The sequence below is a fragment of the Rana temporaria genome, chromosome 3 (genome assembly GCF_905171775.1).
Source record: "Rana temporaria chromosome 3, aRanTem1.1, whole genome shotgun sequence".
NCBI lineage: Eukaryota > Metazoa > Chordata > Amphibia > Anura > Ranidae > Rana > Rana temporaria.
The window spans coordinates 485,766,108-485,838,196 of NC_053491.1; the positions used below are offsets into that span (position 1 = coordinate 485,766,108).

Sequence of the window (72,089 nt, forward strand, 5' to 3'; positions counted from 1 at the left end):
TTTCACGACGCGGGAACGGAGGGTATACTTTAGCATTGGCTGCCCCTACTATTAGAAGGGGCAGCCTTACGCTAAAGACGCCGTACGGAAACTCCGTAACTTGCGTACGCAGGGCCCGCGCAACATTGTGAATCGGCGCAAGTATGCAATTTGGACACTATACGATGACCACAATGGGAGCGCCCCCTAGCGGTCAACCACTAGAATGCAGCCTAAAATCTACGTGGCATAAGAGCCTTATGCCACGCAGATTTTAGGCTGCAGTCGGCGTAACGAGTTCTCTGAATCAGGAGAACTCGTTACGCCGGCGCAAGTCAGCAATTGCGCTGCGTAACTATGGTTACGCAGGCGCAATTGCTTACTGAATCTGGGCCAATGTGTTTTCCATCTGGAAAAATAATTTCATACAATTGACAGGTCTCGAAAAAAAAGCTTTCAAATGAAATCAGTTGACTCAATGGGAAGAAAGAATGTTCTGATGAATAATACTTCTATGGACATTCGAAGAACACCAATGGCAAAACGATAGACGAGAGTTTTTTTTTTTTCTCAAGGAGCACATCAGTTTATAGAGCTAAATTCAGTAGAGCAGGTACAAATCAGACAATGACAAAATGAAAATATGAAAATAAGAACAATTTCAGATCAGTTGATAGGAGATTATTGTACATTCCACATTGCTCCTTGGAATACTAAATAAACCTGAATGAGTGATGTATGTGTTGGGTTCAGGGCATCAGGAATTATGGGGCCCCTTACACAGCTTCAGGCATGGGCCCCCCTGGAGCAGAGAACTGGGGAAGAGGGGGGTGCTGCCGCCTCAAATTGAGAGGCGGGGGGGGGGGGGCTTTACAAAAGGGGGGTAGCCATCCAGGGCCCTGGGGACCTCTGGGCCCTTTAATAAAAAAGAAATAAAAAAATATATATAAAAATATATATAAAATGTTTTTAACTTTTTTTTATATTAAAAAAGGGGGGGGGGGGGGGTTGCCATCCGGGGCCCTGGGGACCTCTGGGCCCTTTAATAATAAAAAAATAATATCTAAAAAAAAAATCTAAAAAAAAAATCTAAAAAAAAGGGGGTTGCCATCCGGGCCCCTGGGGACTAGTGTTAGTGTATATATATTTTTTTTATAAAAAAAGGGGGGGTTGCCATCCGGGCCCCTGGGGACTAGTGTTAGTGTATATATATTTTTTTTATAAAAAAAGGGGGGGTTGCCATCCGGGGCCCTGGGGACCTCTGACCCCTTTAATAAAAAAAAAATAATATATAAAAAAAAAATCTAAAAAAAAAGGGGGTTGCCATCCGGGCCCCTGGGGACTAGTGTTGAGCGGAATACGCCATATTCGATTTCGCGATATATCACGAATATATAGCCGAATATTCGTGAAATATTCGCTAAAATCGAATATTCGTGATATTTAAAAAAAAAATTGCGAAATTTCGCTAATGCGAACTTATTGCGAACATTTTGCGAATTTTTTTTTTTTTTTCTGATTGGCTCTGATGCAAAAGAAGGGCGGAGAAAGTATTCTCGAATATTCGGAAATCGAATATTCGGAATATTTTATCAAAAAAATAAATGTTGTGAAATATTTTGACAGCTGTGGTAGGAGAACTCTGATTGGCTCTGATGCAAAAGAAGGGTGGAGAAAGTATTTGCGAATATTCGGAAATCGAATATTCGCGAATACTTTCTCCACCCTTTTTTTGCATCAGAGCCAATCAGAGTTGTCAAAATCTCGCAATCAATTTCGCATTCGCATTAGCGAAATTTCGATAAAATATCACCAATATTCGATTTCAGAATATTCGCGAATACTTTCTCCGCCCTTCTTTTGCATCAGAGCCAATCAGAAAAAAAAAAAAAATTCGCAAAATGTTCGCAATAAATTCGCATTAGCGAAATTTCGCATTTTTTTTTTTATATTCGGAATAGCGAATATTGGCCGCGAAATTCGAGATATTCGCGAATACTCGAATATGCCATATTCGAGCAGAATATTCGCAATACGAATATTCGTGAGCAACACTACTGGGGACCTCCGGGCCCCTCAGGCCCCATACACACGACCGAACATGTCCGATGAAACATGGCATATTTTGGTCTGATGTGTTTACACACCATCAGACCAAAATCCCCGCGGACAGAGAACGCGGTGACGTGGCTATGACGAGGCGACATGCGCAAACCAGGAAGTTCAATGCTTATACGCATGCGTCGAATCAATTTGACGCATGTGCAGGATTTCGGTCCGCTGGTTAGACGTACTAACCAGCGGACATGTCCGACGGACAGGTTTCCAGTGGACAAGTTTCTAAGCATGCTAAGAAACTTTTGTCCGCTGGAAACCTGTCCGCTAGGCCGTACACACGGTCGGACATGTCCGCGGAAACTGGTCCGCGGACCAGTTTCAGCGGACATGTTCGGTCGTGTGTACGGGGCCTCACAGGTGTACTGCCTGTACCCCCCTGATGGCGGCCCTGGTTGGGTTGGGGGTGAAGTCCTCTCTCTTCCATGCAGTAGAATACATAGGTGCTTATTTCCCGTTGCAGATTACTATGAGATAAAGGTGCCCGTATCTTCAAGTCTGGAACTTATTTCCTTCTTCTGTTTCCTGTTGCGACTGGTTGCTATGGCTGATAGAAAACTGATGGAGATCTTTGATGAGTTGATGATTGTAGAAGAAGAAGATCCCAAATGGAAGTTTCGAGATCTTCTCGTTTAAGTCCCAGAAAGCCCTGAAGGAAAAATGGTCCTCTGTTGTACACCGTTGCAGAATAGTAGAGAGATATCAGGAGCATGCCAATGTCCAGGATCACAAATCACCAAATTTCCTTCTCACAGATATACTTAAAGCTCGAAGAACAATTATACGTTTCCCAGTGATCTCCATACGTAATCTGAACGCAGTCTTTCTCTTTTTCATCACTATGACCCGGCAAGTCAATGGACTTATCTTGCCAGAACCTGCCAGAGACAAGAGATATTAGTAACCAGGACTAGACTAATGATGAACAAAAACCATGGTGGGACCCAGGCAGCCAAGGTGGCTTTAGAATGTTCCTGGGGGTCATCAAATATATAAAAGGACTGCTAACAATGACAAATCTGTAATAACGTGCTAATGAGATATTTCGCAATCATGTTGAGATTTTGAAGAAGGACGGGAAAGTGCCTTACGTTGGCGTTGACTCATAAGAAGTCCCATCCACCCAGGCCCAGGTTCCATTCTCCTCTGCAAGACCGATCCAGAAAACATCTGATCGTGAAAAACTCTGCAGGAAATTCTTAAGGGAGACAAAAGACAAAAACGTAAGAGACTGCTGATAGTTTCCAGTGTTCATCTTATTATTCTGCCACAATTTACAGAGCCTATAGTCACATCTCAGATAACATCCCTACAACAAAATACTACATTATAATAATTATTATCATTATTATTATTATTATTATTAGTAGTAGTACCGTAGTAGGAGGAGGATCTGTATTATTATTATTATTATTATTATTATTATCATCCCCACAACTTATGATAATCATAATAATCATACTACAATTATTATTATTATTATTATTATTATTATTATTATTATTATTATTATTAATATTATTATATGTATTAACATTATTATTGTTGTTATTATCATTTTTATTATTATCCCCCCAACAAACATCCCCACAACAATTACAAATTATATTATTATTATTATTATTATTATTATTATTATTATTGTTATCATCCCCACAACTCATGATAATCATAATAATCCTACTACAATTATTATTATTATTATTATTATTATTATTATTATTATTATTATTATTAATATTATTATTATATGTATCAACATTATTATTATTGTTGTTATTATTAGTATCAATATTATTATTAATATTATCCCCCAACAAACACCCCCACAACAATTACAAATTATATTATTATTAATATTATTAGTAATAATAATAATAATAATATTTATATAGAAAAATGGGATTATACCACACTAGAGATAAAAGCATTGGTGCACAGCTGCAACAAACACCATCATCTCTATGCTGCAAACAAAATAATATAAACATAAGTTGCGCTTGTAGCTATGACAAAATCACAAATAATAAGTGACATATGTAATAAGAGGAAATGAATACATGGTAAAACAATTAAAGCGCAGGTCCACCCATTTTTTTTTTTAAAAGCCAGCAGCTACAAATACTGCAGCTGCTGACTTTTAAAAAATGGACACTTACCTGTCCGGCACGCCCGCGATGTCAGCAGAAGAGGCTGAGCAATCGCTCGTCTCTCGGATGCTGCTGCCGCAATTCTCGGTGAGGGAATCAGGAAGTGAAGCCTTGCGGCTTCACTGCCCGATTCCCTACTGCGCATGCGCCGAGGATCGTGGTGCGCCATCACTGGTCCCCGCTCTCTCCTGGGAACAGTGTTTCCCAGAAGACAGCGGGGGTGACGTGACGAGGCTGGACTCCCGCGGGAGTCAGAACCTGGAAGTGGTGCAAATACCTGTCTCAGACAGGTATCTGCACCCCTCCCCTGAAAGGTGCAAAATGTGACACCGGAGGGGGGGGGGGGGGTTCGAAAAGCGGAGGTTTACTTTTTGTGTGAACCTCCGCTTTATGTCTATATATCAAAAAAGAAAAAAATTATTGTGAAAAATTGGTGATTGTGGGGAAAAATTGTGATGATGGTAAGTCCGGTGAAATAGTAAGTTCCAGATTCCATCCACCTTCACCAAGAAAGAGAAGAAGAGGAGAGGGGAGTTCCCAATCTGAAGAGAAATCCCACTCTATATGTGGGAACCCTTACCCAAACTGGTGGACCCCCTAAAGAACAAGGTTGTGAACGCCAACAGATTTAGACCTCTGTAGGCACACAGCAAGCAGAAACCCAAACACACAGGGCCATATTCTCAAACAAGTTACGTCGGTGTATCTACTGATACACCGGCGAAAATCGAATTTCCCGCCGGCGTATCATTATTTTGTATTCACAAAACAAGATACGCCGGATTTAGGCTAGGATCCGACTAGTGTAAGTCACTTACACTGTCGAATCTTAAATGTAATTCGCCGCCGGCCGCTAGGTGGAGTTTACGTTCAGGTCAAATGAGCCTGATACGCCGATTCTCGAACGAAATCGTGTCGCGTAACCGTCGCTAACGTCGTTTGCGTAAACGTAAGGTTACCCCTGCTATATGAGGGGTAACCTTACGCCAGTCCAACGTATGCCATATTAAGTATGGCGTCGGGTCCGCGTCGTCTTTTCCCGTCGGTACGTCGTTTTACTAAGTCGTTCTTGAATACGACTTTACGTCAATGACGCACACATCGGCGTCATTGACGTTTTCCGCAATTTGATCGAAACGGGGGCGCGCTTAATTTAAATACAAGCCGCCCCCTTGGAATTACGCGGGGATACGCCGGGCCAATTACACTACGCCGCCCCAAACTATGGAGCAAGTGTTTGGGGAATACAGCACTTGCTCCTGTAAGTTGGGGCGGTGGAGTGTAAATGGCTTACGCGCCGCCGCCGCAGGATCTACGTGAATCTGGGCCACAATGCTTAACAAACAACGTTGATCAGCAAGGCAGACCTGCAGTGCGCTGGTTAATATAGAGTTCCTGATATGGCCTGGGGTGGAGCCATACAGTGAGGAGAGATGATAAAGGAGGCCAGGTGAGAGGGCCATGGAGAGCAAGGTAAGCTGCCAGACATTATTGCATATCCATGACACACTACCTGCAAACTCCATTAGAGTCTGACAACTGATCCAGCTGAACTGGGCTGGGTGATGCACACAGTGCTATGTACACTTAGGGCAGTATGTGCCCAGGGACTAATGCCCGGAACACAGGCAGTCTCCACTGCAGGCATTCATCCCTGGGTGCATACTGCCCTAAAAGGAAGCATCACCCAGCCCCATCCAGCTGCAGCAGATGTCAGACTCTAAGGCCCCATACACACGGGAGGATTTATCCGCGGATACGGTCCAGCGGACCGTTTCCGCGGATAAATCCTCTCGAGGATTTCGGGGGATTTCCATGCGATGGAGTGTACTCACCATCGCATTGAAATCCGCGCCGAAATCCTCTGGCGATGACGTGTCGCGCCGTCGCCGCGATTATGACGCGGCGACGTGCGCGACGCTGTCATATAAGGAATTCCACGCATGCGTCGAATCATTACGACGCGTGCGGGGGATCCCTTCGGACGGATGGATTCGGTGAGTCTGTACAGACCAGCGTATCCATCCGTGGGATGGACTCCAGCAGATGGATTTGTTTGGCATGTCAGCAAATATTCGATCTGCTGGAATCCATCCCAGGGGAGAAATATCCGCGGAAACAGATCCGCTGGAGTGTACACACCATAGGATCTATCCGCTGAAACCCATTCACTGGGATTTTTCAGCGGATGGATTCTATCGTGTGTATGGGGCCTGAGGGAGGCAGCATGTCTGGATGGGACCCCTGTATCCTCCAGCCACAGCTAAATGCTGGAGCCGCATGCACCTTGGCTAAATGTCCAGTGTGCATGAGGCCAAAAAATACTAAAATGTCCACGTTGCAGGGAGAGTTGCACTGTGCAAGAGAATTCACCTCAGAACTTAGTGAATGTAGTGGAGTTTCACTTAGGGCCAGATCCACGTAGCGCAGCATAATTTTAGGCAGGCGTAGCGTATCGTAGTAACGCTACGCCACCGCAACTTTGAGAGGCAAGTGCTGTATTCACAAAGCACTTGCCTCTAAAGTTACGGCAGCGTAGCGTAAATCTGCCGACGTAAGGGCGCGGAATTCAAATGACAAAGATGTGGGCGTGTTTTATGTTAATTCTACTTGACCCCACGTAAATGACGTTTTTTTTGAACGGCGCATGCGCCGTCCGTGGGGGTATCCCAGTGCGCATGCTCGAAATCACGTCACAAATAGTCAATGCTTTCGCCGTGAACGTAATTTACGCAAAGCCCTATTCGCGAACGTTTTACACAAATGACGTACACGACGGAAAATTCGACGCTGGCCCGACGTCCATACTTAACATTGCGTACGCCTCATAGAGCAGGGGTAACGTTACGCCGAAAAAAGCCTTACGTAAACGGCGTAAAAAAATGCGCCGGGCGGACGTACGTTTGTGGATTGGCGTATCTAGCTAATTTGCATACTCAACGCGGAAATCAACGGAAGCGCGACCTAGCGGCCAGCGTAAATATGCACCTTAGATCCGACGGCGTACTAAGACGTACGTCAGTCGGATCTAGCCCAGCTTCAGGCGTATCTTGTTTTGTGGATACAAAACAAAGATACCAGAGCATCCTAGAAGTTACGCGGCTTATCAATAGATACGCCGGCGTAAGTTCTTTGTGGATCTGGCCCTCAATGTCAGAACTTAGGATGCTGGACAGCTCCCTGTCTGATCCGTTGGACAATCCTACCTTGTGCCTTGTTTCTGCTAAACTTTGAAATGTTTTGCTCCACCCATGGACTTCCTATTTAAGCCACATGCCCCTGCACTTCCTGTTTGCCAGATTATTGTGCTCTCCCCAGCCAAGTTCTCATGCTTGTTACTCTTGCGGCTGTCCATATCTTCATTACCACTCGTTACTGGTCTTTGATTTATGCTTCTGCTTGATCCCAGCCTGCAACCACTTGTTACCAATCTTTTGCTTGTTTGCTGACTACTCTTCTTCTTGATTCCAACCTGAAACTTGTTACCGACTTTTGGCTTGTTTACGGACTATGGCCCAGATTCTCAAAGGCGTTACGACGGCGCAACACCATTTGCGCCGTCGTAACTCCTCATCTGGCCCCGGGTATCTATGCGACTGATTCTTAGAATCAGTTACGCATAGATACCCATTAGATATGACAGGCGTAAGGCTCTTACGCTGTCAGATCTTAAAAGCAATTTTTTTCCCGCTGCTAGGTGTTGCATCGTCGTTTTCCCCGTCGTCTATGCAAATGAGGTAAGTACGCGAGATTCCCGAACATACGCGCAGTCGACGCTGAGAATTTACGTTGTTTCCGTAGCGTACGCGACGCGTAAGGTTGCCACTGCTATTATGAGGGGCAACCAATGTTAAGTATGGCCGTCGTTCCCGCGTCGAATTTAAAAAAAATTACGTTGTTTGCGTAAGACGTCCGTGAATGGCGCTGGACGCCATTTACGTAAACGTCTAAGCAAATGACGTCAGGGCGACGTCATTTAGCGCAATGCACGTTGGGTAATTTACCCGACGGAGCATGCGCAGTACGCTCGGCACGGGAGCGCGCCTAATTTAAATGGTGCCCGCCCCATTTGAATTGGGCGGGCTTGCGCCAAGCGATTTATCGATACACCGCCGCAAGTTTACAGGTAAGTGTTCTGAGAACAGGATGTAAACCTGTAAACCTGCGGCGGTGTAACGTAAATACGTTACGCTGCCCAGGAGCAACGTAAATGTATGAGAATCTGGCCGTATGCTTCTGCTTAATCCCTACCTGCTATATCTGCTACTGGACTCGGCTTGCTCACCCCCTGGTGGAGTGATCCTGAGGACTGGGCTTTTGCAGTATATACCTGTTTGGACCCAGGATTCAAATATTTATCTGCAACACATTGGGCGCCTATGAGCCTCCCTTGTTTTTTGCCTGGACTTCCCTGGATTAAATACTTTTCCATTTTAGAGCCAAACTGGTTTGGTTTACCTAATGTATGATATCCTTCAGCGACCAATAGTCTGCATAGAGGGAGCTCCGTCTTTGGAACTTTGGAAATTTTTTTTGGCCACCTTTCACTATATATGGAATTTCTGTACCTATGAACTTCCCGATATAAGTGTATACGGTTCAGACTATATAAAGATAGTGAAATGTATTTTCTTCCTCTCGTCCTGAAGAAGCCTAACGGCGAAACGCGCCGTAGACGACACATAGGGGATATTTCCCACACTTTCACATCCTATATGGTTTTTATCTTTGCATATTGAGCTGTTTTTGTATATTTTCTATTTTTGCAATAAAATATATTTTTTATATTCCTGTCTGTCTTGCCTCTAAAGTCCGACCATTAATTACCTTTTTTGAGTACTTTTCGTTCTCCTGGTTATGTACTTATCCAGCTGGTCGTTGGGTTCCTCTCTACTACTATAGCTACTGGTCTCCAAGCCTGACACCAGACCGTGACACTTAATAACATGCAAGAAATATATGTAAACATCATTTTTGCTTTCACTTTATTGGATGATGGAAGTCAGCAGAGCTTCATCTTATTCGCTAAGCTTTGGGGCAAATTTCCTTTGCAAAGTGTAACCTCCATTTCATAGTGAATGGCCAATTAGTCTTTAGTAAACCAACCCCAGTGTCTCCAGAAGGTTAGACACGCCCCATGACCTTTCCAACCCCAATATACTTGCTTTACTCCCTTTATTACATCCTTTACATCTTTTGCTTTTCTGCAACCCATGACACTACCCAGCACCAGGACCGCCATCAAGGGGGTACAGGCAGTACACTTGTAAGGGGCCCGGATTTTTTTAGGGGTCCAGAGGCCCCCAGGAGCCCGGAGGCCCCCAGGGCCCCAGATGGCAACCCCCCTTTTTTTTATTTCTTATAAAAAAAAAAAAAAAAATATATATATATATATATATATATATATATATATATATATATATATATATATATTTATTTTATTTTTTATTAAAGGGCCATTTAATTTTTTTTTAGAGGTCCGGAGGTCCCCAGGGCCCTGGATGACAACCCCCTTTTTTATACTGTATATATACCGTATTTATCGCGGTATAACGCGCTCTGGCGTATACCGCGCACCCCCAAAGTGACCCCCAATCCTGTGGGAAAAAAAGATTTTTTGTTTTTTTGTACCTACAGTTTTGGTGTCTTGCGCGGCGTCCATCTGCGGTCTCGTTGGGTCCGGCGTCCTTCTGCGGCTTCGGGTGTCCTCTTCGGCGGGTCCGGCGTCCGTCTTCGGCGGGTCGGGCGTCCATCTTCGGCGGGTCCGGTGTCCATCTTCGGCGGGTCCGGTGTCCTTCTGCGGCGTCCTCCCGCTCGTTTCCCGCCACGACTTTGAATACTGCGCCCGTCAGGACGTCAGTACGAGAGGCGCCGAGACTGCCCGAAGATTCACGAGTGTACTGCGCTCGCTATATGCGGGCGCAGTATTCAAACTCGTGGCGGGAAAGCGGGTATCGGCGTATATCGCGCACCCACGATTTTGCCCTGATTTTCAGGGCAAAATAGTGCGTGGTATACGCCGATAAATACGGTATATATATATATATATATAATTATTATTATTATTATTAACGGGCCCAGAGGTCCCCAGGGTCCCGGATGGCAACCCCATTTTTTTTATAAAAAATATAATTTATTTTTTTATATTATTCTATTTCTTTTATATATATATATATATATATATTATTATTATTATTATTATTAAAGGGCTCAGAGGTCCCTAGGGCCCCATGTGGCAAACCCCCTTTTTTTTCTTTTTTTTATAAATGTTTATTTTTTTATTTTTGTTTATAGATTTTTTTTTAATTAAAGGGCCCAGAGGTCTGCATGGCCCTGGATGGCAACCCCCCCTTTTTTTTATAAATGTTTATTTTTATTTTTTTTATAGATTTTTTTATTTATTTTTTTATTAAAGGGCCCAGAGGTTTCTTTTTTATATTTTTATTAAAGGGCCCAGAGGTCCCGGATGGCTACCCCCCCCCCCCTTTTTTGTCATTTATTTTCCTAAAAAAAAAATATTAAAGGGCCCAGAGGTCCCCAGATGGCAATTTATATATTTTTTATATATATATATTTTTTTGGTTTTATTTAAGGGCCCAGAGGTCCCCAGATGGCTACCCCCCCTTTTTTTATATATTTTTCTTTATTTCTCCCCCCCCCCCCCGCTACTCAATTTCAGGTTCTCTGCTCCAGGCAGGGGGCCCATGCCTGAAGCTGTGTAAGGGGCCCCATAATTCCTGATGGCGGCCCTGCCCAGCACTCTTGGGTTATGAAGGAACCCCTCTGTGATGATGCCCAGGCCTAGCAGCCACTCTCTAGTCCCAGCATATAGTAGTAAAGGCACCACACCCAATAATTTTTTAGTAAAAGATTACAAGATAAGATAACCAGCACATTTTAGGGGTTCACAACCTCCCTTAATTGGGACTTGTATGTTATTTCACTTCAGGAATGCCTGGGCTTACACGGACTTCAACGTGTTTGTGTCTTTCACATCCAATATTAGCACTGAATGGTAATACAGAATAATTTATTTATGCTACTTTACCCGCTAGTCTTAAAGGGTCACTAAAATAATTTTATTTTTTTAAATTAAATAACAAACATGTTATACTTACCTCCACTGTGCAGTTCGATTTGCACAAAGTGCCCCCGATCCACGTCTTCTGGGGTCACTCGGCGGCTGTCTCTGGTCCTCTCCTGCAATTAGTCACCACAGTCATGCGAGAGAGCTCGCATGGTGGTCACTAATTGTGGGCACGTTCCTGTGATACAGAGAGCGGCCATAGCCGCTCACTGTATCACTCGACCCTGCCCCTCGGCACGCCGCGTCACTGGATGTAATTGACAGCAGCGCCAGCCAATGGCTGCGCTGCTCTCAATCCATCCGCTCTAGCCAATCAGCGACAAGCCTGAGCGGCGAAGAGGATATCGGGACCGCGCGGGACTTTCAAGGGGTCAGGTAAGTATAACGGGGGCTCGGGGGGGGGGGGGGGGGTTGGGGCGGCAGCAGCAGATGTTTTTTCACCTTAATGCATAGAATTTTCCTTTACAATTCCTTTATTATTGGCTGAAAAATATACAACCTCCGATGAAGGGGGGAGAACCTTAGAGATGCATTGGCTTGCTTATCCCCATCTCCATTGGTGTGGTCTCCATACTGCTTTCTTTGCTGTATGGGAGCAGCTTCAATGAGGCTATTCAGCGTAGCATCCTCTCAGATAGGTTGCTAGTTAGGTTAGGCAAAGTTAGTTCTTGTGGCTCTCCTGTAATCAGTGGAGCAGCTTGTGATTACTGTGGGCTGCTCCGGGCTCTGTAGTGTGCAGGTTCAATTGCTTCCCCCTGTCTTTTGGAGGCTTCCGGAATGTAGTGGATGGGAGAGTCAAATGAGCAGCTTAAATATTTATATGGTTCCAGCCAATCTCTGGGGAAGTGTGCCCAGATGGTAGCTGGGGGAGTGTATAAATAATCTGGAGCCTTAGACACAATTTCTTTTACCAGTAGAAAAGGTTTGCAGCCAGAAGAGCTGTAGCCCTTCTAAGTATCCCAGCTGAAGATACTGCTTGTGATAAGCAAGGCCTAACCTATGCAGAGCTGGAAGCCTATCCTGCTGCAAACTCTCTTGACACTAAAAGAGGGGTTTCACTGGGTATCTGGTCTGTAAGCTTCACTGTAGAGCACCTGGGAACCAGTGGTGGCCCGTCCATTAGGGATGCATGGGCGCCGCCCCCATTATCCATTCATCCGGGCCCCCTGATCTACAAACAGGACGCTGGATGCATGGATTCCAAGGGGAGTTTAGGCACGTGATTAGAGCCAGAGGCTCTAATAGACTTCAAAAAAGGTTCCAGCCAATCCATGAGGAAATGTGCACAGATGGTAGCTGGGGGAGTGTATAAACAGTCTGGAGCCTTAGCCACAATTTCTTTTACCAGTATAAAAGGTTTTCAGCCAGAAGAGCTGTAGCCCTTCTAAGTAGCCCAGCTGAAAATACTGCTTGTGATAAGCAAGGCCTAACCTATGCAGAGCTGGAAGCCTATCCTGCTGCAAACTCTCTTGACACTAAAAGAGGGGTTTCACTGGGTATCTGGTCTGGAAGCTTCACTGTAGAGTACCTGGGAACCAGGGGTGGGCCGTCCATTAGGGACACATGGGCACCGCCCCTATTATCCATTCATCCGGGCCCCCTGATCTAAATACAGGACACTGGATGCATGGATTTCAAGGGGGGTTTAAGCACGTGATTAGAGCCAGAGGCTCTAATAGACTTCAAGAAAGGGTGGGCTTGTGGCGCAGAGCACTGCACTCCGAGCCCACCCAGTTGTGTGACGATAGCGAATTAAAATCTGCTATTTTCACACTAAATCTCCTCCCCGCCAATCAGGAAGCAGGTCTGAGACCCGTTTCCCGATTGGCCAAAACGTCAGGCAATTAGGCATGTGCAAAAGGGAAAATTTTGTTTAGTTTCGTTTTAATTCGTTATTTAATTAATTTCGTTAAGTTAGGTTCGTTACATGTGTTAAATTCGTTTTCGGAACTCTTTCGTTTTCGACCGAATTTCGAAAAATCCGGTCGAATTCGAAAGTATTTCGACCGGGTTCCCCAACAAATAGTCTCTTTTCGAATATAATTTCGAAATTCGATCGGAGTTAAAAAAAAAAAAAAAAAATGTTTTCGAATTCCAAATCGAAAACCCGCGGACGAAATTCGATCGGAATTCGAAAAAAAAAAAAAAAAAAAAAAATTCGAATTCCAAATCGAAAACCCGCGGACGAAATTCGATCGGAGTTAAAAAAAAAAAGAAATTTTTTTTTTCGAATTCCAAATCGAAAACCCGCGGACGAAATTCGATCGGAATTCGAGAAAAAAAAAATTTGAATTCCGATCGAATTTCATCCGCGGGTTTTCGATTCGGAATCGAAAACGTTCGTTCGGATTCGGTAAATTCATTAATATTGCAATTCGGGAATTCGTATGCATCCGAATGTCCGAATAATGAAAAATTCGTCCGAATTTCGATTCGGAACGAAACGAAATGCACATGCCTACAGGCAATCCTATTGGATGCCTAGTAGAAGGAGGAGGAGAGAGGACATGCATGGCAGAAGCCGTGGTGGAAAGAACACCGGAGCTCGCAGCCCGCCGTCAGCCACCCACCACGCTGAGGATACTGGAGCCGCTTCCCGCAATCCACCACCCACCACCTAGATGGGGTAAGTGCCGGACTGACTGACAGATGGGGGTGGGGGGGTGAGTTGTTTGCCATCCCCCTCAAAAAAATGCAGGGAACACAGTGAGTACCTACCTGAGTAAAGGATCCTAGTGACTGTTGCTGCTCTTAACCCCTGGTGCACTAATACTAATGCCGCGTACAGACGGTCGTTTTCTGCGATGTAAAAAAACAACGTTTTCTGTGAACTAAAAAACGACGTTTTTGAAACTTCAATTTTCAAAGACGAAGTTGCCTACACACCATCGTTTTTCTCACAATGTTCTAGCAAAGCGAGGTTACGTTCTCACCACGTTTTTCCATTGAAGCTCGCTTCATAAGTAGCTTCTGGGCATGCGCGGGTGTAAAAACGTCGTTTGAAACGTAGTTTTTTGCTACACACGGTCAATTTCTGTGAAGTAAAAAACGACGTTTTGAAAAACGACACATAAAATTGAAGCATGCTTCAATTTTTTTTGGTGGTTTTTCAGAAGACATAAAACGTCGTTTTCTCCCACACACGGTCAATTAAATTGACGTTTTTAAAAACGTAGTTTTTTTACATCGCAGAAAACGACCTGGAATGGAACATTACTTATGGTGTTCCAGTGCCATCCATTCCCTGTCATATTGCTGAAGGGACTGGTCTAGGAAAAAGTTGCAAAGAGAAGAATGTCTTCCATTACTGTTCAGTGCTTGGAGTATCCCTATTACATGGCTTCCCTAAGCCCCATCCAAGTTAATCTGCAATAAATGTTAAAAAAGGCAACCCTAATGGGAATTTCCAATGGAAAAAGTCAGACGGAATTTTTTCATCTGATATTCTGACCGTGTGTATGCCCCATCTGACTTTTTCTGTCGGAAATTCCGACGGACTTAGAAAGAGAACATCTTCTCTTTTTTTTCTGATGAAAAAAAATTCTACCTGAATTTCCGTTCGTCTGGATGCAATTCTGACGGACTAAAACGATTATTCTACATAGAGGAAAGGTTCGACATTATAGAGACAGTGTTGGGGGTAGACCATTCGACATGAACGACGAAGATCCGACGAAGCAGCGAAAAACATACAAACGTCGAATCTGTCACTGAAGGCTTATGCTGTCGAAAGTTCTAAGAAGATTCGAAAAGCAGCTAAACTGTACGACGCCGCAATCGTACATTTCCGGTTGAATGCTCGACCAACAGGCTATAGAAGAATTTGAATGGTGTGTTGACTAGTAATAATAATTAATAAATATAATTATTACTAGTGTCATACAACATTAGAATTCTACTATAGCTTGTGGGCGGAACATTCGACCGGAAATGTACGATTGCGGCGTCGTACAGTTTAGCTGCCTGTCGAATATTCTTAGGACATTCGACAGCATAAGCCTTCAATGACACATTTGACCGCAATTAATTCAGATTTTCGGACGAATGCATTTTTAAATGAAACAATATAAATAAAAACACATTTTGGGAGTAACTAAATTTATTTTTCGGAAGAAAAACGAAATTCCGAAACTAAATATTTCAGTGTGCGCATGTCTACTGTGGACTATTATGTGACCATTAATGTTCACCTCACCTGTTTACTGCGGACTATTATGTGATAATATACATTGGGCTAGATTCAGTAAGGGCAGCGTATCTTTGTGCGGGCGGAGAGTATGTTATTTACGCTACGCCTCCGCAACTTAGACGGGCAAGTGCATTATTCACAAAGCACTTGCTTCGTAAGTTGCAGCGGCGTAGCGTAAATGGGCCGGCGTAAGCCCGCCTAATTCAAATGTGGAAGGGGGGGCGTGTTTTATGTTAATGTATGATGACCTGACGTGATTGACGTTTTTTACGAACGGCGCATGCGCCGTCCGTGTACATATTCCAGTGTGCATTGCTCCCAAGTACGCCGCAATGACGTATTGGTTTTGACGTGAACGTAAATTATGTCCAGCCCTATTCGCGAACGACTTACGCAAACGACGTAAAAAATTCAAAAATCGAAGCGGGAACGACGTCCATACTTAACATTGCGTGCGCCTCATAGAAGCAGGAGCAACGTTACGCCGAAAAAGACTTATGCAAACAACGTAAAAAAATACCGCCGGGCGCACGTACGTTTGTGAATCGGCGCATCTGTGTCATTTGCATATTCTACACCGAAAACGACGGAAGCGCCACCTAGCAGCCAGCGTAAATATGCACCCTAAGGTACGACGGCGTAAGAGAATTACGCCGCTCGTATCTTAGCCTAATTTAAGCGTATCTGGTTTCCAGAATACGCTTAAATTTACAACGGCGTAAATTCAGAGTTAAGACGGCGTATTGACTGATACGCCAGAGTAACTCTCTCTGAATCTAGCCCATTTACTTCACTTATTTAGGCGCTGCTCTTTTGTATTTTATTACTAAAAATTATGGGCCAAATTCTCAAAAAAGCTGCGTAACTTAAATTTCAGCAGTTAAGTTACACTGACTTAAAATTTCTACCTAAGTGCCTGATCGTCAAAGCACTTACCTAGAAATTACACGCCGTGTAACTTAAGTGCCGCCGTCGTAAGGCGGTCCTCCTCTCCTGGGGGTGTTGAAAATTTAAATGAGGCGCGCTCCCGCGCCGGCCGTACTGCGCATGCGTGTGACGTCATTTTCCCGACGTGCAGCGCGCGAACGTAATTAACGCCGGGCGGCTTTGAGAATTTCGACGGGACACTAAAGTTGCGACGGGTGAAAAAAAAAAAGACGCGCCGGGAAAACAAATAATTTAAAAAAAAATGACAGCGTCGCTCAGCATGCATTCCTGAGAGGGAGAACTCCATGCCAATTTTCAAAGAAAAAACCGGCATGGGTTCCCCCCCAGGAGCATACCAGGCCCTTAGGTCTGGTATGGGTTGTAAGGAGACCCCCCCACGCCGAAAAATTGACGTAGGGGGTCCCCCTACAATCCATACCAGACCCGTATCCAAAGCACGCTACCCGGCCGGTCAGGAAGGGAGTGGGGACGAGCGAGCGCCCCCCCCCCTCCTGAGCCGTGCCAGGCCGCATGCCCTCAACATGGGGGGGTTGGGTGCTCTGGGGCAGGGGGCGCACTGCAGGCCCCCCCACCCCAGAGCACCCTGTCCCCATGTTGATGAGGACAGGACCTCTTCCCGACAACCCTTGCCGTTGGTTGTCGGGGTCTGCGGGCGGGGGCTTATCGGAATCTGGGAGTCCCCTTTAATAAAGGGGCCCCCAGATACCGGCCCCCCACCCTAAGTGAATGGATATGGGGTACATCGTACCCCTATCCATTCACCTGGAGGCAAAAAGTAAAAGTTAGTAAACACACAACACAAGGCTTTTTAAAATAATTTATTATTCTGCTCCGGATGCCCCCCCCTGTCTTCTTTATTAGCTCTATTAGCAGGGGGGGCTTCTTCTTCCGCTCTCCGGGGGTCTTCTTCCACTTTTCGGGGGGGGTTTCTTCTTCCACTCTCCGGGGGGGGGCTTCTCCGGACTCCGGGGGGCTTCTTCCATCTTCTCCCCTCTTCCGCTGTTGACTCGGCGAACCCCGGTTCTTCTGCAGATGTCCGGTGCCTTCTTCTTCAGCGCTGGCTGCCTGCTATGTTTGTGTGTTAGCTCAATTAGTAACAGGCAGCCGGCGCGGTCTTCTGTGACGTCAGGGTCTTCTGTTCTTCTCCCCTCTTCCGATGTTGACTCGTCGCATCTTGTCGCTGTAATGATGGAAGCGCGCCTTGCATCCCATTTATATAGGCATCACCGTCCCATCATGCTCCGGCAGGTACCCACGTGGTGGGTGCACGTGGGTAGGCACCCACCACGTGGGTACCTACCGGAGCATGATGGGACGGTGATGCCTATATAAATGGGATGCAAGGCGCGCTTCCATCATTACAGCGACAAGATGCGACGAGTCAACATCGGAAGAGGGGAGAAGAACAGAAGACCCTGACGTCACAGAAGACCGCGCTGGCTGCCTGTTACTAATTGAGCTAACACACAAACATAGCAGGCAGCCAGCGCTGAAGAAGAAGGCACCGGAGAGCTGCAGAAGAACCGGGGTTCGCCGAGTCAACAGCGGAAGAGGGGAGAAGATGGAAGAAGCCCCCCGGAGTCCGGAGAAGCCCCCCCCCGGAGAGTGGAAGAAGAAACCCCCCCCGGAGAGCGGAGAAGACCCCCGGAGAGTGGAAGAAGAAGCCCCCCCTGGTAATTGAGCTAATAACGAAGACAGGGGGGGCATCCGGAGCAGAATAATAAATTATTTTAAAAAGCCTTGTGTTGTGTGTTTACTAACTTTTACTTTTTGCCTCCAGGTGAATGGGTAGGGGTACGATGTACCCCATATCCATTCACTTAGGGTGGGGGGCCGGTATCTGGGGGCCCCCTTATTAAAGGGGACTCCCAGATTCCGATAAGCCCCCGCCCGCAGACCCCGACAACCAACGGCAAGGGTTGTCGGGAAGAGGTCCTGTCCTCATCAACATGGGGACAGGGTGCTCTGGGGTGGGGGGGCCCGCAGTGCGCCCCCCTGCCCCAGAGCACCCAACCCCCCATGTTGAGGGCATGCGGCCTGGCACGGCTCAGGAGGGGGGGGGGGGGCGCTCGCTCGTCCCCACTCCCTTCGTGACCGGCCAGGTAGCGTGCTTTGGATACGGGTCTGGTATGGATTGTAGGGGGACCCCCTACGTCGATTTTTCGGCGGAGGGGGGGTCTCCTTACAACCCATACCAGACCTAAGGGCCTGGTATGCTCCTGGGGGGGGGGAACCCATGCCGGTTTTGAATTTTAAAATTGCCGTGGAGTTCTCCCTCGGGAATGCATACCAAATGCCGTCGCTGGAATGGGCCTTTACAATGTGTGACTAACTTTCCACATTATAAAACCAGCCCTAGTTTTGCGCCGGCAAATTCGGAACTTAGGCAGAAATCACAGTGATGAAATGCTTTGAAAATCTGCTTAAGTCCTCATTTGCATACGCAAAGCTGCATTTCAATGAGAAATGCCCCCAGTGGCGGATGCGGTACTGCATCCTAAGATCTGACCGTGTAAGTGTCTTACACATGTCAGATTTTCTGCCTAACTTTGGAAAAAGCCTTTTGAAAATCGTTTCCAAAGTTAGGCACAGGGATACGCAGGCTGAACAGCAGTTAAGTCTGCGTATCTCTTTTGGGAATCAGGCCCTATAAAATTAAACTTTTTGGAACAAGGCACCAGAAGTTTGGTGACACCGGCAGTAAGAAACCTGACCTGGGTTGAATCCTGGCATGTGACAGTTGGATGTCTCATTATTTGTTGTGCAGTTTTGGACTTTCTGATAACAAGAGTTTACACAGACATGTCATACACGAGCCTCTCTACTGTACTGCCCATAGTGGTTCCTACCACTCTTACCATCTCATCCTCCGCATTAATCACCACCAGGTGAGCCGTCTTGTTCTCACAGTCTTCCTTGGCAGATTTCCATGATTTATAGCTTGATGACTTGTAGTAGCAACTCAGACCGTAGTATGTCCATCCTGCACTGCACAATGAACCTGAGAAAAAGAGAGAGAGAGAGAAAGAAAGAAAGAGAGAGAGACGAGAGAGAGAGAGAGAGAGAGAGAGAGGCAGGAGACAAAGAGAGAGAGAGAGAGAAAAAAAAGAAAGAGAGAGAGAGACGAGAGAGAGAGAGAGAGAGGCAGGAGACAAAGAGAGAGAGAGAGAGAGAAAGAAAGAAAGAGAGAGAGACGAGAGAGAGGCAGGAGACAAAGAGAGAGAGAGAGAAAGAAAGAAAGAGAGAGAGACGAGAGAGAGGCAGGAGACAAAGAGAGAGAGAGAGAAAAAAAAGTGAGAGGGGAGAGAGAAAATAGGGGAAGAGAGAAAAGGAGAAAGGGGAGAGAGAGAGAAAGAGAAGGGGAGAAAAAGAAAGGAGAGAGAGAGGTGGGGGGGGGTAGAGAGAGAGAGAGAGAGAGAAAGGTGGGTGAGAGAAAGAGAGAGAGAGAGAGAGAAAGGGGGAGAGAGGGGGTAGGGAGAGGGAGGGAGGATAGAGAGAGAAAGGGGGAGAGAGATATTAAGGGAAAAAGTGAAAAGGGGAAGAGAGAGAGCGAAAGGGGGAGAGAGAAGGAAAGGGGGGGAAAGATAGAGAGAAAAGGGGGAGACAAAGAGAAAGGGGAAGAGAAGGAGAAAGGGGAAGAGAGAGAGAAAGGGAGAGAAAGTGGGAGAGAGAGAAGGAGAAAGTGGGAGAGAGAAAGAGAGAAAGGGGGGGGGGGAGAAAAAGAGAAGGGAGAGGAGAAAGGGGGAGAGAGAGAGAGACAGAAAGTGAGAGAGAAAGGGAAGGGGGAGAGAAAAAGGGAGGAGAAAGAGAGAGGGGAGAGAAAGAGATAAATAGGGAGGGTGAGAGAGAGAAAAAATAAAGTGGGGGGGGGGGGGGAAGGGAAGAGAGGGAGAGAAAGGGGAAGAGTGAGAGAGAGAGCAAGAAGAAGAGACAGGGGATAGATAGAGAGAAGCGAGGGAAAGGGGGAGAGCAAAAATAGAGGAATGAGAAAGCAGAGAAGGAGAGAAATGAAACAGAGAGAGAGAGAGAAGGTGTGAAAGAGGGGGGAGAGAGAAAGAAAGAGGAATGGGAGAGAGAGAGAGAGAGAGAGAGAGAGAAAGGGGATTAAGAGAAAGGGGGATAGATACAGAAATAATGAGAAGCAAAGAGCAATAGGAAGAGAGTGGAAGAGAGAGGGGGAGAGAGAGAGAGATAAATAGGAGGAAGGGGGGAGAGATAAAAAGAGGGAGAGAGAAACAAATGGAGAAGGTGGAGATTGAGAGAAAAAAAGGGGGAGGGAGAGAGAGAGATGGGATGGAGAGAGAGCGCGAGAGAGAGAGAGAGAGAGAGAGAGGGAGGAAGATAGAGGGAGACAAAAAGTGAGAGAAACAAAGGAAAGCAAGAATGAGAAGGGGGGGAGAGAGAGCGAGTGAGCGAGATCCACTGTTGAGGGGAGAGGATCTATTGATGTTGGCTGCTGGGGGATCTACTGTTGCCAGCAGGGGTATTTTGTTGCTGGAGCATGGTGGGGGGATGGTTTGTATGTGACGTAGGCTTTTTTTTTTGGCTAGCACGTCACCTACCTGACCTACATACACTGACGGTAGTGACCTACATACACTGACCTACCTGCACTGACGGTAGTGACTTAGATACACTGGGCTAGATTCACATAGATTAGCGGATCTTTAGATCCGCGTAATCTATGTGATTTACGATCCGCCGGCGCACTTTTGCGAGGCTAGTGCAGTATTCACAACAAAGCACTTACCTCCAAACTTGCGCCGGCGGATCGTAACTCCCCCGGCGGAATTCAAATTCCGCGGCTAGGGGGAGTGTACAATTTAAATCAGGTGCGTTCCTGCGCCGATTTAACTGCGCATGCGCCGCCGGTAATATTTCCCAGTGCGCATGCTCCAAATGACGTCGCTAGGACGTCATTGTTTTCGGCGGCAACGTAAATTCCGGCCATCCGTATTTCCGACCCACTTACGCAAACGACGTAAAAATTTGAAACTCGGCGCGGGAACGACGGCCATACTTAACATTAGCTACCCCTCATATAGCAGGGGTAACTATCCGCCGGAAAAAGCCGAACGCAAACGACGTAAAAAAAAAGCGACGGGCGGGCATTCGTTTCTGAATCGGCGTATCTCCTCATTTGCATATTCGTCGCGAGTAAAACACGAAACGCCACCTAGCGGACAGCGGAAGATTGCAGCCTAAGATCCGACGGTGTAAGTCACTTACACCAGTCGGATCTAAGGGAGATCTATGCGTAACCTGATTCTTAAGAATCAGTCGCATAGATCCGACCGTCGGATCTCAAAGATACGACGGCGTATCAGGAGATACGCCGTTGTATCTCTTTGTGAATCTGGCCCACTGAGTCAATGTACAGTACATTGATGGTATTGACCTACATACACTGACCTACCTGCACTGACCTACCTACACTGACCTACCTACACTGACCTACCTACACTGACCTACCTACACTGACCTACCTCACATACACTGACCTACACTGACCTACTTGACATACAGTACACTGACCTACTTACACTGACTGACCTATCTGACCTACACTGACCTACCTACACTGACCTACCTGACATACACTGACATTTACATACGCATTATTACACTGTCTGACGGTTCTGACCTACCTCAGCTCAGCGGTGTCACAGCAGCAGGCAGTCATTCCGTCAGAGAGCCGAGGAGACTGACTGTAGGGGAGGGGAGGAGAGCAGAGGAGCCTTGAGGAGAGGAGAGCACAGGAGGAGAGGAGAGCCGCCCGTGGCCCGCCCGAGCTCCGAGCAGGAATGTGGTGGCGGCGCGGCGGCCGTATTGTAATTCCTGCCTTCTGGAGCCAGTGCAGCGCCTTTGATGGACGTCACACGTTGCTGCATTGGACCAGTGGGACATCCATCATAGGCGTTGCGCAGGCTCCAGAAGGTGGGACCTGCTTTGGGACTCGGCCACACTCGGCTACATTCCGGATCAGATCGGTCCCGGTGCTCGCCACTCGCTCGGTGGCACAAGGCTAATAATGCATTCCTGCCTCCGTGAGACTCTGGGCTTTACGGGGTCACATTCGGGGGTTCAGCCACGGCTAGCCACCCCCTCCCGACGCTCCTGGCAGCACGCTGTGCACATGCTTAGTAGGGAACCAGCTGTGAAGCCGCAATACTTCACTGCCAGGGTTTCACTCACAAGGAATGGCAGCACCTGAGAGCTGATTGAAAAATTGTCTGGGGTGCCGACATCACGGGATCCCAGGACGGGTAGGTGTCCTAATATTAAAAGTCAGCAGCTACAGTATTTTTAGATGCCGACTTTGAATTTTTTGGTGGGGGGCTGGAGTTCCTCTTTAACCACTTAAGCCCCGGACCATTTTGCAGCTAAATGCCCAGGCCAGGTTTTGCGATTCAGCACTGCGTCGCTTTAACAGACAATTGCGCTGTCGTGCGACGTGGCTCCCAAACAAAATTGGCGTCCTTTTTTCCCCACAAATAGAGCTTTCTTTTGGTGGTATTTGATCACCTCTGCGGTTTTTATTTTTTGTGCTATAAACAAAAATAGAGCGACAATTTTGAAAAAAAATCAATATTTTTTACTTTTTGCTATAATAAATATCCCCCAAAAACATATATACATTTTTTTTCCCTCAGTTTAGGCCGATACGTATTCTTCTACCTATTTTTGGTAAAAAAATCGCAATAAGCGTTTATCGATTGGTTTGCGCAAAATTTATAGCGTTTACAAAATAGGGGATAGTTTTATTGCATTTTTATTAATTATTTTTTTTTACTACTAATGTCGGCGATCAGCGATTTTTTTCGTGACTGCGACATTATAGCGGGCACTTCGGACAATTTTGACACATTTTTGGGACCATTGTCATTTTCACAGCAAAAAATGCATTTAAATTGCATTCTTTATTGTGAAAATGACAGTTGCAGTTTGGGAGTTAACCACATGGGGCGCTGTAGGGATTAGTGTTCACTTAGTGTGTGTTTACAACTGTAGGGGGGTGTGGCTGTAGGACTGACATCATCGATCGAGTCTCCCTTATAAAAGGGATCACTCGATCGATGCGCCGCCACAGTGAAGCACGGGGAAGCCGTGTTTACATACGGCTCTCCCCGTTCTTCAGCCTCGGGGAGCGATCGCAACGGAGCGGCTAGAAACGAATAGCTGCGCCCTCGTCCCGGATCGCTCCCCAAGGGAACCTGCCCGCCGCACGCAGCGGAGGGGGTCCCGATCGGACCCCCCACCCGCTAGAAGGCATGGACGTATATATACATCCTTCTGCCTGTCCGTGCCATTCTGCGGACGTAAATAGTCGTGCGGCGGGCGTTAAGGGGTTAACAACACAAAATGGCACTTGGCTCTGTATTCTCTAAAATGAGTGGTATTAGGAGGTGGATAGTGGGCAGAGATGAGAGAAGTGGATGAAAAATGGAGCTCTGTGTCTCAGGCCCCGTACACACGGCCGAGGAACTCGACGTGCCAAGCACGTCGAGTTCCTCGTCGAGTTCTGGGATGAAGCCGCCGAGGAGCTCGGCGGGCCGCCTTCTCCCATAGAACAACGAGAAAATAGAGAACATGTTCTCTATTTTCTCGTCGAGCTCCTCGGCGGCTCCATCGAGCCAAAACTGTACAGACGACAGAGTTTCTCGGCAGAATCCGGGTTTTGACCGAGTTTCTCGGTGAATTCTGCCGAGAAACTCTGTCGTGTGTACGGGGCCTTAGAGAATTCTGGAAAATGGCAGTTTGATGGATAAACTTACTGCCACTTTTCTGCATATTTTCTGCCAGTTTCCCCACAGCTCCCAAAGCCCTCTGAATGTTGTTGGAAAGAGAATCTGTAACACAAAGAAGGATGGTTTATTATAGAGCCGTTCTCCTATACACACATTCACTGAGAAGGTGACAGGTCCTCTTTCACAGCTGTGCACACTTGTATCAGTTAACATTTTTGTTTTATTCATATAGCGCTCGCATATACTGTAGCACTGCACATCATTGCTACAATACAGAAAGTAACAAAGACACACAAGTGTACGGGGCTCCTGTTGACAGGGCGGCTGTTAGAAATTATGGGGCCACCCTACAGCCTACCTAATGGGGCCCCCAGCCCTGCTGCTGACCCAGCATACGTACCTAAAAAAATGCAGCTTTGTCTTCAAGGAGGACAAAAGGGATCGCTGGTGTTCAATTAAGGGAGATGGGGTCCTGGCGCTTAGTGAGGGGAGATGTGGGTCCTAGTGCTTAGTGAGGAGAGATAGGGGTTATGGTGCTTAGTGATGGGAGATGGGGGTCCTAGTGCTTAGTGAGGGGAGATGGGGGTCCTAGTGCTTAGTGAGGGGAGATGTGGGTCCTAGTGCTTAGTGAGGGGAGATGTGGGTCCTAGTGCTTAGTGAGGGGAGATGGGGTTATGGTGCTTAGTGATGGGAGATGGGGTGCTTAGTGAGGAGAGATGGGGGTCCTAGTGCTTAGTGAGGAGAGATGGGGGTCCTAGTGCTTAGTGAGGAGAGATGGGGGTCCTAGTGCTTAGTGAGGAGAGATGGGGGTCCTAGTGCTTAGTGAGGAGAGATGGGGGTCCTAGTGCTTAGTAAAGGGAGATAAAGGTGCTTAGTGAGGGGAGATGGGGGTCCTGGTGATTTAGTGAGGGGAGATGGGGGTCCTGGTGCTTAGTGAGGAGAGATGGGGGTCCTAGTGCTTAGTGAGGAGAGATGGGGGTCCTAGTGCTTAGTGAGGGGAGATGGGGGTCCTGGTGATTAGTGAAGGAGAGATGGGGGTCCTAGTGCTTAGTGAGGAGAGATGGGGGTCCTAGTGCTTAGTGAGGGGAGATGGGGGTCCTGGTGATTAGTGAAGGAGAGATGGGGGTCCTAGTGCTTAGTGAGGAGAGATGGGGGTCCTAGTGCTTAGTAAAGGGAGATAAAGGTGCTTAGTGAGGGGAGATGGGGGTCCTGGTGATTAGTGAGGGGAGATGGGGGTGATTAGTGAGGGGAGATGGGGGCCCTGGTGCAGGGCCGGCGCTACCACTAGGCGGATTAGGCAGCCGCCTAGAGCGCACTGCCACCTAGAGCGCAAATGCGGCTGCTCTGTTTACACAGCTCTCTGGTCTTGTGTGTCGAGCCGGGTGTCAGTATACAGGACAGACAAGCGCGAGGAGGAGGGGAGGAGTGCGGAGACGGCGCGGTTCAGTGACTCAGGAAAACAGAATAATTTTGGTGGAGCCACTCTGCAGTACATGTGTATGGAGCGATCTACGCTCCCCTCCTATGTGTACACAGAGCAGAGCAGCCTGAAAGTGTCTTCCGCCAGCTTCCGACACTCATCCTGGGCACACACACACATAAAGTCCTAGCTGGGGGGGGAGCCGCTCACAGATCCTGTGTATAAGGAGACACACGTGGAGGAATATACACTGGTGTTTGTAAATGCCGCCCTATTACACTCCACTGAGCACTGACCCCCGAGTTTTTACATTGCAACACATCCACCCAATTAACTGCTCTGCACACACTCAGCCCGCCCTTTACTCTGCAACTTGCAGGACAGGATGATTTGATTGATACCAGCCCAGCGTTCAGTTACGCTTTTCCTGATAACCCCCGAGCTCCCTGGAATGTCCCCCTCCCTCCCCCCCCTGGTCACAGCGCGGCAGGTGGAAAGCAGAGGATGTGGGTGAGTGTCCAGCTACACAATGTTATTACTGTTATCAGTGCTGTGCAGGGTGGTCAGTGTGTCGGCTCTCTTTATGTTTCCTTTTTCTGCTGGTGACCAGGCTGCTGCCCACTACTAGTCCATATGGATTCTCCTGGTTACTGTTGATACCTGTGCAGAATTGACTACTGTAGAACTGGGCTGTATTTTCCTCCACTTGCAGCATCTGAAAACAGTATTTTTCTCCTCTCCCTTCCACCAGCAGTCCGCAGTTGCAGGAAGAAAATATAGCCAATCAGTTCTAGTAAATCCTGCCCCCCTACAGAGGTCTGTACACCCGCTGTGCCCATTATGAGGGGCTCCCACCATCCCTGTGCTGTGTTCCCAGGTCTGTACACCCACTGTGCCCATTATGAGGGGCTCCCACCATCCCTGTGCCGAGTTCCCGGGTCTATAAACCCGCTGTGCCCATTATGAGGGGTTCCCACCATCTCTGTGCTGAGATCCCGGGTCTGTACACCCGCTGTGTCCATTATGAGGGGTCCCACCATCTCTGTGCTGAGATCCCGGGTCTGTACACCCGCTGTGTCCATTATGAGGGGTCCCACCATCTCTGTGCTGAGATCCCGGGTCTGTACACCCGCTGTGCCCATTATGAGGGGTCCCACCATCTCTGTGCTGAGTTCCTGGGTCTGTACACCTGCTGTGCCCATTATGAGGGGTTCCCACCATCACTGTGCTGAGTTCCTGGGTCTGTACACCTACTGTGCCCATTATGAGGGGTTCCCACTTATAGGCTGCACTGATGAAGGTGGCACTCCATATAGGTGTCACTCGGTGCCAATGGGCACTTATAGGAGGAAATGATGGGCCTGCACTGATCATCAGTGCCTTAAATTATCTGTGTACATACCCCCTGTACAGGGCCGGCGCTACCTATAGACAAGGTAGGCGCCGGCCTAGAGCACACATCAGTCCAGGGCACCGTACCGATGCCCCCCACCACCTCCAGGCTCAGTGACTGACTCCACCCCCCAAAATGGTAGCAATTTATAAATAGATGGGGTATACAAGGGCAGGGCAAAGGGGGTGAAGCCAAAGGGGGGCGGCAAAATGAGGTTTCGCCTAGGGTGTCAAAAATCCTTGCACCAGCCCTGCCCTGGTGTTTAGTGAGGGGAGATGGTGGTCCTAGTGCTTAGTGAGGAGAGATGGGGTCCTAGTGCTTAGTGAGGGGAGATGGGGGTCCTGGTGATTTAGTGAGGGGAGATGGGGGTCCTAGTGCTTAGTGAGGAGAGATGGGGTCCTAGTGCTTAGTGAGGAGAGATAGGGGTCCTGGTGATTAGTGAAGGGGAAATGGGGTCCTAGTGCTTAGTGAGGAGAGATGGGGGTCCTAGTGCTTAGTGAGGAGAGATGGGGGTCCTAGTGCTTAGTGAAGGGAGATAGAGGTGCTTAGTGAGGGGGGATGGGGGTCCTGGTGATTAGTGAGGGGAGATGGGGGTGCTTAGTGAGGGGAGATGGGGGCCCTGGTGATTAGTGAGGGGAGATGGGGGTCCTAGTGCTTAGTGAGGAGAGATGGGGGTCCTAGTGCTTAGTGAGGGGAGATGGGGGTCCTGGTGATTAGTGAAGGGGAGATGGGGTCCTAGTGCTTAGTGAGGAGAGATGGGGGTCCTAGTGCTTAGTGAGGAGAGATGGGGGTCCTAGTTCTTAGTGAGGGGAGTCCCTCCCTACTGAGTTAGTCCCTCCCTACTGAGTCCTGACATCGCTCGGGAGTCCCGGCCTGCTATTGTACTATGTGGGCGGGCTAAGACGACAGGACAAACCTCTATTAAAAGGGGATAGCAGCAACAGTCTCACTGCCGGACCTCTCTGTTGCCCGGTCCTAGTACAGGAGGGCTGCCTGTGCCCCTTATAAGCGGCCCGCCCCTCTGTTGCGTGGTCCGGGCACGGGAGGTCTGCCTGTGCCCCCTATTCAGCGGCCCTGCTTGTTGATGACCATCTCTATGATAGGATTAGCCATGAGTCGCGTCTACCTCATTACATAAACCATTGTGTGTTTTTTGGGGTAAACATTTGGTTTTATTGTTCATCTGGTGACTGACCTACTTTAATAACAAGTGTATAAAAAGCCTGTATTTCTGTTCAATAAACAGTCATTCCTTTGGATTTTACCTCACATCTTGTCTGTGTACGGTGTTTGGGGTAAAAAAGGCTGGTATTAGCTCTCGATCTGCTCAGAACGGTTCTGAGGGCAGGAAGCTCTGGTTGGCGGTAGGAGGCACCTAGTCGGGGTGCCCAAGCGGTCCAATCACAGTAATTTCATGTGATTTGGGTAGAGTCCCCTATATTACAAATCACTGCCAATATACACATAAGATTGATTGACTTACTTCTTTCCTTCTTATAAGCTTCTAGTTGTAAAGAAAGATTCGAGACTGAAAAGAAAAAACAAATACATTGGTATCTTTGAAGAGGAATATACATTTTATATTAAACAACATGAATTGTCACCCCCATGGCAGGCTCCTCCTCCTCCCTGGCATTACAAGACAATCCCAATGGCCATGTCACAGGAAGACACACTGCTCATTCCATACTCAGTCACCTCACAAGCAACACATCATTTATAGTCGTGGAAAAAAGTTTTGAGAACGACACAAATATTCATTTTCACAAAGTCTGCTGACTCAGTTTTTATGATGGCAATTTGCATATCCCTTTTTGTGCAAAACAGTGATGACTGCACATGCGGGTAACCATGGTTAACAGAGGAAGAACAATGATTTCAAGCACCACCCTCCTTTTAAAGGAGTCTGTTATTCTTACATAGTTACATAGTTAGTCAGGTTGAAAAAAGACACAAGTCCATCCAGTTCAACCACAAAAGATAAACAAACAAAATAAAAAACACAGTACAATCCCATATACCCAACTCCATACCCACAGTTGATCCAGAGGAAGGCAAAAAACCCCAGCAGAGCATGATCCAATTTGCTACAGCAGGGGAAAAAAATCCTTCCTGATCCCCCAAGAGGCAATCGGATTTACCCTGGATCAATTTTACCTACAAATCTTAGTACTCAGTTATTTTATGTACATTTAGGAAAGTATCCAGGCCTTTCTTAAAGCAATCTACTGAGCTGGCCAGAACCACCTCTGGAGGGAGTCTGTTCCACATTTTCACAGCTCTTACTGTGAAAAAACCTTTCCGTATTCTAACTCAGTCAGCATTATAGAGTGTTATGAAGAGTGATCAGATGAATTGCAATTAATTGCAAAGTCCCTCTTTACTAGGGATGAGCTTCGAGTTCGAGTCAAACTCATGTTCGACTCGAACATTGCCTGTTTGCCGAACAACGAACAATTTGGGGTGTTTGCGGCAAATTCGAAAAGCCGCAGAACACCCTGGAAAAGTCTATGGGAGAAATCTATAGTGCTAATTTTAAAGGCTAATATGCAAGTTATTGTCATAACAAGTGTTTGGGGACCCGTGTCCTGCCCCAGGGGACATGTATCAATGCAGAAAAAAGTTTTAAAAAAACAGCAGTTTTTTCGGGAGCAGTGATTTTAATGATGCTTAAAGTGAAACAATAAAAGTGAAATATCCCTTTAAATTTCGTACCTGGGGGTGTGTATAGTATGCCTGTGAAGCAGCGCTTGTTTCCTGTGCTTAAAACTGTCCCTGCACAAAGTGTCATTTCTGAAGGATAAAAAGTCATTTAAAATCACTGCTCCCGAAAAAACTGCAGTTTTTAAAACTTTTTTGCATTGATACATGTCCCCTGGGACAGGGCCCGGGTCCCCAAACACTTTTTATGACAATAACTTGCATATTAGCCTTTAAAATTAGCACTTTAGATTTCAAATACCGGATTTATCCAGGTATTGCACGCTCCGGCGTATAGCGCGCACCCCTGAAGTGGACCCGACATTCCTGTAAAAAAACATTTTAGTACTAACAGTTTTGGTGTCTTGCGCGGCGTCCATCGGCGGCCTCGTCAGGTCCGGCGTCCGCCTGCGGCTTCGGGTGTCCTCCCCGCTCGATCCCCGCTTTCCCGCGCCGAGTCTGAATACTGCGCTGGCATATACCAAGCGCAGTACACTCGTGTATAGTCGGGCAGGCTCGGCTCCTCTCGCGCTCACGTCCTGGACGTACAAGACGTGAGCGCGAGAGGAGCCGAGCCTGCCCGACTATACACGAGTGTACTGCGCTTGGTATATGCTGGCACAGTGTTCAAACTCGGCGCGGGAAAGCAGGTATGGGCGTATATCGCGCACCCACGATTTTGGGCAAAAAAGTGCGCGGTATACGCCGATAAATACGGTATATTCGAGTCCCATAGACTTTAATGGGGTTCTTAAGTTTACACAAACTTTTGGTCTGTTCACAGATTTTGGTGCGAACTGAACGGGGGGGGGGGGGGGGGGGGGGGGTGTTCAGCTCATCCCTACTCTTTACCATGAACTAAATCCCATAAAAACAATTTCCACTGCATTTCAGCCCTACCACAAAAGGATCAGCTGACATGTCAGTGATTCTGTCAGTAACACTGATGTTAGTGTTGATGAGGACAAGGCTGAAAATCACTCTATAATGCTGACTGAGTTTAGCCTTATACACATGGCCCAGAATCTCATCAGGAAAAAACGTAGTTTTTCCTGACGAGATTCTTGGCAAGATTCTCTTACCGGCCGAGTGTACAGACTTTCGAATGGCACGAACGCTGTGACATCATCGACTACGACGAGCATGCGCTCGTCACATTCGATGTCGTCCCCGCCATCTTGCTCCACCCTACCTATGTCATGGAAGCTACCACGCATGCGTCAAAGTCATTTCGAGCTTGCGCGGGTTTCTACGATGACAGGTAAGTATACACAGATGCTCGGGTTTCTCGTTGGGAAACAGGCCGAAAAGAATCCCAATGAGAAAATAGAGAGCAGGATCTCTATTTTTCTTGTCGAAATTCTGGGCAGATTTCCCAATGAGAAACCTCAAAGCCTCGTACACACGCTCGGTTTACTCGGCAAGAAAGCTCTGCCAGCAGTTTTCTTGCTGGTTCTTGCCGAGAGAACCGAGCGTCTGTACGAGGCTTTAGACCAGTGGTTCTCAACCTTTCAAGTGCCGCGAGCCCTTGATAAAATTTCCCAAGTTGTGGGGAGCCCTAACAGTAAAATTATTTTCATAGCATGGGTTGTCAGCACCCGGGGCAAGACAAGTCATTTGCGCCCCTAATTAGTAATTTGCTGGGGGGAGTTCTGAGCAGCCAACTTGACCAAGGTAATCTGCTGATCTGAGAACTGTAGTGGGGACTTTTAATTGGGAACTATATTCACAGGTAGTGTTACTCACTATGTCTCCGACTTTGTGGTGTCTCGTAGCAGTGACACCTCTACCGAAATCAGGAGATAGGGTCTCCTCCAGCCCCTTCCACTTCACATTTCTCACCAGTCAGCTGACCTCTAGTCTCTGTCCCCCCCAGCCATGCCGTGAACTGAATGGGTGCGCAAAAAGGCTGGGAGAGAGGTGCCGGCTTCAGGAACAGCCCAGGATTTGGTGACCCCTGGGAAATTGTAATTTGACCCCCGAGGGGGTCCCGACCCCCAGGTTGAGAACCACTGCTTTAGACTAACAGACTGCTTTAAAAGGAGGGTGGTGCTTGACATCATTGTTCTTCCTCTGTTAACCATGGCTACCTGCAAGAAAACATGTGCAGTCATCACTGTTTTGCACAAAAAGGGATTGACAGGCAAGGATATTACTGCTACTAAGATTGCACCTAAATCAACCATTTATCAGATCATCAAGAACTTCAAGAAGAGAGGTTCAATTGTTGTGAAGAAGGCTTCAGGACACCCAAGAAAGTCCAGCAAGTTTCAGGACCGTCTCCAACAGTTGATTCAGCTGCGGGATCGGGGCACCACCAGTGCAGAGCTTGCCCAGGAACGGCAGCAGGCAGGTGTGAGGGAATCGGCACACACAGTGAGGAGAAGACTTTTGGAGGATGGCTTGGTGCCAAGAAGGGCAGCAAAGAAGCCACTTCTCTCCAGGAAAAACATCAGGGACAGACTGATATTCTGCAAAGGGTACAGGGATTGGACTGCTGAGGACTGGGGGAAAGTCATCTTCCCTGATCAATCCCCTTTTTGATTATTTGGGTAATCTGGAGAAAACCTTTGTCCGGAGAAGAAAAGGTGAGCGCCACCATCAGTCCTGTGTCATGCCAACAGTAAAGCATCCTGAGCCCATTCATGTGTGGGGTTTCTTCTCAGCAAAGGGGGTGGGGGGCTCACTCACAACTTAAGAACACAGCCATGAATAAAGAATAGTACAATCCAATGTATAAAAGGGGAAGGCCAGGAACAGTCAGGCTGGGAAGGAAAGAGGCTAGGTGGTCCTGGATGTCCTCCAGCCAGGAAATGAGGCTCTATTTGACTCGCTGCAGCTTCTAATGCACATTGTGAGAAGCTCACAGTGTCCAGTAAGGTCAGAGGAAGGTGTTTAAGTACAGGAGAGGAGCCGGTACACCTGTGCAAGACTGGAGGGGAAGCCAGAGCAGGGCTGTCTTAATGAGAGGGCACACCTGGGCACTGCCCAGGGGCCCCAGCTGCATGGGGGCCCCTGCACTTCCCATTTCCAAATTAGGTGGTCCTTGAGCCCACACTGCCCCAAAATTGGGGGTCCCATGATGGCACTGAGAGTGATAGATACACAGGGGAAGCAGTCTGCCTCCTACCTACTTGATGTCTGTTTACCTGTATGTCATCATTGTAGGGGCCCCAGAGCATTACTTTGCCCAGGGGCCCATGATGTTATTAAGATGGCCCTGAGCCAGAGGTCAGATTTCATTTAGGTTTTCTGCTATAAATCATTGCATGCATGGCCTGTATACTGGCCTATTAAACACCACCTACCTTTATCCTCCAGATGTGACTGTGTCCCGGAGAGACTCTTATCTGGGGAGAAAACACAGAATATCTGAATAAGAGAACTACAGGGAGGCCCGGAACGGAAAAAGACAAAGCAACGCGTAGTGGAGGGCCGGGCATGACAAGGTGGAAAGGAGAGTCGGTAAAGGGTTAAGTTGGAAAAGTTGAAGGGGAGGATTCAGGAGTAAAAGTTCTGGAAGGGGGAGGAGCTGTACAAAAGGTGGAGGCGGGGGACTTCCGGGAGCAGTTGTGGGAGAATGACAGAAGGAGGCAGTTTCACCCCCGCCTTCCCTATTGTTTTGTCTTTGTGTGTTCTTCGTTTGTTTTCTTTATTTCAGGATCAATGGATTTCGGATCGTCATGGCAGCGGTGTAACGGCCGTGTCTTTGGTCTTTGATGGTGGCAGAAAACGGATGTGATGGAAGTGGTGGGGGGCTCGTCCGTGGTATGGGCCCCTCTGGGGTATTCCAGTGGAACGGTGTCTGCTGGAATACGGTTATTGGTTGCACTGCGGGAAAGGGGTTGTCTCCGAGCTGGTGATAGGACTGGAGGCCTGGTATGGAAAAAGGTCCCGCAGTGTAGTGGTGGAAAATGTGAAGTTCGGGGTGCCGTCAAAGACCAACAGGCTGTGTGTTTAAAGGTTATTTGGAAATTATTATAATATTTTGGTTACCGTATTTGCCGGCGTATAAGACGACATTTTGGATGCAAAAAAATGCATCCAAAGTCGGGGGTCGTCTTATACGCCTGATCTGTCTCCGTCAGGCTGCGGACATCCATGTTTCAGGCTGCGGGCATCCATGGTTTAAAAGCCGCGCCTCCTCCTCAGACTGTTCTGTGATAGGCGGAACACTAATTTTCCCAGCAGGGCCTCTGTTCAGTGTTCCGCCTATCACGGATGCCTTTTCATCCTCGGACGAGAGGACATCCGTGATAGGCGGAACACTGAACAGAGGCCCCGCTGGGAAAATTAGTGTTCCGCCTATCACGGAACAGTCTGGGGAGGAGGCGCGGCTTTTGAATCATGGATGCCCGCAGCCTGAAACATGGATGTCCGCAGCAAAAAAATAAGGTAGGGAGATCGTCTTGGCCGGCACATTGGAGGCATGTGATGGACAGTGGAGGCATGGAATGGCATAGTGGGGGCATGGAATGGCACAGTGGGGGCATGGAGTGGCACAGTGGGGGCATGGAATGGCACAATAAAGGCATGGAATGGCACAGTGAAGGCATGGAATGGCACAGTGGGGGCATGGAATGGCACAGTGGGGGCATGGAATGGCACAGTGAAGGCATGGAATGGCACAGTGAAGGCATGGAATGGCACAGTGGGGGCATGGAATGGCACGGCACAGTGGGACATGCAATGGCATGGCACAGTGGGGCATGCAATGGCATGGCACAGTGGGGAATGCAATGGCACGGCACAGTGGGGCATGTAATGGCACGGCACAGTGAGATTTGAAAAATGCCTGTTTCTGTCAGCGGTTGTTCCTGTCAGCGGTTGTTCTGGCTACCCCTCAGCTTCCAGACAGACTAGTAGGAAGGGGGTAGTCTTATACGGCGAGTATATCCCAAAACCAACATTTTTCCTGGAAAAATAGGGGGTCGTCTTATACGCCCAGTCGTCTTATACGCCGGCAAATACGGTAATAAAAAGGCTGCCATGGCCATTTATACTCCAAACTCTTGTCTGGTCTTATCATTGGATGGGGGTATGGGAATGTGAGTGTGGGGAGTTGTGGGGTTTTAATAGGTGGTAAGAAAAGTTGGGGATATTTGACTACTATCTTGACTACACTGGTCATAGCCTTCCAAGGCTACAGATATAAATAAGGTTATGTATTGTCTTTAACTACTTGCCGACCGCGCACCGCCATTCTACGTCGGCAAGTTGGCTCTCCTAGGCGAGAGCACGTAGTATACCGTCCTCTCTTTGAGCCGCCACTAGGGGGCGCGCACGCGCCCCCTGCTCGCCCCCGACTCCCGTGCGTGTGCCCGGCGGGCGCGATCGCCGCCGGGCACCCGCGATTGCTCGTTACAGAGCGGGGACTGGAAGCTGTGTGTGTAAACACACAGCTCCCGGTCCTGTCAGCAGGGGAAATGCTGATCTTCGGTTCATACAATGTATGAACAGTGATCTGTCATTTCCCCTAGTGAGGCCACCCCCCCACAGTAAGAACACACCCAGGGAACAAACTTAAACCCTTCCCCGCCCCCTAGTGTTAACCCTTCACTGCCAGTGGCATTTTTATAGTAATCCAATGCATTTTTATAGCACTGATCGCTATAAAAATGCCAATGGTCCCAAAAATGTGTCAAAAGTGTCCGAAGTGTCCGCCATAATGTCGCAGTACCGAAAAAAAATCGCTGATCGCCGCCATTACTAGTAAAAAAATATATTAATAAAAATTCCATAAAAATACCCCCTATTTAGTAAACGCTATAACTTTTGCGCAAACCAATCGATAAACGCTTATTGCGATTTTTTTTTACGAAAAATAGGTAGAAGAATATGTATCGGCCTAAACTGAGGAAAAAAAATGTTTTTTTATATATTTTTGGGGGATATTTATTATAGCAAAAAGTAAAAAATATTCATTTTTTTCAAAATTGTCGCTCTATTTTTGTTTATAGCGCAAAAAATAAAAACCGCAGAGGTGATCAAATACCACCAAAAGAAAGCTCTATTTGTGGGGAAAAAAGGACGCCAATTTTGTTTGGGAGCCACGTCGCACGACCGCGCAATTGTCAGTTAAAGAGGCGCAGTCCCGAATCGCAAAAAGTACTCTGGTCTTTGGGCAGCAATATGGTCCGGGGGTTAAGTGGTTAATCAGAAAATTGACGGTTAGCGTGCATGTACCACCTTCCTAGATAGGTGCTAAGTAAATGTTCTGCCTCCAGCAGGATGCCGTAGCTGTACATCGGTACTTTGATGTAGAACACCAGGGATATGGAAGCAGATAGCTGCCATAACCCCGGTATTTTCTGAAATGGCGGGCGGTCCGCTTTAAGATAAAAAGTGGTCTCAGCGGCCACGTGACCACCCCCCTCCCGCCACGCTACGGTCGTCTCCGCTGCTTACTGGAGCCATCATGTCCCTTCCCCTGACAGGCATAGAGCCGAGTGAGAGAAAGATGGTCCCCACCTGACTCCATAACATTGGATGACGGAAGCAATGTCAAACGTCACTTCTGCCCAATGGTCTTAAAGGGGATTTTTTTTTTCTTAACCACTCAATACTCAATACCGCACATAGTGATATGACGTCTTCAGAGGGGATCTCCCATAGTGATATGACGTCTTCAGAGGGGATCTCCCATCCTGGGTGGACGTCATATGACGTCCTGTACTTTGTGAGGGGATATCTGAATGATGCCTGCAGCTAGAGGCATCATTCAGATATCATTGTGTTCCGGCGGCGAACCTGCACACCATAAAAATTATCATAGCGGCGGTTCCGACGCTTTATCGTTCTTATAGGCGGCGGGAGGGGACATCCCCCCTCCCGCCGCCATCCGGTGCTTCTCCGGGCTCTCCCGTGCCATCGAGGGCCTGGAGAAAGGATCGCCCTGCGCCGGATAGGAAGCATAGAGATGACTGGTGACCAGATGATCACCAGTCATCTCTATGATCGTGGGAGGCTGGGGCGCGATGTGATGATGTCACGCCCGGGTACCGGAATGTAAACAAAGCCGCAATTGCGGCTAGTAAGCATGAGATCGGTGAAGATTTTTTCACAATCTCATGCTTTCAAGCCTGGAGGAGAGATGTGAGGTCTTATTGACCACACCTCTCTCCATAAAGAGGACCTGTCACACACTATTCCTATTACAAGGGATGTTTACATTCCTTGTAATAGGAATAAAAGTAATCCAAAGAATATTTTTTTTTTACATTTTGTAAAAATAAAAAATAAAATAAAGAAGAAAAAAAAAGTAAAGTGCTCCGTCTAGCGAACTCCTACGTAAGTTGCGCCCGCATATGTTAACGGTGTTCAAACCGCACGTGAGGTATCGCCACAATCGTTAGAGCGAGCACATTAATTCTAGCACTAGACCTCCTCTGTAACTCAAAACTGGTAACTTGTAGACATTTTTAAATGTCGCCCATGGAGATTTTTAAGGGTAAAAGTTTGTTGCCATTCCACGAGCGGGCGCGATTTTGAAGCGTGACATGTTGGGTATCAATTTACTCGGCGTAACATTATCTTTTACAATATAAAATAAAAATGAGGCTAACTTTGTGTTCTTATTTTTATAATTCAAAAAAGTTATAATTATAAAGATTTATCTTCCGGGCTCGGCCGGGGATTTATTTAAAAAGTTATAATTCAAAAAAATTGTGTCTGTAAGACCGCTGCGCAAATAGGGTGTGACATAATATATTGCAACGACCGCCATTTTATTCTCTAGGGTGTCTGAAAAAAAAAATGATGTTTGGGGGTTGTAAGTTGTTTTCTAGCAAAAAGAACAACTGATTTTGACTTGTAAAACACAGATCTCAAAAAGAGGCTTGGTCCTTAACCACTTAAGGACCGCCTACCGCACATTTACGTCGGCAGAATGGCACGGCTGGGCACAGGCACGTATCTGTACATCCTCTTTAAGTGCCCAGCCGCGGGCGCGCGCCCGTGACCCGATCCAAAGCTCTGTGACCGTGCCCGCGGACCCGATCACCGCCGGTGTCCCACGATCGGTCACAGGAGCTGAAGAACGGGGAGAGGTGAGTGTAAATTGATCGTCTCTTCCCTGATATAGGGAAAGACGATCAGTGATGTCACACGTCCAGCCCCGCCCCCTACAGTTAGAAACACATATGAGGTAACGCATAACCCCTACAGCGCCCCCTAGTGGTTAACTCCCAAACTGCAATTGTAATTTTCACAGTAATCAGCGCATTTTTATAGCACTTTTTGCTGTGAAAATTACAATGGTCCCAAAAATGTGGCAAAATTGTCCGATGTGTCCGCCATAATGTCGCAGTCACGAAAAAAATCGATGATCGCCGACATTAGTAGTAAAAAAAAAAATATTAATAAAAATGCCATAAAACTATCCACTATTTTGTAAACGCTATAAATGTTGTGCAAACTAATCGATAAACGCTTATTGCGATTTTTTTTACCAAAAATAAGTAGAAGAATACGTATCGGCCTAAACTTTTTTGGGGATATTTATTATAGCAAAAAGTAAATATATTGTTTTTTTTTCTTCAAAATTGTGGCTCTATTTTTGTTCATAGCGCAAAAAAAAAACCCAAAAAACGCAGAGGTGATCAAATACCACCAAAAGAAAGCTCTATTTGTGGGAAAAAAAGGACGCCAATTTTGTTTGGGAGCCACGTCGCACGACCGCGCAATTGTCAGTTAAAGCGACGCAGTGCCGAATCACAAAAAGTAGCAAGGTCCATAACCTGCATAATGGTCCGGGTCTTAAGTGGTTAAAGCGTAGTTCCGGCCAAAAATGATATATATATTTTTTTAATTGATCCTAGCATTATTACTAATTATATACAAAAACAAGTATACAATCTTCATTATGGATTTAGCAAAAATATAAATTTCTTACTCTGTATTTTCCCCCTCCTGTTGTGGTTGTTGCCATCATGATTGTGAAGCCCAATCGATAACTCTTCCTGGATCAGCTTTGGAGAGGTGCATGCTGGGTAACCAGCATGCACCTCTCGATCTCGCGCATGCGCGATTCAACAGCAGCCGTAGCGCCGATTGCTTCCAAAGTTGACGGGGGAAGGTCCCACCCTGTTATGGCAACATAGGTAAACACATCTCGGCGCTGTGATCCGCCTTAAATCTTGTCAGGAAATAACAAGATTTTTTTGTCACAGTACTGCCCACAGACTTCTGGGAAATGATGACACATTTCCCAGGAGCACAGGCGAGGGAGGAAGTGACGAGGAGCGCCGCGGACCAGGAAGTGGCAGATTAGGAGAACTACATAGCAACAGGGCGATTCTGGTAAGTATAAAAAAATGTTTTCCTCCATATTTTTTTTTTTTATAGGTTTAGAGGAGTCCGATTATAAAAGAAATATCAGATTTGACCACAAGATGGAGCCAGTGGTAAATGTACTATTTGTGCAGAATAGAAAGGCACTCAGCCTGGCTTATTGCAGACTAGGGCCCCGTACTCACGACCAAACATGTCTGCTGAAACTGGTCCGCGGACAAGTTTCAGCAGACATGTTTGGCCGTGTGTAGGCCCGAGCGGACCATTTTCGGGCGGATCGGACAGGTTTCCAGCGGACAACTGTTTCCTGGGCTTGCTTTAAAACAGTCCGCTGGAAACCTGTCCGCCCGGACATGTACGGTCGTCTGTACAGACCTACCGTACATGTCCGGCCGCCCGCCATCCCTCGCATGCGTCGAATGACTTCGACGCATGCGTGGAAGCATTTTAAAGGCAGGCCGCCCACGTCGCCGCGTCATTGTCGCGGCGACACCGCGTCATCGACGCGGCGACACCGCGGACACGCCCCGCGTATTGTTTACGCGCGGACTTCTGTTCGATGGTGTGTACAGCAGAAGTCCCCGGGCAGACATGTCCGATGAAAACGGTCCGCGGACCGGTTTCATCGGACATGTCTGCTCGTGAGTACAAGGCCTAGGAGGGTTCAGCTGCATGTCGAGCTACACACAGGGAAATGTGTAGCGAGGAACAGAATCGTTTGGTAAATTTAGTATTTCGATCTCCTGTAATCAGTAGAGCTGCTTGTGATTGCTCTGGTCTGCTGTGAGTTTCACAGGCTGTGAATTTGGTTACTTCCCCCCCCCCCCCAGGGCTGGATCTAGCCTGTCTGATGTGGGGGTCCAGTAAAAAATCCCAGGGGGGCAGAGGATGGGAGGTCAGCAGGGCAGTGTTCAGGGGTTCAGTAGTGTGAAGGGCATGGGTCAGCAGTAGGTAAGGCAGAGATCAGAGGTCAGCAGTAGGTGAGGCAGAGGACACATTTTGCAGTGGGAGGGGTTTAAAGGCGGGATCATTAAACAGCATCTATGCCTACACGCTGTATAAACTGCACTCTTAGGGGCAGATTCACAAAGATCTGCCCCGGCGCAGCGTATCTGAGATACGCTACGGCGCCGTAACTTACTTTGGTTTGCTTCGAATCCAGAAAGAATTTGTGCCGTAAGTAGGGGCGTGTTTCATTTAAATGAAGCGCGCCCCCGCGCCAAATGAACTGCGCATGCGCCGTCCCTAAAATTTCCCACCGTGCATTGCGCTAAATGACGTCGCAAGGACGTCATTTTTTTGACGTGGACGTAAATTACGTCCAGCCCGATTCACGGACGACTTACGCAAACAACATTTTTTTTTAAAATTATACGCGGGAGCGACGGCCATACTTAACATTGACTACGCCACCAAATAGCAGCTTTAACTATACGCCGAAAAAAGCCGACTGGAGACGACGTAAAAAAATACGACGGAAATAGCTAATTTGCATACTCGACACGGAAAACGACGTGAACTCCACCCAGCGGACGCCGAAGAATTGCATCTTAGATCCGAAGGCGTACGAAGCCGTACGCCTGTCGGATCTAACCCAGATGCCGTCGTATCTTGATTTGAGGATTCAAAACAAAGATACGACGCAAGAAATTTGAAAGTACGCCGGCGTACTCTCTTTGTGGATCTGCCCCATACACTAAATTGTCAAAAGCATTGGGACGCCTGCCTTCACACACACATGAACTTTAGTGGCATCCCAGTCTTAGTCCGTAGGGTTCAATATTGAGTTGGCCTTCCGCAAGGTTTAGGAGGGTGTCTATGGCAGTGACGGTGAACCTTGGCCCCCCAGATGTTTTGGAACTACATTTCCCATGATCCTCAACTACACTGCAGAGTGCATGAGCATCATGGGACATATAGTTCCAAAACATCTGGGGTGCCAAGGTTTTCCATCACTGGTCTATGGGAATGTTTGAACATTCTTCCAGAAGAGCATTTGTGAGATCAGACACTGATGTTAAATGAGAAGGCCTTCGCTCTAATTTATCCCAAACGTGTTCTATGGGGTTGAGGTCAGGACTCTGTGCAGGCCAGTCATGTTCCTCCACCCCAAACTCACTCAATCAGAGTTGTCCCAAACCACTGCTATCTTGGCTGGGTGCTTAGGGTCGTTGTCCTGTTGGAAGATGAACCTTCACCCCAGTCTGAGGTCCAGAGCTCTCTGGATCAGGTTTTTATCAAGGATGCCTCTGTACATTTCTGCATTCATCTTTCCCTCAATCCTGACTAGTCTCCCAGTTCCTGCCACTGAAAAACATCCCCACCACCATGCTTCACAGTAGGGATGGTATTGGCCAGATGATGAGCTGTGCCTGGTTTCCTCCAGACATGACACTTGCCATTCAGGCCAAAGAGTTCAATATTTGTTTCATCAGACCAAGAATTTTTTTTTCTCATGGTCTGAGAGTCCTTCAGGTGCCTTTTGGCAAACTCCAGGTGGGCTGTCATGTGCCTTTTACTGAGGAGTGGCTTCTTTCTGGCCACTCCCCATACATGACTGATTGGTGGAGTGCTGCAGAGATGGTTGTTCTTCTGGAAGGTTCTCCTCTCTCCACAGAGAAACTCTGGAGCTTTGTCAGAGTGACCATTGGGTTCTTGGTCACCTCCATGACTAAGGCGCTTCTACCCGATCACTCAGTTTGCCCAGACGGGCCCGCTCTAGGAAGAGTCCTGGTCTTTCCAAACTTCTTCCATTTAAAGGTTATGGAGGCCAATGTGCTCATTGGGACCTCTTTCTGTACCCTTCCCCCGATCTGTGCCTCCATACAATCCTGTCTCCGAGGTCTACAGACAATTTCTTCGACCTCATGGCTTGGTTTGTGCTCTGACATGCACTGTTACCTGTGGGACCTTCTATAGACAGGTGTGTGCCTTTCCAACTCATGTCCAATCACCTGAATTTACCACAGGTGGACTCCAATCAAGTTCTAGAAACATCTCAAGGAGGATCAGTGGAAACAGGAGGCACCTGAGATCAATTCTGAAGTCCATGATACTTGTGTACATGGGAGGAGCCTGTGATACCTATGTACATGGGAGGAGCCTGTGATACTTATGTACATGGGGAGGGGCCTGTGATACTTATGTACATGGGAGGAGCCTGTGATACTTATGTACATGGGAGGAGCCTGTGATACTTGTGTACATGGGAGGAGCCTGTGATACTTAAGTACATGGGAGGAGCCTGTGACACTTATGTTCATGGGAGGAGCCTGTGACACTTATGTCAATTGGAGGAGCCTGTGACACTTATGTACATGGGAGGAGCCTGTGACACTTATGTAAATGGGGAGGGGCCTGTGGCACTTATGTACATGGGAGGAGTCTGTGATAATTATGTACATGGGAGGAGTCTGTGATAATTATGTACATGGGAGGAGCCTGTGATACTTATGTACATGGGAGGAGCCTGTGATACTTATGTACATGGGAGGAGCCTGTGATACTTATTTACATGGGAGGAGTCTGATACTTATGTACATGAGAGGAGCCTGTGATACATTTGTACATGGGAGCTGCCTGTGATACTTGTGTACATGGGAGGAGCCTGTGATACTTGTGTACATGGGAGGAGCCTGTGATACTTGTGTACATGGGAGGAGCCTGTGATACTTGTGTACATGGGAGGAGCCTGGAAAACGTATGTACATGGGAGGAGCCTGTGATACTTATGTACATGGGAGGAGCCTGTGATACTTGTGTACATGGGAGAAGCCTGTAAAACTTATGTACATGGGAGGAGCCTGTGATACTTATGTACATGGGAGGAGCCTGTAATACTTATGTACATGGGAGGAGCCTGTGATACTTGTGTACATGGGAGGAGCCTGTCATACTTGTGTACTTGGGAGGAGCATGTGATACTTGTGTACATGGGAGGAGCCTGTGATACTTGTGTACATGGGAGGAGCCTGTGATACTTGTGTACATGGGAGGAGCCTGTGATACTTGTGTACATGGGAGGAGCCTGGAAAACGTATGTACATGGGAGGAGCCTGTGATACTTATGTACATGGAAGGAGCCTGTGATACTTGTGTACATGGGAGAAGCCTGTAAAACTTATGTACATGGGAGGAGCCTGTGATACTTATATACATGGGAGGAGCCTGTGATACTTATGTACATGGGAGGAGCCTGTGATACTTGTGTACATGGGAGGAGCCTGTCATACTTGTGTACTTGGGAGGAGCATGTGATACTTGTGTACATGGGAGGAGCCTGTGATACTTGTGTACATGGGAGGAGCCTGGAAAACGTATGTACATGGGAGGAGCCTGTGATACTTATGTACATGGGAGGAGCCTGTGATACTTGTGTACATGGGAGGAGCCTGTAAAACGTATGTACATGGGAGGAGCCTGTAAAATGTATGTACATGGGAGGAGCCTGTGATACTTATGTACATGGGAGGAGCCTGTGATTCTTATGTACATGGGAGGAGCCTGTGATACTTATGTACATGGGAGGAGCCTGTGACACTTATGTGCATGGGAGGAGCCTGTGACACTTTTGTGCATGGGAGGAGCCTGTGACACATATGTACATGGGAGGAGTCTGTGACACTTATGTACATGGGAGGAGTCTGGGATACTTATGTACATGGGAGGAGCCTGTCATACTTATGTATTAATAACATTGCAAAGATTTCAAACAAACGTCTTTAGGTTGTCATTATGGGGTACTGTTTGTAGAATTTTGAGGAAAATAATGAATTGAATCCATTTTGGAATAAGGCTGTAACATAACAAAATGTGGAAAAAGTGAAGCGCTGTGAATACTTTCCGGATGCGTTTATGTTGTTGCAATAAATATCCCCTCTTCAGCCTGGGGGTACCAGGGAGCGTGGTGGTGCAGCTTGGGGAGTCGTGGGCTCTGGAAACACGGGGGCCTGAGAACACAGCGCCACCTTCTGCAGAAAGCGCTACATACACGTGTCATTTCTTTTTTTTTATGCCATAACACACAGAATATAAATGATAATTACAATAGAGATACTCACGGTAAATGAAGAGGAAGCTTATGAGGATGACCAAAGCAAGAAAGGCCAATATGAGGAGGACCCCCAGGATCAGGATCACCCGGTGCTGTGTATTCCTGGGAGCTGGAATCTCTACAGACAGAGAGGATAGTGAGTAATTCTGAGTGTATCAGACGGTATAATAATCCTCCAGAATTCTTATCTCACATAAAGACATTTTATATTCATCCCACCTCACCGTACAAACCTCTTATATTGGGTGAATATGACATTGATGTGACAATCTGCTGAATTGCGGATCATCCACTATAACTGTATATACACTATGACAAAAAATGGGGTAAACTAAAGCGCTAGCCAACAGTGAAAAATGACAGGTGCACAAACAAAATGCTGCTCAAATCTAATATGTGCTAACAACAAAACAAGGGTATAAAAGTGATGAGTGCAAACTGAACTAGTGAAAGAAAACAATGTAGCAATATTAAGTGATCACAATCTAAGATAAGAACCTCTAATGAAGTCACGTGACGTGACGCAACGCAACGCGTAAGGTTTAGATGTGACCGGAAGTGACGCGTTACCCCGGCCGTTCAACCGGAAGTGCCTATGTTTGGCGTTTTTTAACTGTTTTTCATGTAAGCAAGTTTTTAGCTTCATTAAAACCACTTGAGCTTTACATGTTTCACGATGAGAGTTTGTATTTCTTCACTCCATCTATGATTCACTCGTGGTTGTCGTGGTGAGCGTATCTTATCGTTTTGAGGACCGGGACTGCTTCCATTTACAGAGGACTCTCCAAATCCCATTCCAGTGGCCTGAGGAATTCGTTGAGGCGCATTTTCTACTGTTTGGAGGTAAGCGCTCTGTGAAATCAATTGAAAGGACTATTTTCACTGCTTGTTTTTATGGTCTTTTGTGATATATATCACAATTATAACCTCTTATCTTAGATTGTGATCACTTAATATTGCTACATTGTTTTCTTTCACTAGTTCAGTTTGCGCTCATCACTTTATTTTTGTATATACACTATATTGTCAAAAGTATTGGGAAACCCTAACCCTAACCCCCTTACCCTAACCCTAACCCCCTAACCCCTAAGAGGTCAGGACTCTGTGCAGGCCAGTAGGGTTCCTCCACCCCCAAACTCGCTCACCCATGGCTTCATGGACCTTGCACTTGGTCCAAATCATTTGGTGGAGGGGGGATTATATTTTTTCAGGGGTTGGGCTTGGCCCTTAAGTTCCAGTGAAGGGAACTCTCAAGGCATCAGCATACCAAGACATTTTGAGACCAGGACTCTGCGCAGGCCAGTCAAGTTCCTCCACCCTAAACTCACTCCTCCATGTCTTTATGGGCCTTGCTTTGTGCACTGACGCTGAGTCATGTTGGAACAGGAAGGGGCCGTCCCCAAACTGTTCCCACAAAGTTGGGGGCATGAAATTGTCCAAAATGTAAGCAAAGTCCATAAAGACATGGATAAGTGAATTTGGGGTGGAGGAACTTGACTGGCCTGATGTGGATTAGAAGGGCTGGCTCGCAGTTGCTCTAATTCATCCCAGTGTTCTATCGGGTTGAGGTCAGGACTCAAGTTCCTCCACCCCAAACTCACTCATCCATGTCTTTATGGACCTTGCTTTGTGCACTGGTACAACTCATTTGGTGGAGGGGGGAGTTATGGTGTGGGGTTGTTTTTCAGGGGTTGGGTTTGGCCCCTTAGTTCCACTGAAGGGAACTCTTAAGGCATCACCATACCAACAATTTTGGACAATTTCCTGGTCCCAACTTTGTGGGAAGAGTTTGGGGACAGCCCCTTCCTGTTTCAACATGACTGCCCTCCAGTGCACAAAGCAGTCTCCACTCTAATTCATCCCAAAGGTGTTCTATCGGGTTGGGGTCAGGACTCTGTGCAGGCCAGTCAAGTTCCTCCACCCCAAACTCGCTCATCCATGTCTTTATGGACCTTGCTTTGTGAACTGGTCCCAATCATTTGGTGGAGGGGGGGTTATGGTGCGGGGTTGTTTTTCAGCGGTTGGGCTTGGTCCCTCAGGGGCTGGGCTTGGCCCCCTTAGTTCCAGTGAAGGGAACTCTTAAGGCGTGAGTATAACAAGACATTTTGGACAATTTCATGCTCCCAACTTTGTGGGAACAGTTTGGGGACGGCCCCTTCTTGTTCCAACATGACTGCCCACCAGTGCACAAAGCAAGGTCCATAAAGACATGGATGAGCGAGTTTGGGTTGGAGGAACTTGACTGGCCTGCACAGAGTCCTGACCTCACAAATGCTCTTCTCTGGAAGAACGGTCAAACATTCCCATAGACACACTCCTAAACCTTGTGGACGGCCTTCCCAGAAGAGTTGAAGGTGTTATAGCTGCAAAGGGCGGGGCCAACTCAATATTGAACCCTATGGGCTAAGACTAGGATGCCATTAAAGTTCATGTGTGTGTAAAGGCAGGCGTCCCAATACTTTTAGCAATAATTAGCTGGATTCATGTACAGTTACGACGGCGTTTAAGCGTATGCTCAAACTGAGATACGCTTAATTGTTGCTAAGATACGACCGGCGTAAGTCTCCAACGCCGTCGTATCTTAGCTGCCTATTTACGCTGGCCGCTAGGGGCGTTTACGACCTAGAATATATAAATCAGAAAGATACGCCTATTCACAAACGTACGCACGCCCGTCGCAGTAAAGATACGCCGTTTACGTAAGGCGTAAAGATAAACCACCAAAAAGATGGCACAGCCAATGTTAAGTATGGACGTCGGCACAGCGTCGTATTTTTCACGTTTTACGTCGTTTGCGCAAGTCGTTTCAGAATAGGGCTGGGTGTAATTTACGTCCACGTCGAAAAGCATTGACTATTTGCGACGTGATTTGGAGCATGCACACTGGGATACGTCCACGGACGGCGCATGCGCCGTTCGTTCGAAGCGTCATTTACGTGAGGTCACTAATAATTTCCATAAAACGCGCCCACCTCTTCCACATTTGAATTAGGTGGGCTTACGCCGGCCAATTTGCGCTACGCCGCCGCAACTTACGGAGCAAGTGCTTTGTGAATACTGCACTTGCCTCTGTAAATTGCGGCGGCGTAACGTAAATAACATATGTTACGCCCGCACAAAGTTAAGCCGCCGTATGTGAATCTACCTAATAGTGTATATATATATATATATCACATCCTATTATATAATATACATTGGCACGGATTCACATACATCGGCGCATAGATATGCCACCGTAGCGTATCTCTTTTACGCTACGCCGACGCAATGCTGAGAGGCAAGCATGGAATTCACATAGCAAATTCTCCCAACGTTGCCCCGGCGTAACGTAAATTCGTAGGCGTAAGCCGGCCAAATTCAAAGTTGGTGGAAGTGGGCGTGCTCCATTTAAATGAAGCGTGACCCCATGCAAATGATGGGCCGCACGAACGGCGCATGCGCCGTCCCGTGGACGCATCCCAGTGCGCATGCCCAGAATCACGTCGAAAATACTCCCTAAGAAACGTCGAATCACTCCCTACGACGTGAACGTAACCTACGCCCAGCCCTATTCACGTACTAACACGTAAACAACGTAAAATACGACGGCTGTTCCCTGGTCCATACCTTTGCATGAGTTGCGCCTCATAGATGGGGAATAACTATACGCCGGACGTACGACTTACGTAAACCGCGTATATATTAATGCGCCAGGCGCAAGTACGTTCGTGAATCGGCGTATCTCCATCATTTGCATATTCAGGGCCAGATTCACAAAGAGATACGACGGTGTATTATCTACAGATATCTACAGATACACCATCGTATCTCTGACGTAAACTGGTCCTATCTATGCGCCTGATTCATAGAATCAGTTACGCATAGATAGGGCTAAGATCTGACAGTGTTACACTGTGTTACACTGTCGGATCTTTTTTTCAATTTAAAAATGGCGCCGGGGGCGTTCCCGCTGATTTACGATAAATAATATGTAAATCAGCGAGATACGCAAATTCACGAACCTACGCGGACCCGTCGCAGTGTTCTTACGTCGTTTCCGTAGCGGTTTTCCCGTCGTATACTTACCCCTGTTTTTAGCAGGCGCAGCCAATGTTAAGTATAGCTGGCGTTCCCGCGTCGAATTTGAATTTTCCAACGTTGTTTGCGTACGCCGATTCACTTTTACGCGCGTCGCAAGTCCCGCTCACGTCGAAACCACTGACGTTCTAGTGACGTCAGTGGGAGCAATGCACGCCGGGAAATTTCGCGGACGGCGCCTGCGCATTTAAATCGGCGCGGGAACGCGCCTGATTTAAATAGTACACTCCCCTAGCCGCGGAATTAGAATTCCGCCGGGGGATTTAGGATCCGCCGTCGCAAGTTTGGAGGTAAGTTGTTTGTGAATTAGCCACTTGCCTCCTAAACTTGCGGGAGCGGATCTTAATTCACGTAGATCGAGCGGATCTATAGATCCGCTGAGCTACGTGAATCTGGCCCTCAAATCGTAAATCAATGGGAGCGCCCCTTGCGGCCAGTGTAAATATGCGCCCATGATACGACGGCGTAGGAAACTTACGTCGGTCGTAGGAAGCCTATTTTCAGGCGTATCTAGTTCTGTGGGCACGGCGCACAGATACGACGGCGCACATTTACACGTACGCGGCGTATCTCGAGATACGCCGGCGTAAGTGCTACATGAATCCGGCCCATTGTATTTAGGTGTGAAATTTATACTAAAGCATGGCAACCAATGAGATTCTGGCTTTCATTACCTCTATACAGATATAATAAGAGGTGATATCTGATTGGTTGCTCTGGTTTATAGATCCAGTAGATCAGTATTAGTAGACATGGGTCCCATAAATGGAGACTCGGGTCCTCAGCTGTCTATAATGGATGAAGAGGACACCCCTCATTATAATAACTTACCTTTGGCTTTTTCTGTATTCTTCTTATTCGTCGTCTGTAAATCAATTATATTGACATATGTATTTTCCTTAGAAGATTGCCCTGAAGATTAACATAGACCATCATATAATTAGATCCCAGGGAGGATATTTAGGCAATGCGATCTAATGTACAGTAATGGAATAGAATATAATAATACTAGAAAAGCTACAATTTCTGGGGAAATTCTGAAGTGTTCTTGCCTCCTCAGGTAGCCTACAACTGGAGTGGCTTGAGTAACTGTGGAAACTGTTAAAGAAGTGAGAATAGTTATTGTGAAGGATGCTTCAGTAAATTCTCCCTGCTAAGTAATATGGGGCCAGATTCTATAGATCCGCTCGATCTACGTGAATTAAGATCCGCTCCCGCAAGTTTAGGAGGCAAGTGGCTAATTCACAAACCACTTACCTCCAAACTTGCGACGGCGGATCCTAAATCCCCCAGCGGAATTCAAATTCCGCGGCTAGGGGAGTGTCATATTTAAATCAGGCGCGTTCCCGCGCCGATTTAAATGCGCAGGCGCCGTCCGCGAAATTTCCCGGCGTGCATTGCTCCCACTGACGTCGCTAGGACGTCAGTGGTTGCGACGCTTACGTAAACGACGTCCGTCCGTATTCGAGAACGACTTACGCAAACGACGTTAAAAAATTCAAATTCGACGCGGGAACGCCGGCTATACTTAACATTGGCTGCGCCTGATAAAAGAAAGGGTAAGTATACGACTGGTACGCCGCTACGGAAACGTCGTAAGAAGACTGCGTCGGGTCCGAGTACGTTCGTGAATTTGCGTCTCTCGCTGATTTACATATTATTTCTTGTAAATCAGCGGGAACGCCCCCGGCGCCATTTTTAAATTTAAAAATAGATTCGACAGTGTAACACAGTGTAACACTGTCGGATCTAGCCCTATCTATGCGTATCTGATTCTACGAATCAGGCGCATAGATAGGACCAGTGTAAGTCAGAGATACGATGGTGTGTCTGTAGATAATACACCGTCGTATCTCTTTGTGAATCTGGCCCATCGTGTGTAACAGGAGATTTCAGGTATGACTCACTCCTCGGCTAACAGGCTGTTGATATGGTAATGACCCTTCCTCAGCCAGTCCTATTTCAAAGGGTAAATGGTCTATTGTGTGTGTGAAGGAGCCCTGTGTTTACTGTTTACTGTTATTAGATAAGTGGCTCATGTTAATTACTCTGATTGCTTCATTGTGGTAATCATCCCTTCTATATGCGGGTCCAAGCTGTCTAGATAATGTATTCTGTACAACTAGTAATTAACGTCACTGATGTCATTATCTAAAGAAATGTGTCTGGCAGGTTCGGTGCCAGAGGGTCTAGAGACTGATTAGTTCAAGGAGATATCATTGTTTCCAAGGATCTGTATTGAAGACCCCCCACTGTGTGAGGGGGGGGGGCGGAGATTGTCATTGTAACAGCTTGTAACCTGCATATAACCAGCTGAATGCTGCCATTAAAGTGTGTCTTGTTCCAGCAGTAAGCGCTGACTCGCGCTGACTTGGGGTGATTCCAGAAATGTTCCTCCTCGTGGAATATTGGGTGATGCTCTTTATGGAAGAAGGGAATATTTGACGGGGATATTCTAATTCCGTCACAGTTATAAAAGTAGGAATGTTTTTTTTTTTCAAATATGATTTTTTTTTAACCACTTCAATACTGCACGCCATCATATGACGTCCAAACAGGGGATCTGTTATCCCGGATGGACGTCATATGACATCCTGTAGTTTGTTCAGTGATATCTGAATGATGCCTGCACCCACAATAAGAACGATCATAGCGTTCCGCCGCTTGATCGTTCTTATAGGCGGTGGGAGGGGACATCCCCCCCTCCCGCCGCCATCCGGTGCTTCTCCGGGCTCCCCTGTGCCATCGGGAGCCCGGAGAGATGATCGCCGTCCGCCGGATGTGAATCATAGAGATGACTGGTGACCAGATGGTCACCGGTCATCTCTATGACCGTCGGAGGCCCGGGCGCGATGTGATAATGTCACGCCCGGGTACCCATAAGTAAACAAACCGCAATTGCGGCTAGTAAGAATGAGATCTGTGATTTTTTTTTCACGATCTCATTCTTTCCAGCCTGGAGGAGAGATGTGGGGTCTTATTGACCACCCCGCATCTCTCCTTAAAGAGGACCTGTCACACACTATTCCTATTACAAGGGATGTTTACATTCCTTCTAATAGGAATAAAAACGATCGAAAAAAAAATGTAAAAATAAATAAATACGTAAAATAAATCAAAACAATAAAATAAAACGCCCCTGTCCCCGGTAGATCGCGCTCAGAAGCGAACCCACACGTAAGTCCCGCCCACGTATGTAAACGTTGTTCAAACCACACATGTGAGGTGTTGCCGCGTGCGTTAGAGCGCGTGCAACAATTCTAGCACCAGACCTTGTCTAACTCTAAACTGGTAACCTGTAAAAAAAATTAAAGCGTCGCCTATGGAGATTTTTAAGTAACAAAGTTTGGCGCCATTCCATGAGTGTGCGCAATTTTAAAGCATGACATGTTAGGTATCTATTTACTCGGCGTAACATCATCTTTCATATTTTACAAAATAATTGGGCTAACTTTACTGTGTTGTTATTTTTTAATTCATGAAACCATTTTTTTTCCCAAAAAAGGGCGTTTGAAAAATGATTGCGCAAATACAGTACAAGATAAAAAAGTTGTAATGACCGCCATTTTATTTCCTAGGGTGTCTGCTAAAAAAAACATATATAATGTTTGGGGGTTCTGAGTAATTTTCTAGCAAAAGAATGATGATTTGTACATGTAGGAGAGAAGTGCCAGAATAGGCCCGGTATAGAGGTGGGTTTTAAAGCCCGGTATTGAAGTGGTTAAAAAATTAAATTTTTTTCAAAAATTATTTTTTTCTCAAAATGTTTTTTTTTATAAACTAAAAGATATCAAACTGAAAGATATAGCCGGATAGCTGAATATTCTGTGAACATGTTAAAGGAGCTGAAACTTTTGGGAGCGGAAAATTTTAAGGATTTGAAGCATGCTCTCATTGACTTCAATGTTAAAAAAAAGTGTTAAAAAGCTTAATATTTTAAAAGTTATAAATAGTAGAAAAAAAAGTTGAAGGAGTCCCATCATTAGCTGAAAGAGCTGAACTTTTTAAAAGTTGAATGGTTTTAATAGCTGAAAGTATGCAGAAGTTACGCAGAGTGGTGTGAGTCGCAAACAAATGGTCATATTGTGAAAACTATCAGGACTATGGCTTAGCCGTGGACATGTGTGGTGGCAGCAGGGATAGCTGAACGTTGATATACGATTTGTGTAGGTTGGCTTGAAAATGAGGGAGTGGTGGCAGTTTTTTCATCTTTTTCATCTTTTGTCAGGAAATTCCGGTGGTCAAGAACACGGAGACGTACAACACTACGACGAGCCGAGACAAATGAAGTACCATGATTCCGAGCATGCATCAAATTGATTCCGAGCATGCGCAGCACTTTTGTGCGTTGGAAATGGCTACACACGGTCAGAATTTCGGACAAGAACTTTTGCCGTCGGAAAAATAGAGAACCTGCTCTCAATCATTTATTGACAGAAATTCCGACAGCAAATGTCCGATGGAGCTTACACGCGGTCGGAAAATATCAGATGAAAAACTCACATCAAACATTTGTTGTGGAAAATTCCAACCATGTGTACGCGGCATTACTCTCAATTGTGGACCACGCAGATGAGAAGTGGTCAACAGCACTCAATTCAACATCAACTACGATCAGAATACCCAAACGGCCTCCTGATAGCTTTGAATCTTCTGAATTGGACACTCCACCAAAGGGGGCACCAAACCATGAAAAGTTTAGGAGGCAGAACCCAAAATGCCTCATTGTGTAGTATTAAAAGCAATTCAACATTTATTTAGCCACACCAGAATACTCACAAGCAATAAAGATAAAAGCAGCATGTCAATCCAAACAATAGGAGCGTTTCTAACCAACAAGATGGCCTGCAATCCCCGTGAGTGGCAACATCACATGTCCAAGCTCCACCCAACGCGTTTTGTCATGAATCAACATAATCAGGGGCGTGGTCACCAGTCCACACAGCACTTTATATAGGATGGAGGCTGGATATGACGGCCCTCCACCTGAATTGCGCTCCAGGGTCCATAAGATCCTAAGTACCCGGAAACCGGAAATAACACCAGGACCGGAGCGATCAACATTACATATGAAACCGGAACTGGAAATTTAAAGACAGTCCTGATCGGATAACAAACAAAACGGCTTAATTTGGATCAAAAAGTGAACCATATAAATGATAAAAAACAAAAATGTAAAAATTGAATCCAATGTAAAAAAGGGGCCTTAATGTTTAATTGTAATAAGCCCAAAAGACCCCATCTGCCCATACTGTTAACCACTTAAGACCCGGACCTTTAAGCAGCTAAAGGACCCGGTCAGGTTTTGCGATTCGGCACTGCGTCGCTTTAACAGACAATTGCGCGGTCGTGCGACGTGGCTCCCAAACAAAATTGGCGTCCTTTTTTCCCCCACAAATAGAGCTTTCTTTTGGTGGTATTTGATCACCTCTGCGTTTATCGGTTGGTTTGCGCAAAATTTATAGCATTTACAAAATAGGGGATAGTTTTATTGCATTTTTATTAGTTTTTTTTTTACTACTAATGGTGGCGATCAGCGATTTTTTTCGTGACTGCGACATTATGGCGGACACTTCGGACAATTTTGACACATTTTTGGGACCATTGTCATTTTCACAGCAAAAAATGCATTTAAAATGCATTGTTTACTGTGAAAATGACAGTTGCAGTTTGGGAGTTAACCACAAGGGGGCACTGAAGGGGTTATGTATGACCTAATATGTGTTTCTAACTGTAGGGGGTGTGGCTGTAGGTGTGACGTCATTGATTGTGTATCCCTATAAAAGGGAACACACGATCGATGACGGCGCCACACTGAAGAATGAGGAAGCTGTGTTTACACACAGCTCTCCCCGTTCTTTAGCTCCGGGGACCGATCGCGGGACTCCAGCGGTCCTGGTCACGGATCTTGGGACAGGGCCACGGGCGCGCGCCGCGACCCACGGCTGGGCACTAGCAGAGGACGTACCTGTACGTGCATGTGCCCAGCCGTGCCATTCTGCCGACGTAAATGTGCAGGAGGCGGTCCTTAAGCGGTTAATCGAGGAATAATGGCACCATCTTAGAAAAGTTCATTATTAGCTAAAAAGTATGGCCCAGATTCTCATACATTAGCGCTGCTCCTGGGCAGCGTAATATATGAGCTCTACGTTTCACCGCCGCAGGTCTACAGGTTTAAATCCTGATTCTCAGAACACTTACCTGTAAACTTGCGGCGGTGTATCGTTAGATTGCTCGGCGCAAGCCCGCCCAATTCAAATGGGGCGGGCACCATTTAAATTAGGCGCGCTCCCGCGCCGATCGTAATGCGCATGCTCCGTCGGGTAAATTACCCGACGTGCATTGCGCTAAATGACGTCTCACAGACGTCATTTGTTTTGACTGTAACGTAAATGGCGTCCAGCGCCATTCACGGACAACTTACGCAAACGACGTTAAATTTTCAAATTTCGACGCGGGATCGACGGCCATACTTAACATTGAGTACGCCACCTAGGGGGCATCTTAATATTTACGCCGCGTATCGCTTACGGAAACGACGTTAAAACACTACGGCGGGCAAGCGTACGTTAGAGAATCGGCGTGACTAGTCATTTGCATATTCTACGCTGAACGCCACCTAGCGGTCAGCGTAAATATTGCAGCCTAAGATACAATGGCGCAAGCCGTCGTATCTTAGGCATGTTTAAGTGTATCTCAGTTTGAGAATACACTTAAACATAGGATCGGACTTACATCGGCGTATCTGCTGATACGCCTACGTAACTTGTTTAAGAATATGGCCCAAGGTCCTTAACCTGCATATTGGTCCGGGTCTTAAGTGGTTAAGGCATAGAAATTGGCTTTTCAGATTTATGATGACAACTATTCATCCCAATAAAGCTGTTGCGTCAGTATCCTTAAAACGGAGTTCCACTGAAAAACAAAAAAATGTAAGGTCAGCAGCTACGAATACTGCAGCTGCTGACTTTTAATCTATGGACATTTACCTGTCCTGGGCAACCGCGATGTTGGCAACCAAAGCCAATCTGTCCCTCGGCTCTCGGGTGGAGGCACCGACATCTTCGGTAAGGGAATCAGGAAGTGAAGCCTTGCGGCTTCACTACCTGGTTCCCTACTGCACATGCACGAGTCGTGCTGCATGATCCCACTGGTCCCTGCTGTCTTCTTGGACCTGTGTGTCTCCCAGAAGACAGCGGGGGGGGGGGGGGGTGACGGAGGTGGCGCTGGACGTGGCGTAGGTTACCACGGCGACCTATACCCGGAAGTTGGAGAAACTACCTGGATTACAGAGGTATCTGCTCCCTCCTTCCCCTGAAAGGTGCCAAATGTGACACCGCAAGGGGGGAGGATTACGAAAAGCGGAGCTTCCATTTTTGGGTGGAACTCCGCTTCAAAGAACATAGCGGTAGCCAACTTATTGTCCAGAACCCTGATTTTTTGATCAAGAAAATGTCTTTGCTCCCTACTGGCCTCATGCTGAAAGACAATCCCGGCTTAAGATACTACTTGGGATAGACTGTTGTGCCTATGACTGTTTGCTAAGGAATATCATAAAGGGACATCTACTCTCAAATTACCTGAGCTATATTTGCCTCTCATATGCAATTATTAGTTGTCTTAACAACTCCTACTTACTACGTGCTTGACATAAGTGTAAATTTCCTATGGGCCTTGCCCTGACTTGCTGAACATGTTCTCGCTAACTTTTCTATGGTAAGGGTTGGTGGCATTTCATACCAACTCCCTTAGTGGCCTAATACATCCCTATGGGGCAGATCCACATACCTACACTGCACCCGGCGCAGATGTAAGATACGCTACACCGCTGTAATTTACTTGGCTTTGGTTTGAATCCGGCGGCGTAGTGTATCTCTCGCGGCGTAACGGCGCAGAATTCAAATTGGGCGGGTAGGGGGCGTGTTTCATTTAAATGAAGCGCGTCCCCGCGCCGAATGAACTGCGCATTTGCCGTCCGTAAAAACTCCCAGGGTGCATTGCTCCAAATGATGTCGCAAGGACGTCATTGTTTTCAACGTGAACGTAAATGGCGGCCAGCCCCATTCACGGACGACTTACGCAAACGACGTAAAATTAGACGCGGGAACGACGGCCATACTTAACATTGAGTACGCCATCATATAGCAGCTTTAACTATACGCCGGAAAAAGCTGAACGGAAACGACGTTAAAAAATGCGACGGCCGGTCGTACGTTCGTGGATCGTCGGAAATAGCTAATTTGCATACTCGACGCGGATTACGACGGGAACGCCACCTAGCGGACGCCGGAAATTGAACGTAAATGGCGTCCAGCCCTATTCACGGACGACTTACGCAAACGACGTAAAATTAGACGCGGGAACGACGGCCATACTTAACATTGAGTACGCCATCATATAGCAGCTTTAACTATAAGCCGGAAAAAGCCGAACGGAAACGACGTTAAAAAATGCGACGGCCGGTCGTACGTTCGTGGATCGTCGGAAATAGCTAATTTGCATACTCGACGCGGATTACGACGGGAACGCCACCTAGCGGACGCCGGAAATTGCATCTAACATCCGACGGCGTACGAAGACGTACGCCTGTCGGATCTAACACAGATGCCGTCGTATCTTGTTTTGTGGATACCAAAACAAAGATACGACGCGCAAAATTTGAAATTACGTGGCGTATCAAGAGATACGCCGCGTAATTTCTTTGAGGATCTGCCCCTCAATGTTTAAGTGATATGATGTAGAGAACCCCCAAACTCCTGTTTGCTTGGAGTGACGCCTGGGGTCCCGTACTGATAATCACTTGCATATAGGGGTGCATTGTAATCTTTAAAGTATATACTATAACTTTAAACGCTAAGCTCTGGTCGCATGTTGTAAGGCGTCCATCCTTAGTAGCTCAACGCCTATCTTTATGTGAGAGAGAGATGATGTAGTGAACCCCCCAAACTCCTGTTTGTGTGGAGTGACGCCTGGGGGTCCAATACTGAATTCTCACATAAAGAAGAGCATTGAAATCCTAGCTAACCGCAGTTGTGGTTCACTCACGTTCACCAGAGCTGTTACAATAGGAGAGGACTTCCTGCCTTCTTGCCAGTGTCCAATCACCTGTAGATGGCACCAGGCCTGTCGCTACAGGACAGGCAAAACAAACAATTGCTTGGGGCCCCCGAGCTGGTCTGGGGCCCCCAACTTCCCCTTCCCAGGCTGTAGCGTGGCCGAGCTCCTCCTCCTGCCTCCTGGAGTCCTGTCATTCCGGTGCAGTGTCATATTCTGCTGCCTATCTCAGAATGCTCCGGAAGTTCCGTGGCGGCGAACTGCGCATGCGTAATGCGTTCCAACGGCAAATGTGATGCGTTCCAGGGTATTCACGACACTACCCTTCAGTGAACCATCACAATTTGTCACGGAAGTGACGTATTACCATACACGGAGCGGGGGGAGAGAGAGAGACCCATTCACAGCGAGAGAGAAATAGAGATATAGAGATAGTGAGATATATTCAGAGCGAGAGAGGGATCGTCTACATACATGTTATATAACGGAAGTAATGCACATAGGGGAGGTAATCCCCTCCCTGAGCCCCGGTTCTCTCTCAGTATCTCTCTATCTGTATCCCTCTCTCGCTCTGAATGTATCTACGTATCTCTATATGTCTATTTCTGTGTCGCTCTGAATGGGTCTCGCTCTCTGTCCCCCCCGCTCCGTCTATGGTAATACGTCACTTCCGTGACAAATTGTGATGGGTTCACTGAAGGGTAGTGTCGTGAAGACCCTGGAACACATCACATTTGGCGTTGGAACGCATTGCGCATGCGCAGTTCGCCGCCACGTGACTTAGGCAGCATTCTGTGATAGGGAGCAAACGGTGACACTACACCGGCCAGGTTCCACACGTGGTACAGGAGATTCAGTTTCCTGTTCCCAGCCAGACTAACAGGAAGTGCACACTGAGTGCTCACTTCCTTTCCGTCCAGCCGGGAACACAGGAAACTGAATCTCCTGTACCGCACGGTACCCGGCCCAGGCACTATCTGATAAGGGACTGGGGACCCATAATGATAGAACACCAGACTGACAGGAGGAAGAGGAGCTCGGCCGCGCTACAGCGGCAGCCTACAGGGAAGAAGGGGAGGTGAGAATAGAGAAACATAGGGGCTGGGGGGGAGTAAGAACAGGGGTGTAAAAAATTTGTCACGCGCTGACGTAGGCTTTGCGTCCGGGAGGGGGGGTGCTTGGGGGCCCTCCCATTTTGCTTGGGGCCCCCAAATTCCTTCAAACGGCCCTGGATGGCACATAACCCTGTGAGTAAGGAATAATAGAGCAGCCGTCCTCTAAGGTCCCGTTATGTACCCCCCCCCCCAAAAAAAAAATCGTTTTTACATGTAAGTAAGGAATACCGTATTTATCGGCGTATACCGCGCACTTTTTTGCCCTGAAAATCAGGGCAAAATCGCGTGTGCGCGATATACGCCGATACCCGCTTCCCGCGCCGAGTTTGAACCACTGCGCCGGCATATACCGAGCGCAGTACACTCGGGTATAATCGGGCAGGCTCGGCTCCTCTCGCGGTCACGTCTTGGACGTACAGGACGCACAGGACGTGACCGCGATAGGAGCCGAGCCTGCCCGACTATACCCGAGAGTACTGCGCTCGGTATATGCCGGCGCAGTGGTTCAAACTCACCGTGGGAAGCGGGGAGGACACCGCAGAAGGACGCCGGAACCAACGAGGAGGACACCACCGAAGCCGCAGACGGACACCGGACTCGACGAGGCCGCCGATGGACGCCGCGCAAGACACCAAAACTGTAAGTACTAAAATGCTTTTTTTAACAGGAATGCGGGTCCACATTAGGGGTGCGCGCTATACGCCGGAGCGCGCAATACCCGGATAAATACGGTAAGTCTTTTTTTTTTTTCTCTTATGTACAGTGGCCCATATTCTCTCTAAAAATGCGCGGGCTGCGCTTAAGGCACTTACACTCCGCTGTCCCAACTAACAGGAGCAAGTGCTGTATTCCCCAAACACTTGCTCCGTAAGTTGGGACTGCGGAGTGTAAATGCCCCGGCGTAGCCTGGCGAATCTCCAAGGGGGCGGCATTTATTCAAATTAAGCGCGCCCCCGATTCTAATGAACTGCGCATGCGCCAGGCTTCAAAAAGCCCAGTGCGCATGCTCCAGTTCTCGGCGGAAAACGTCAATGACGCCGACGTGTGCGTCATTGACGTAAAGTCGTATTCAAGAACGACTTACGGAAACGACGTACCCGACGAAAAAACACGACGCGGACCCGACGCCATCCGTAACATGGCCTACGTGGGACTTGCGGAAATTTACTCCTCATATAGCAGGACTAAATTTCCGCTTACGCAAACGACGTAAGCGACGGTTACGCGACGCAAACTCGTTCGGGAATCGGCGTAGAAGGATCATTTGCATACGCAAATGAGTCCTTCACGTAAATGCCATCTAGCGGCGGGCGGCGTAATTACATTTAAGATCCGACAGTGTAAGTGACTTACAGATGGCGGATCTTAAGTGTATCTATGCGAAAATGATTCTAAGAATCAGTCGCATAGATACGCTGGCCAAAAAAGGGAGATACGATGGAGTATCCTGAGATAATCCATCGTAACTTCTCTGAGAATATGGCCCAGTATTTATAAAAATTACAGAGATAAGAATTCAATTTATTATCACAAAGCACGTCACCAACAGCTGGTGTTGTGTTGGAAATTGTGGGGGGATGTCTGACGTGCTGATCCGTTTCCTGAAAGTCTAGAAGGAACTAAAATATCTGTTGAAATGTAGAAAATACGAAGGAAGGAAACGAGGAAGCGGTGAAATGAGGTGACCATGAAATATACGAGACGATCTCTGTATGAGAATATGAAAGCGATAATCCGATCCAATCCAAAGTGATCCAATCCAATCTCATCATCGAAAAATATTAATGACCTGTAAGTAATTTATTCATGTTGAGTTGTAAAGTTATTTCTGTCAATTTACAACACAAAGAAATTCTAACACATGAAAAGTTGTGGTTGGAAATTCCGACCGTGTGTACGCTCCATCGGACTTTTTCTGTCGGAATTTCCGAACAACAAAAATTTGAGAGCCGGTTCTCAATTTTTCCGACAAGAAAAGATCTCACTTGTGCGGTTTGAACACCGTTTTCATATGCGGGCGCTGCTCACGTATGCGTTCGCTTCTGCGCGCGAGCTCGTCGGGACGGGGCGCTTTAAAAAAAATAAATTTGTTTGTTTTCTGATTTATTTTAATTTATTTTATAAATTTTTACACTGTTTTAAAAAAAAAAAATACTATTACAAGGAATGTAAACATCTCTTGTAATAGAAAAAAGCATGACAGGTCCTCTTATATATGAGATCCGGGGGTCAAAAAGACCTCAGATCTCATATTTACACTAAAGTGCAAAAAAAAAATTATTTGAAAAAATGAAAACGGAAAAATGTCTCTTTAACCACTTAAGCCCCGGACCAATATGCTGCTAAATGCCCAAAGGCGTTTTTACAATTCGACACTGCGTCGCTTTAACAGACAATTGCGCGGTCGTGCGACGTGGCTCCCAAACAAAATTGGCGTCCTTTTTTCCCCACAAATAGAGCTTTCTTTTGGTGGTATTTGATCACCGCTGCGTTTTTAATTTTTTGCGCTATAAACAAAAATAGAGCGACAATTTTGAAAAAAATGCAATATTTTTTTACTTTTTGCTATAATAAATATCCCCCAAAAACATATATACAATTTTTTTCCTCAGTTTAGGCCGATACGTATTCTTCTACCTATTTTTGGTAAAAAAAATCGCAATAAGTGTTTATCGATTGGTTTGCGCAAAATTTATAGCGTTTACAAAATAGGGGATAGTTTTTTTGCATTTTTATTTATTTTTTATTTTTTTACTACTAATGGCGGCGATCAGCGATTTTTTTTCGTGACTGCGACATTATGGCGGACACTTCGGACAATTTTGACACATTTTAAGGGACCATTGTCATTTTCACAGCAAAAAATGCATTTAAATTGCATTGTTTATTGTGAAAATGACAGTTGCAGTTTGGGAGTTAACCACAGGGGGCGCTGTAACATTTAGGGTTCACCTAGTGTGTGTTTACAACTGTAGGGGGGTGTGGCTGTAGGTCTGACGTCATCGATCGAGTCTCCCCTATAAAGGGATCACTCGATCGATGCAGCCACCACAGTGAAGCACGGGGAAGCCATGTTTACACACGGCTCTCCCCGTTCTTGAGCTCCGGGGAGCGATCGCGAGGGGGCGGCTATAAACGAATAGCCGCGCCGTCGTCCCGGATCGCTCCCCGCGGGAATCCGCCCGCCGCACGCAGCGGAGGGGGTCCTGATCGGACCCCCCACCCGCTAGAAGGCAAGGACGTATATACGCCCTTCTGCCTGTCCGTGCCATTTTGCGGACGTAAATAGTCGTGCGGCGGGCGTTAAGTGGTTAAGAAGCATGGGCGGAGGTGACTTTGATGTCGCTTCCACCATGCTATGCTATGGAGACGGATGGGGGCCATCTTGCCCTCACTCGTAACCACACACAGCAGCGAGAAGGACCCGATCGCCTCCACCGCTGCCGACGGCTTCGGTAAGCGACGGAGGGTGCGGTAGAGGGGGCCCTCTTCTGCCGCCGCTAACGGTGATCTTGCGGCGAATCTGCCGCGGAGACCACCGTTATCGTTTACAGGACCGCGCACAGAAAAGATGGATATCTCGGTTGTGGCAGCAGTTGCTGCCGTTACCGAGATATCCATCTTTAACCGCTTGCCGACCGCCCACCGTAGTTTTACGGCGGCAGGTCAGCTCGGCTGCGCAAAATCACGTACCACCAGAGGCACGCGCCCCCTGCTCGCCCCTGGTTCCGATGAGAGTGCCCGCCGGGCACCCGCGATCGCTCGTGACAGAGCGAGAATACCGGGAGCTGTGTGTGTAAACACACAGCTCCCGGTTCTTTCAGGGGGAGAAATGACTGATCGTCTGTTAATACAATGTATGAACAGAAGATCTGTCATTTCCCCTAGTCAGTCCCCTCCCCCCCTTCAGTTAGAACACACCCAGGGAAAATAATTAACCCCTTGATTGCCCCCTAGTGTTAACCCCTTCCCTGCCAGTGACATTTTTACAGTAATCCAATGCATTTTTAAAGCACTGATCGCTATAAAAATGCCAATGTTCCCAAAAATGAGTCAAAAGTGTCCGATGTGTCCGCCATAATGTCGCAGTACCGATAAAAAAACGCAGATCGCTGCAATTACTAGTAAAAAAAAAATATTAATAAAAATGCCATAAAACTACCCCCTATTTTGTAGACACTATGGGGCAGATTCACGTACATTTGCATGGGCGCAGCGTATGTGAGATACGCTACGCCGCTGTAACTTACCTTTTAAAGCTTTGAATCCAGAAAGAATTTGCGCCGTAAGTTACGGCGGCGTAGTGTATCTCTCGCGGCGTAACGGCGCGTAATTCAAATCGGCGAGTAGGGGGCGTGTTTCATTTAAATAAAGCACGTCCCCGCGCCGAACTAACTGCGCATGCGGCGTCCCTAAATTTCCTGCCGTGCATTGCGCTAAATGACGTCGCAAGGACGTCATTGTTTTGACATGGACGTAAATTACGTCCAGTCCCATTCACGGACGACTTACGCAAACAAAAAAAAATATTTTAAAATTTGACGCGGGAACGACGGCCATACTTAACATTGCGTACACCACCAAATAGCAGCTTTAACTATACGCCGAAAAAAGCTGAACGGAAACAACGTAAAAGAATGCGACGGCCGATCGTATGTTTGTGGATCGTTGGAAATAGCTAATTTGCATACTCGACGTTGATTACGACGGGAACGCCACCCAGCGGACGCCGAAGAATTGCATCTACGATCCGAAGGCGTACGAAGCCGTACGCCTGTCGGATCTAACCCAGATGCCGTCGTATCTTGTTTTGAGGATTCAAACCAAAGATACGACGCGGGAAATTTGAAAGTACGCCGGCGTATCAGTAGATACTCCGGCGTACTTCCTTTGTGGATCTGCCCCTATAACTTTTGCGCAAACCAATCAATAAACGCCTATTGCGATTTTTTTTTTATGAAAAAATATGTAGAAGAATACGTATCGGCCTAAACTGAGGACTTTATTTTTTTATATTTTTGGGGATATTTATTATAGCAAAAAGAAAAATTTTTTTTTTTTTTTTCAAAATTGTCGCTCTATTTTTGTTTATAGCGCAGAAAATAAAAACCGCAGAGGTGATCAAATACCACCAAAAGAAAGCTCTATTTGTGGGGGAAAAAAAGGACGCCAATTTTGTTTGGGAGCCACGTAGCACGACCACGCAATTGTCAGTTAAAGCGACGCAGCGACGAATCGCAAAAGGTGGCCCGGTCATTGACCGGCAAAATGGTCCGGGGCTGAAGTGGTTAAAGTACCGAGGTATATGTACATGAGCGGGTCCTTACGTGGTTAAAAATAGCGCCTGCAAAAAGCGCCCTAAAACAGCTGCTCGATTCACTCCATTGTGAAAGCCCGAGCGCTAAAAATAGCGGCGTTCTACCGCTGACGCTCGGTGTGAAAGGGCTCTTAAATATAATTTTGTCAGGATTCCCACCTCCCTTCGATATTCATCAATGATCACATCTACCACGTACCTGGCTCCATCTTCAGATGTTCGGTTCCCCTTATCGCACGCCGCGGACAAACGCGATTCTGTGCTCTGAACGTTTTTTGGCGTCTTCAACATCTGTTTTTTTTATAATTTCCTTGTAAGTAGGCGTTACCCAATTCTGTGTTTTTTTAGTTTTAGGAACTCAAAATGCTAAAGAAAAAAAAAAAGGGGAAGTGTGTGGAGTTCTGTAAAATTCTATATATCATTACCGCCCAGAAATGTGCGCCGGCTCGTGGACAGGATATTTAAAGTGAAACTACATCACACCAATATGCAGGTCAAGGACCTGGCCCCTTTTTGCGATTCGGCACTGCGTCGCTTTAACTGACAATTGCGCGGTCGTGCGACGTGGTTCCCAAACAAAATTGGCGTCCTCCCCCCCCCCACAAATAGAGCTTTCTTTTGGTGGTATTTGATCACCTCTGCGGTTTTTATTTTTTGCGCTATAAACAAAAATAGAGCGACAATTTAAAAAAAATTCAATGGCCCAGATTCAGGTACGATTTGCCCCTTTTTTACGGAGGCACAGGGCAGCGTTTTTGCCCTCCCCCCCCCGCATATTATCTGCGCTGCGCGCGATTCACGGAGCAGTTGCTCCGTAAATTGCGTGTGTGGTCTTTAAAATGGCCCTGCGTAAGGGCGCCTAATGTAAATGATCCCGTAGGGGGCGGGAATCATTTAAATTAGGCGCGCTCCCGCGCCGAGCGTAGAGCGCATGCTCCGTCGGGAAACTTTCCCAACGTGCATTGCGGCAAATGACGTCGCAAGGACGTCATTTGCTTTAAAGTGAACGTGAATGGCGTCCAGCGCCATTCACGAATCACTTACGCAAATCACGTACATTTCGAACGTCGCGACGCGGGAACGACGGGTATCCTATAGCATTGCCTGCGCCTGCTATTAGGATGTGCAACCTTACGCGAAACCCGACGTACGCAAACTACGTAATTTGCTTACGCAGGGCTCGCGCAACGTTGTGAATCGGCGTAAGTATGCAATTTGCATACTATACACTGATCACAATGGGAACGCCCCCTAGCGGTCATCGCAAGAATGCAGCCTAAAATCTGCGTGGCATAAGAGCCTTATGCCACGCAGATTTTAGGCTGCAGTCGGCGTAACGAGTTCTCTGAATCAGGAGAACTCGTTACACCGGCGCAAGTCAGCAATTGCGCTGCGTAACTATGGTTACGCAGGCGCAATTGCTTACTGAATCTGGGCCAATATTTTTTACTTTTTGCTGTAATAAATATCCCCCAAAAATATATATATATACAAAAAAATGTTTTTCCTCAGTTTAGGCCGATACGTATTCTTCTACCTATTTTTGGTAAAAAAAATCGCAATAAGCGTTTATTGATTGGTTTGCGCAACATTTATAGCGTTTGCAAAATAGGGGATAGTTTTATGGCATTTTTATTAATATTTTTTTTTACTACTAATGGCGGCGATCAGCGATTTTCTTTGTGACTACGGCATTATGGCGGACACATTTTTGGGACCATTGTCATTTTCACAGCGAAAAGTGCTATAAAAATGCACTGATTACTGTTAAACTGACACTGGCAGTGAAGGGGTTAACCAGGAGGGGGCGCTGTAGGGGTTAAGTGTGATCTAAAGGGAGTGTTCTTACTATGGGGGGGCCGTGGCTGTGCGTGTGACGTCACTGATCGTCGTTTCCTAACACAGGGAACAGACGATCACTGACAGCCACACCGGGAAGAACGGGGAAGGTTTGTTTACACTTACCTCTCCCTGTTCTTCCTCTCTGTGACCTGATGGGACACTGGCGGCGATCGGGTCCGTGGGTCCCGCAAGCGCAGTCACGAAGGACAGGACCGGTCGCAAGTGTGGCGCGCACGTGACCCCTGGCTGGGCATCTTAAAGGGGACGTGCCTGTACATCCATGTGCCCAGCCGTGCCATTCTGCCGACGTAAATAGTCGTGCGGCGGTCCTTAAGTGGTTAAATGTCCTTATTTCTTCTGAGAAATCCTCACTTCCTGTTCTTCTGTCTGTAAGTCCACACAGTAATGTGAAGCTTTCTCCCTGGTGTGGAGTGTCGTGCTCGCCCCCTCCCTTGGACTACAGGAGGGTCAGGACGCCCAGTTGCCATGAATGCAGCCTGATCAATGCCCATCTCAGGGAGGGGGGATAGTGGGATGAGCGCCATCAGATTACATACAGCGAGAATTTCCTGTTTACTCAGCGGCCTCTTTAATACAAAGTCCCGCCTCTTGGACCGGCTTCTTTGATAGACAGAACACTGGTCCAATGCTGGCGCAGGAGACGGGACTTCCTATTACAGAGGCCGCTGAGTAAACAGGAGATTCTCGCTGTATGTAATCTGACGGCGCTTGTCCTGCCCCCCTCCCCTTTCTCTCCCAGGCAGCCCAAATTGCATATAACACACACTGGCCCAGATTCAAGAAGCACTTGCGCCCGCGCAACCATAGTTGCGCGGCGCAAGTGCTTACTTGCTCCGGTGTAACGAGTGCTCCTGATTCAGGAACCTCGTTACACCGACTGCAGCCTAGGATATGACAGACATAAGCCTCCTTATGCCTTCACATCCCAGGCTGCATTCTTGCGTTGGCCGCTAGGGGGCGCGGCCTTTGTGATCGGCGTATAGTATGCAAATTGCATACTACCACCGATTCACAAAAGTTGCGCGGGCCCTGCCTACGCAAGGTACGGAGTTTCCGTACGGCGCCTTTAGCATAAGGTTGCTCCTGCTAATAGCAGGCGCAGCCAATGCTAAAGTATAGCCGCCCTTCCCGCTCGCGACGTTCAAATTTAACGTCGTTTACGTAAGTGAACCGTGAATGGCGCTGGACGCCATTCACGTTCACTTACAAGCAAATGACGTCCTTGCGACGTCATTTGCCGTAATGCACGTCGGGAAAGTTTCCCGACGGAGCATGCGCTGTTCGCTCGGCGCGGGAGCGCGCCTAATTTAAATGATTCCCGCCCCCGGCGGGATCATTTACATTAGGCAGCCTTGCGCCCGGCTGCTTAGCATATTGCCCGCGCAATTTACGGAGCAACTGCTCCGTGAATCGCGGGCAAAGCGCAATATTTGCGTGGGCGCAGAGAAAAAAATTTGCTCTTTGCCCACGCAAATATTGCGCGATTCTACTTGAATCTGGGCCATTATTTGCAACGGATTTGCAGGGTGAAAAAGTGAGTGTTATACGCCAATAAATAGAGTATATAATATATAATATCTGAAGGAATTCGAAAAAAGAAAATGATAAATGTAAGAAGAGAAGACCGATTAAGGCCCTTTTCACACTTGTACGACTTGTCCCACGATTTGCGTTCAAAATGCGTGATTTTGAACGCATATGCAAACGTGATCCTCGCCTTATTACCTTGCCTAACGCAGATCTACCATCATATGTGGTAAAATGGGAGAGAGACCTTGGATTTCATTTGGAATCATCCAATTGGGATAAAATTTGGGCCACAACAAAATCATCTTCACAAACTATTATAGCCCCGGAAAGGAATTATAAAGTACTTATGCGCTGGTATTTGGTCCCTGTCAAAATCGCAAAAGATGTTCCCCAATAGTGTTGAGCAGAATACGCCATATTCGATTTCGCGATATATCACGAATATATAGCCGAATATTCGAGAAATATTCGCTAAATTCGAATATTCGTGATATTTTATCGAAATTAAATGTTTGCGAAATTTCGCTATTGCGAATGCGAAAATAATTGCGAAATTTCGACAACTGCGGTAGGAGCCCTCTGATTGGCTCAGAATATTCGTGATATTTTATTGAAATTTCGCAAAATGCGAATGCGATATTTATTGCGGAATTTCGACAACTGCGGTAGCAGCCCTCTGATTGGCTCAGAATATTCGTGATATTTTATCGAAATTTCGCAAAATGCGAATGCGATATTTATTGCGGAATTTCGACAACTGCGGTAGGAGCACTCTGATTGGCTCAGAATATTCGTGATATTTTATTGAAATTTCGCAAAACGCGAATGCGATATTTATTGCGGAATTTCGACAACTGCGGTAGGAGCCCTCTGATTGGCTCAGAATATTCGTGATATTTTATCGAAATTTCGCAAAATGCGAATGCGATATTTATTGCGGAATTTCGACAACTGCGGTAGGAGCCCTCTGATTGGCTCAGAATATTCGTGATATTTTATCGAAATTTCGCAAAATGCGAATGCGATATTTATTGCGGAATTTTCGACAACTGCGGTAGGAGCCCTCTGATTGGCTCAGAATATTCGTGATATTTTATCGAAATTTCGCAAAATGCGAATGCAATATTTATTGCGGAATTTCGACAACTGCGGTAGGAGCACTCTGATTGGCTCAGAATATTCGTGATATTTTATCGAAATTTCGCAAAATGCGAATGCGGTATTTATTGCGGAATTTCGACAACTGCGGTAGGAGCACTCTGATTGGCTCAGAATATTCGTGATATTTTATCGAAATTTCGCAAAATGCGAATGCGATTTTTATTGCGGAATTTCGACAACTGCGGTAGGAGCCCTCCGATCGGCTCAGAATATTCGTGATATTTTATCGAAATTTCGCAAAATGCGAATGCGATATTTATTGCGGAATTTCGACAACTGCGGTAGGAGCACTCTGATTGGCTCAGAATATTCGTGATATTTTATCGAAATTTCGCAAAATGCGAATGCGGTATTTATTGCGGAATTTCGACAACTGCGGTAGGAGCGCTCTGATTGGCTCAGAATATTCGTGATATTTTATCGAAATTTCGCAAAATGCGAATGCGATATTTATTGCGGAATTTCGACAACTGCGGTAGGAGCACTCTGATTGGCTCAGAATATTTGTGATATTTTATTGAAATTTCGCAAAATGCGAATGCAATATTTATTGCGGAATTTCGACAACTGCGGTAGCAGCCCTCTGATTGGCTCAGAATATTCGTGATATTTTATCGAAATTTCGCAAAATGCGAATGCGATATTTATTGCGGAATTTCGACAACTGCGGTAGGAGCACTCTGATTGGCTCAGAATATTCGTGATATTTTATTGAAATTTCGCAAAACGCGAATGCGATATTTATTGCGGAATTTTCGACAACTGCGGTAGGAGCCCTCTGATTGGCTCAGAATATTCGTGATATTTTATCGAAATTTCGCAAAATGCGAATGCAATATTTATTGCGGAATTTCGACAACTGCGGTAGGAGCACTCTGATTGGCTCAGAATATTCGTGATATTTTATCGAAATTTCGCAAAATGCGAATGCGGTATTTATTGCGGAATTTCGACAACTGCGGTAGGAGCACTCTGATTGGCTCAGAATATTCGTGATATTTTATCGAAATTTCGCAAAATGCGAATGCGATTTTTATTGCGGAATTTCGACAACTGCGGTAGGAGCCCTCCGATCGGCTCAGAATATTCGTGATATTTTATCGAAATTTCGCAAAATGCGAATGCGATATTTATTGCGGAATTTCGACAACTGCGGTAGGAGCACTCTGATTGGCTCAGAATATTCGTGATATTTTATCGAAATTTCGCAAAATGCGAATGCGGTATTTATTGCGGAATTTCGACAACTGCGGTAGGAGCGCTCTGATTGGCTCAGAATATTCGTGATATTTTATCGAAATTTCGCAAAATGCGAATGCGATATTTATTGCGGAATTTCGACAACTGCGGTAGGAGCACTCTGATTGGCTCAGAATATTTGTGATATTTTATCGAAATTTCGCAAAATGCGAATGCAATATTTATTGCGGAATTTCGACAACTGCGGTAGCAGCCCTCTGATTGGCTCAGAATATTCGTGATATTTTATCGAAATTTCGCAAAATGCGAATGCGATATTTATTGCGGAATTTCGACAACTGCGGTAGCAGCCCTCTGATTGGCTCAGAATATTCGTGATATTTTATCGAAATTTCGCAAAATGCGAATGCGATTTTTATTGCGGAATTTCGACAACTGCGGTAGGAGCCCTCCGATCGGCTCAGAATATTCGTGATATTTTATCGAAATTTCGCAAAATGCGAATGCGATATTTATTGCGGAATTTCGACAACTGCGGTAGGAGCACTCTGATTGGCTCAGAATATTCGTGATATTTTATCGAAATTTCGCAAAATGCGAATGCGATATTTATTGCGGAATTTCGACAACTGCGGTAGCAGCCCTCTGATTGGCTCAGAATATTCGTGATATTTTATCGAAATTTCGCAAAATGCGAATGCGATATTTATTGCGGAATTTCGACAACTGCGGTAGGAGCACTCTGATTGGCTCAGAATATTCGTGATATTTTATTGAAATTTCGCAAAACGCGAATGCGATATTTATTGCGGAATTTTCGACAACTGCGGTAGCAGCCCTCTGATTGGCTCAGAATATTCGTGATATTTTATCGAAATTTCGCAAAATGCGAATGCAATATTTATTGCGGAATTTCGACAACTGCGGTAGGAGCCCTCTGATTGGCTCAGAATATTCGTGATATTTTATCGAAATTTCGCAAAATGCGAATGCGGTATTTATTGCGGAATTTCGACAACTGCGGTAGCAGCCCTCTGATTGGCTCAGAATATTCGTGATATTTTATCGAAATTTCGCAAAATGCGAATGCGATATTTATTGCGGAATTTCGACAACTGCGGTAGGAGCCCTCCGATCGGCTCAGAATATTCGTGATATTTTATCGAAATTTCGCAAAATGCGAATGCGATATTTATTGCGGAATTTCGACAACTGCGGTAGGAGCACTCTGATTGGCTCAGAATATTCGTGATATTTTATCGAAATTTCGCAAAATGCGAATGCGATATTTATTGCGGAATTTCGACAACTGCGGTAGGAGCACTCTGATTGGCTCAGAATATTTGTGATATTTTATCGAAATTTCGCAAAATGCGAATGCAATATTTATTGCGGAATTTCGACAACTGCGGTAGCAGCCCTCTGATTGGCTCAGAATATTCGTGATATTTTATCGAAATTTCGCAAAATGCGAATGCGATATTTATTGCGGAATTTCGACAACTGCGGTAGGAGCACTCTGATTGGCTCAGAATATTCGTGATATTTTATCGAAATTTCGCAAAATGCGAATGCGGTATTTATTGCGGAATTTCGACAACTGCGGTAGGAGCGCTCTGATTGGCTCAGAATATTCGTGATATTTTATCGAAATTTCGCAAAATGCGAATGCGATATTTATTGCGGAATTTCGACAACTGCGGTAGGAGCACTCTGATTGGCTCAGAATATTTGTGATATTTTATCGAAATTTCGCAAAATGCGAATGCAATATTTATTGCGGAATTTCGACAACTGCGGTAGCAGCCCTCTGATTGGCTCAGAATATTCGTGATATTTTATCGAAATTTCGCAAAATGCGAATGCGATATTTATTGCGGAATTTCGACAACTGCGGTAGCAGCCCTCTGATTGGCTCAGAATATTCGTGATATTTTATCGAAATTTCGCAAAATGCGAATGCGATTTTTATTGCGGAATTTCGACAACTGCGGTAGGAGCCCTCCGATCGGCTCAGAATATTCGTGATATTTTATCGAAATTTCGCAAAATGCGAATGCGATATTTATTGCGGAATTTCGACAACTGCGGTAGGAGCACTCTGATTGGCTCAGAATATTCGTGATATTTTATCGAAATTTCGCAAAATGCGAATGCGATATTTATTGCGGAATTTCGACAACTGCGGTAGCAGCCCTCTGATTGGCTCAGAATATTCGTGATATTTTATCGAAATTTCGCAAAATGCGAATGCGATATTTATTGCGGAATTTCGACAACTGCGGTAGGAGCACTCTGATTGGCTCAGAATATTCGTGATATTTTATTGAAATTTCGCAAAACGCGAATGCGATATTTATTGCGGAATTTTCGACAACTGCGGTAGCAGCCCTCTGATTGGCTCAGAATATTCGTGATATTTTATCGAAATTTCGCAAAATGCGAATGCAATATTTATTGCGGAATTTCGACAACTGCGGTAGGAGCCCTCTGATTGGCTCAGAATATTCGTGATATTTTATCGAAATTTCGCAAAATGCGAATGCGGTATTTATTGCGGAATTTCGACAACTGCGGTAGCAGCCCTCTGATTGGCTCAGAATATTCGTGATATTTTATCGAAATTTCGCAAAATGCGAATGCGATATTTATTGCGGAATTTCGACAACTGCGGTAGGAGCCCTCCGATCGGCTCAGAA

The 72,089-nt window shown here is 46.7% G+C and overlaps 1 protein-coding gene across 1 annotated transcript; it reads right to left on the reverse strand.

Moving 5' to 3' along the window:
* Window positions 1-2,443: 2,443 nt before the first annotated feature.
* On the reverse strand, window positions 2,444-44,239 carry LOC120933738 (C-type lectin domain family 10 member A-like). Its single transcript, XM_040347108.1, has 7 exons — window positions 44,081-44,239; window positions 33,038-33,079; window positions 28,513-28,557; window positions 24,244-24,318; window positions 19,327-19,469; window positions 3,186-3,292; window positions 2,444-2,972 (listed from the first exon to the last, which is right to left on the reverse strand). Exons 4-7 carry the CDS (start codon window positions 24,257-24,259, stop codon window positions 2,828-2,830), a joined length of 411 nt encoding a protein of 136 aa, XP_040203042.1. The 5' UTR covers window positions 24,260-24,318; window positions 28,513-28,557; window positions 33,038-33,079; window positions 44,081-44,239; the 3' UTR covers window positions 2,444-2,827.
* Window positions 44,240-72,089: the final 27,850 nt, after the last annotated feature.

What these genes read in the sequence shown, in the direction of transcription:
- LOC120933738 (XM_040347108.1), bottom strand. An exon ending in TTAATGCGGAGGATGAGATG is followed by an intron (nt 3,293 to 19,326) that starts GTAAGAGTGGTA and finishes GTCTCCCTTAAG; the next exon opens with AATTTCCTGCAGAGTTTTTC. An exon ending in TCTTATGAGTCAACGCCAAC is followed by an intron (nt 2,973 to 3,185) that starts GTAAGGCACTTT and finishes TGTCTCTGGCAG; the next exon opens with GTTCTGGCAAGATAAGTCCA.